Genomic DNA, 56,224 nt, shown 5'->3' on the forward strand with positions numbered 1-56,224 from the left:
GTTACACATAGTAAACACTGGTAATCACTTGTAATATATTTCAACTTTCATATCAAAGAAATAGTTATTTGATCTATGTACATCAAATAAACAATTGATCTTCTGCAGGAATTTGGGAGGCTTTCTTGTATACAGTTTCATGAAGTCATAGGATGGCATAAGATTGCCACCGATCAACAATGTAAGCATGTATAGTACATAACTAAGTTTCATAAACTACATTGAAAAATAATAACTTATTTATTGTTATCTGCCATGCACAGCTACCAACTTCGCTGATGAGGGAATTATTGGCCGATATTTTGACGAGTAATGCAAAAGAATGTAGCGACAACATCCCTGATAATCTGCAATACATGATTAAGGAGTTAGGTAGAATCTAACTTTACAATGTGCACTTATATGAAAAGTGTTCCCAAATTATATATAGACTCAAATACAATTGTTGTGTAATAGTAATATTATGAAGATTAAATTGGTTATAATTATGAGCATCACAAGATTAAAACCGTAGCGTTAGCACGGACATTATACTAGTGCAGTGTAGTTGCGTCCATCCGTACACACTTTAACACTCTGCGGTGCAGGCGCTGATTGGCTGCTGCTCGACGAAAATCAGCCCGCTCGTTTTTGTTAAGAACGATCGTGGATTATTTACCGCTGACTGGTTTAATGCGAGAGAAAAATATTGTTTCAACTTATAATTCACGATCGTATAAGCCCAGCTGAACAGGCTGAATGTTCAGAGATGACGGTGCACCACCTCACCAGCAATCCATCGTGCATCTGCTAATTTTATTTACTCTTATTAAGTGTTTTTTTTAGAAATATTCTTATTAAGTGTTGATTACCTTGTCCATCTCGCTTTTTAAACTGCCTTCCAGTACTGCAGCTGCGAAGCGGTACGCCTACGCTGATTTCGTGGATCTCAGCGAGGAGGCTGTAACTGTAATTGCTACTGATTAGCCGAAGAAATTACTATGTTCGTGTCATCGTGTGGCCTGTAAAAATGATCAAAAGCGAGTAAGTCAATTTGTTTTTTTTATACGAGCATTTTGAAATTATTTTTTAACCAGCAGCCAGTCGGTCAATTACCTGATACTATCTCTCCTCGCGGTAGTTTATTTTGAATAGAGGAATGTTGCATTGCATTATAGTGCACCTAACACGAACCTTTTTCTGGTGACGAGGCGATGCAACTGTGCAGTACACGTGCACTCTCTGTTCCGGCCCACTTGATGAGCTAGCCGATGCCCCAGCGCGCTGTACCTGCCCGGTTGCCCGCCCTCTGAATTTGAACTTGAACTACTGATGATCAAATCCTTTTTGAAAACACCCGCGAAGAAAAGTTAGGCCTTTTTTTTCTCTCCCCCTAAAATTTACTTCATATTACATCGGATGTCTGACACATACATGGACTATTAAATATAGACTAAAAAATAACTAATTGCACAGATTACGATTAATTTGTGACACGAATTTTTAAGCTTAATTAGTCCATGATTCGACAATGTGGTGCTACAGTGAACCTATGCTAATGATGAATTAATTAGCTTAATAGATTCGTCTCGCGGATTACTGACAGATTCTGTAATTTATTTTTTTATTAATATCCAAACACCTCATGCGACGTTCCCACATAACACCCGATATGACATATCTAAACTTTACTCCCTGAATTTAAACACCACCTTAAGCGTCCAAACTACAAACTGGACCGTAGTCAATCATGTTCGTGTTTTCAGAATTCAGACGATGAAGGCGTCAACAGAGCTGGCAGCCACAGCGAAATTCGAAGTCAAATGTGCTTGGAGCCAACAGCAAGGCGAGCACGTCCACCCACTTTTTGGGTTCGGACTTAGCACAGGAACGTCTAATCCGGACGCTGCCCGCACATCGGGCTCGTGAGAGAGTGCACTGGAGTGGGCCCGTGCCATTCCAGACGTCATCCTCCTGTCGGGTGTTTCTCACGCACATCTATCCGATCTACTTTTAAAACATCTAAATATAACAGTTATAACATACAAAAGAAGACATTTAAAATAAGCATCCGAATCACTTGCGAAAATGGCTAAAAAATATTTGAAAACCAATACAAATATATGCAACATCCTTACATCTAGATGAAACACTTGCAAGCATACGTACGAAACACCTGAAAACACTTAAAATATATGCTTGCAACATGCATGTATATGCAACATCCATATCTACTTTAGCAACATCTAGACAAAATACTTGCAACATTCGTCTCGAATAGATAAAACATTTGCAACATACACTTGAAACATTGCACATACCTCGGCAGCGGCAAAGGTAGATGGATAGAGCGCGACTGCGAAGAGAGACGCGAGTCCAGGAGCGAGCTAACGAGCCGTGCGCTCCCTCTAGTCACAGCCAACAGGCCCAACAAAAAACAATCATCGCCACAGAGCTTTCGAGTTTCGCCCACGCCGGGCTCATCTAATCACAGCCGAATCATGACGCCGGTGGCAGCGGTGCTGGAATGGAATCTAGCGGACGCCGCCGCTTTCTGCCCACCGCTACACTACTCATATTTTACTGCCTGCCGCCGCCGCGACCGCGACGGTGTACGTAGCGTACGGGCACATCCACATATCCATGATCCATGTTTGTCGGCGCACCGCGGTGGGGGGCACGGTCGGATGCCCAGATTCTTTCTTCATTCGTCGCCGTCCCGTGGTGAGGCGCTGAGCGGCGGCAGTAAAGCATCGCGCACGCCTGTTTTCCGTGCCTGCCTCTGCCTGCGTGGTTACCGGCTGATCCGCCACCCGCCACGCAATCCGCCGGGGACAGGTCACAAAGAGCCCTCCCTCTTCCTGGCTGGCATCCGTCAACTCACGGGCGCCGACCTGCGGCCGTGTCGTGCCTGAGGTGCGTTACTCCGGTCACGGGAGGAGGCGGCGGCGAACCGGGACGGCCCGGAGGCTCTTGGTAGCGGTAGGAGTACTAGCGAGCGCTGAGCCGGCGAGGGCGAGAGCACATGACAGGAGGACAGCACCGCGGGAGCAAGCGCGCGACAGGATCGTCCCCGGGCGAATAAACAAATGGAGCAACTTGACCTGCCGAGATCAGCACGGCAGCAGATGCGCGCGGTGTGCCTGTGCTCGTGCTGCCACCGCCTGGCCCCGTTTGCGCGAGAAGGTACATCCGGTGAGTTGGACACGGGGGCACCCGGCAACCGGCATCGCCCAGTGGCTCGATTGGGATCTTGCTAGCAATTTTCTCAGGTTTTGTTATGGCGACCGTACGCCCACGGCGATCTCACTCGGATTCCGCCGATACGATACCCACCGGCCACCGGCACAAGAATGATTCCGCCCTCTTCTCTGCCATTCGGGATCCGGCAGTTGGGCCGCCGTGCACGATCGACCCAGGATTTCCGAGGCCAGCCCGGCCTCCGGACAGCGTCACGGACTCACGGTCCATCCCGCCCACCGCACGTCCGCACGGCCCAGCCAGTCGTTGCCTGTCGCCCCGCAGCTCCCGCGAGGGGGTTGGCACCACAAGTCCCGTCCGCGCGGCCAGGCACCAGGCGCCGCCGCAGCGGCAGCGCGCTCGTTCTCGTCACCCCAGGGGTCTCCTGCACGGCGGCCGGCGGCTCGAGGGGCCTCTGGGATTTGGGTGCCCGTTTCGTTTGTTGGATTTATTATGGGCTAGGCCCATTTATATATTTAATAAATTAATAATTCTATGGCTTGTAATTGTGGGTATTATTATTTATATCGGATTGAAAGTTAAAAGGACGTTGACTCAACTTAAATGATTAGAATTAATCCGTTTAATTTGAGAAGTTGAGAAACGGACAAAGGCGTGTCACACGCGCGCGCGCCGCCGACGGCCGGGCCCGGGCCGTGGCAGGCGTGGCGTGTTAACTTTTTAGCACCCACTAACCATGGGAGTTTTCAACTAAAAGCCGGCCTGACTCCTGATCTCCCGGGGTCTCTCTGTCTTCCCTGCGCATGCCTCTCTGTTTTCTCTGCGAGTCTTCCAACTCCAGTTAAAGAGAGAACACACGCATTCTGGAAGATTGATTCAGTTGCTTGATGGCTTGGGATCGACAATTAGGTTTTTGGGGAGCGTCTACGCGACTACCCGAAGAGCCGCCGTCACCATACGTCGTCTTCTTCCCGATCTCTGACGGAGGGAACACCTTCTTCTCCTACGGCATGTCGAGGGAAGTTGCTGGAACTTCGGAATTGCGGATGGGAGGATATGATCGTTTCATCTTCTCTCTATTTTACGTTCTACATGTTTCAGTAGTTCATCAGTTTGTTTCATATGTTCAGTCATGTCAGTTCATAAGATATCTTATGTCTGTTCCTGCTAGATATATGCTCTACGTATGTGTTTCCCGTTTACAGTCCTGTTGTTTCGTATGTAGCTTTATGCTTGTTGCAGATATGAAATATATATCTTTCCATGTGTTTCTCTTTGTTATGTTTCATGATCTTTATATGTTTCACAGGATATATGATCTAGCATGTAGTTTTATCGTGGATATAATCGATATCATGATTTCAATGATTAATAATTCTTTATATGTCATCATCATGCTGTTAATTTATGGAATTAAAATGACATGGAAATTGCCTATTATCCTAACAATCCAACAACCTAATTTTAGGCATTTTTCTGTCAGAGGTTTTGCTGTTGTGTTAAAGCCTGATCCTTTTGATGGTAAAAACTTCTTGATTTGGAGAGCTAAGATGGAATTGTGGCTCACTGCAATGTCATGTTATCATATCTCTAAGGGCAAACCTGCTAACTTGCCTCCTGAGGATGAGGCTAAGTTTAAGGCTGATGACAACCTCTTTCGAGGTTCAGTGATTAGCGCACTTGATCCAAAATTTCAGAAAAGCTATATCATCCTTCCTACAGGGAAAGGCTGTGGGATGCACTTGTGGGAAAGTTTAGAGTTACCGATGCTGGTAGCGAGCTGTACCTCATGGAGCAGCTGTATGACTACAAGATGGTTGAGAACCGATCTGTAGTGGAACAGGCTCATGAGATTCAGGCACTAGCTAAGGAACTTGAGCTCTTTCCATGTGTCTTACCTAACAAGTTTGTGGCTGGCGGTATAATCGCCAAGTTACCACCTTCTTGGAAGAACTTTGCTACCTCACTCAAACATAAGAGACAGGAGTTCAATGTTGAAGAGCTCATTGGTACTCTTGATGTTGAGGAGAGAGCGAGAGCAAAAGACAATAGAAAGAGTGTTGAGATCTCTACTGCTAATGTGGTACAGAAGAGAAACTCTGGATTCCGCAAGTATAAAAAGAAGAAAAACTAGAACAAGTAAGAGAACACAACTAAGCCTGTTCAAACAGCACAGTTTAAAAAGAAGAACAACAACAAGAGAGATGGAGGTTGCTTTATTTGTGGCAGTGAACAGCACTGGGCAAGTGAGTGCCCTGAGCGCAAGTTCAAGCAGGAAAAGAAATCAGCAAATGTTGTCACTACTGATACTGGAGAAGGAGCATCTGGGTATGATAATTCTTTACCATTTGTTCTTTCAGTATGTAATTCACCTGAGTGGTGGATGGATAGTGGTGCAAATATTCATGTGTGTGCTGATGTTTCTTTGTTTTCTTCCTACCAGGTCGAGAGGTCTGGCGCCTTGTTGATGGGAAATGGGTCGCGTGCTCATGTTCTTGGTGTTGGTACGGTCATTCTGAAGTTTAGTTCAGGAAAGACGGTGCCATTGAAGAGCGTGCAGCATGTGCCCTCCATCAAGAAGAATCTTGTTAGTGCGTCTATGCTATGTCGAGATGGCCACAAAATTGTTCTAGAGTCGAATAAATGTGTTGTGTCGAAACATGGTTCTTTTGTTGGTAAAGGATATGATTGCGGAGGCTTGTTCCGCTTATCACTGCATGATGTGTGTAATAAAATGGTAAATTATGTTAACATTTCTGATGAGTCGGATTTATGGCATTCATGTTTCTGTCATGCAAGTTTTGGCTGTCTTATGCGGTTAGCAAATCTAAATTTAATTCCTAAATTCAATTTGTTCAAAAAGTCTAAGTGCCATGTATGTGTTGAATCAAAACAACCCCGCAAGCCTCACAAGGCTGCTGAGGCGAGGAATTTAGCACCTCTAGAACTTGTCCATTCTGATTTGTGCGAAATGAATGGAATTTTGACTAAAGGCAGTAAAAGATACTTCCTCACGTTTATAGATGACTCCACCAGGTTTTGCTATGTGTATCTCTTAAAAACAAAAGATGAAGCGTTTAATTATTTTAAGACCTATAAAGCTGAAGTTGAGAACCAACTTGAGAGAAAAATAAAGCGGTTAAGGTCCGATCGAGGTGGAGAATATTTCTCTAATGTTTTCGATGAGTTCTGTGTGGAACATGATATTGTTCATGAGAGGACACCGCCATTCTCACCACAATCCAATGGGATTGCTGAAAGGAAAAACCGCACTCTAACAGAGTTAGTGAATGCCATGTTGAGTACAGCGGGATTATCCAAGGAATGGTGGGGTGAGGCGATTTTGACAGCATGTCATGTCCTGAACAGAGTTCCAACAAAGAACAAAGAGATCACACCATTTGAGAAATGGGAAAAGAGAAGATTAAATCTCTCATATTTACGCACTTGGGGTTGCTTGGCTAAAGTAAATGTGCCAATCAACAAAAAGCGTAAACTTGAGCCTAAAACTATTAATTGTATTTTCCTTGGCTATGCCTTTCACAGCATTGGGTATAGGTTCTTAATTATAAAATCTGAAGTTCCTGATATGTATGTTGATACAATCATAGAATCTAGAGACGCTACATTCTTTAAGAATGAATTCCCAATAAAGAATACACCTAGTGAAACAAGTCATGAGACTATAATTCCCCATAAACACGAACTGTCTATTCCAATAGATCATGCTGAAAAATCTTATGTACACATCCCTAAGGAGAATGACACTATAGTCACTCGAAAGAGTAAGAGACAGAGGGTTGCAAAATTCTTTGGTGATGACTATTTAGTGTACCTTGGGAAGGACATACCAACCACCATTAGAGAGGCATATTCTTCTCCTGATGCTGACTTGTGGAAGGAAGCAGTAAGGAGTGAGATGGATTCTATTATGTCTAATGGAACTTGGGAGGTCGTTGACCGTCCTTATGGGTGTCAACCTATAGGTTGCAAGTGGATTTTCAAGAAAAAACTTAGGCCTGATGGAACAATTGAGAGGTACAAGGCAAGGCTTGTGGCCAAAGGATATACCCAAAAAGAGGGTGAAGATTTCTTTGACACCTATTCACCAGTTGCTCGATTGACTACAATTCGCACCTTAATTGTCGTGTCTGCCTCTTATGGTCTTATCATTCATTAGATAGATGTTAAGATAGCTTTCCTGAATGGAGAGTTAGAAGAGGAGATCTATATGGATCAGCCAGAAGAGTTCATTACGGATGGTCAAGAGAACAAGGTGTGCAGGTTGTTAAAATCATTATATGGCCTAAAACAAGCACCTAAGCAATGGCATGAAAGGTTTGATAATACTTTAACATCTAATGGTTTCTCTGTGAATGAAGCTGACACGTGTGTGTATTATCGATATGGTGGGGGTGAAGCTGTTATGCTGTGCCTATATGTTGATGACATCCTGATCTTTGGATCAAATCTCAATGTGATTAAGGAAGTAAAGAAACTTCTATCGAGCAATTTTGAAATGAAAGATTTGGGAGAAGCTAATGTTATTTTAAACATCAAGCTTATCAGAGAAGGTGATGGTGGGGTAACTCTGTTACAATCCCACTATGTGGAAAAGGTATTAAGTCGCTTTGGTTTTAGTGACTGTGATCCTGCTCCCACGCCTTATGATCCTAGCGTGCTATTAAGGAAAAATCGAAGAATAGCAAGGGATCAACTGACATACTCCCAGATCATTGGCTCACTCATGTACCTTGCAAGTGCGACAAGGCCTGACATCTCATATGCTGTGAGCAAGCTGAGCCGGTTTGTGTCAAACCCGGGAGATGATCACTGGCGTGCTCTTGAGAGAGTGTTGCATTATCTGAAAGGTACTATGACTTATGGTATTCATTATACTGGACATCTAAAAGTGCTGGAAGGCTATTGTGATGCCAACTGGATTTCTGATGCTGATGAGCTTTATGCCACGAGCGGATATGTGTTTCTGCTTGGAGGTGGAGCTGTTTCCTGGAAGTCTTACAAGCAGACTATCTTAACGAAGTCTACAATGGAAGCAGAACTCGCTGCATTGGACACTGCTGGAGCTGAGGCCGAATGGCTTCGTGATTTCCTGTTGGATTTACCGGTAGTTGAAAAACCGATACCGGCTATTTCAATGAACTGTGACAACCAGACTGTGATCACAAAGGTCAACAGTTTCAGGAATAACATGAAGTCCACAAGGCATGTTAAAAGAAGATTAAAGACTGTCAGAAAGTTGAAAACCTCCGGAGTTATAACGTTGGACTATGTTCACACGTCGAATAATCTGGCAGATCAATTCACTAAGGGACTGTCATGAAATGTGATAGAAAGTGCATCGAGAGAGATGGGTATGAGACCCACGTGAAAGTCTACTGTAGTGGTAACCTGCTCTATGTGATCGGAGATCCCGTGAAGTAGAGTGGTGAAACAAGCTATAAGTAGATTGAGAGGAAAGTTCCCTACGAACCTATCTCTGATGCATATCTTTCTTTCTATAAAACAGGATGGTATTTACCTTAATGTATTTCGAGAGTCTTATAAAGATGAGATGTTGTCCTACAGAACATCTTTTGAGAAGTACACCTATATGAGTCAGACTACTGGTCACAGTCTATGGGACCTGGGTTATCCCTAAACACTCATGAAAGGCATAGAAGTGTGACTTATATGCTTCAAACAGCGGGGGATGCTTGTTGCAACCTAGTACCAGCGAAGGATTTGAGTGAATCTCACCTCACACAAAACTGTCAATTCAAGGCATAGTCCATTGTTCAGTTGTGACTGAGTGAAACTCTTGTTCTAGGTGGATGTTTAACTTAACAGTCTCCATCGAAACACTGGTATATCAAAGAATTATGATTCTGGAATTATACAGTTACAAATCCTAGAGTTTGGTGGGGATTGTTGGATTTATTATGGGCTAGGCCCATTTATATATTTAATAAATCAATAACTCTATGGCTTGTAATTGTGGGTATTATTATTTGTACCGGATTGGAAGTTAAAAGGACGTTGACTCAACTTAAATGATTGGAATTAATCCGTTTAATTTGAGAAGTTGAGAAACGGACAAAAGCGTGCCACACGCGCGCGCGCCGCCGCCGCCGCCGGCCGGGCCGGGCTCGGGCTCGGGGCGGGGCGGGGCGTGGTGAGGCAGGCAGCCCTTGTCGTTCGGGACCTTGCACGGGGGATCGGCAATTAGGTTTTTGGGGAGCGTCTACGCGACTGCCCGAAGAGCCGCCGTCACCAGTCACCATACGTCGTCTTCTTCCCGATCTCTGACGGAGGGAACACCTTCTTCTCCTACGGCATGTCGAGGGAAGTTGCTGGAACTTCGGAATTGCGGATGGGAGGGTACGATCGTTTCATCTTCTCTCTGTTTTACGTTCTACATGTTTCAGTAGTTCATCAGTTTGTTTCATATGTTCAGTCATGTCAGTTCATAAGATATCTTATGTCTGTTTCTGCTAGATATATGCTCTACATATGTATTTCCCGTTTATAGTCATGTTGTTTCGTATGTAGCTTTATGCTTGTTGCAGATATGAAATATATATTTTTCCATGTGTTTCTCTTTGTTATGTTTCATGATCTTCATATGTTTCACAGGATATATGATCTAGCATGTAGTTTTATCATGAATATAATCGATATCATGATTTCAATGATTAATAATTCTTTATATGTCATCATCATACTGTTAATTTATGGAATAAAAATAACATGTAAATTGCCTATTATCCTAACATCGTTTGCATTTACGCCGAGGGCCGAGGCCGAGTATGCCCCGCCGGCTGTCCTTGCCCGATCGAAGCCGCCGGCCGCCGGCGGCTATTGAAGCGGAAGCGTGGCATGCAAGCGAGCGCGGACCAAGGACGCAACGCACGTACGTACAGTATTCCTACGATCGAGCTAATAAAACGAGGCCGTTAAGCTGGGTACGTGCGAGCAAGATACACCTCTGCGTGCCGGCATCGGATCGGGCCGGACGCGCGCGCGGTACGGTAAGGAAGGTATAGCAGGGTTTCTTGCTTCGAAGATGTACCAAACATGTACATCAAGCGGTCCAACAGCTCTTACACCGTGTTTGGACGCGGCTCTCCGGCGCTGAGCAGCGAGCCTACTCCTGTCCACCTTTGCTTGCTGTGTCATCCAACGTTGCTTGTGTTCGGAGAAACGCCAGACTAGAGCCCACAGCCCAGCTCATCAGTCATCACCGTCTGTCCTCGCGCTCCTCTTCTTCACTGCTTGGGAGTTGGGATCCGTTATTCCGTTTCCTCCACGGCGCTCACGCCCAGCAGGCTGCGGGCAACGGAAGGTCCAAAAACTCTTGGCGGGCTCACCTTACTGGGCCTCCAAAAGAAAATGAAAGAAGGTGAAAATTCCTAGGCCTTTTTCTCGGGATGCATTTCACAACTCGTGCTAATTTCTCATTCCCAAAGAAATATCAAAACCCAGCACAGTCCTTCATCGGGGGGAAAAAAAGCTCAGCGCAGTAGAGCGCATAGGTTAAGGGCCTGTTTTTTTTTGACAAGGACACACACAAAAATGTCTCATATCTGATATATATTGAGGAAAACAAAGACTATTACAGAAGAGGGATAATAAGACATAAAACGATCTTTAAAAAATAAGGGTACATAAAAAAAAACAAATCGGTCGTCTTGTTCCTTCAATCATCAACTGTTTGTCGGAGCTTGAAAATCGCATTGAATAGACGGTAAAAAAAGAAACAGCTACAAACATCTTCGTCAAACATGGCTTTGAAGACCACAAGAGTAACTTGCTGCTGACGGGATCTAGTATCCACGGAAAGAATATCGGCGGGAGGAACCCTAAAAAAAAAAAACAAGCTTGCAATTCTTCACCACCGGTCAAGGGCATGTTTGATTCTTGATCACTCGTCGTGTCGGAAGGGCACTGCTCGCTTATCCACCTGTATTTTTTTTTGGTACAAAATGGCTAAATCATCAATCACGTCCACAGTTGGACAGGTACTGTTTCCACTTGCCTGAATGCATGCTTGCGGCGACAGAAACACATGCATGATTATAGACAAGACTTGCCCATAGTACAGAATCTAATGTTCTATTTATATTTTATTTTTCATATTAATTCTAGAGAGTACTTCCTGTATTTTAAATTATAACACATTTTTTCTATATAAGATTTTATATACACCCATTCCATTCCACGGTGTAGGATGCTGCTCATGCGAGCAACCAAACCGACACACTACGATGCCCGCAGAAACGCTGTTCCACCGCATGGGCTCGTACGTGTACGCAGGCCGCCGGGCGCCCAAACGTCCGTGCGTATCGCCCAAACTGGTCCCGCGAGCATCATCCTCGCGCGCCATCGCGATTGGGAACGGAGCATCTCGCCGCGCTGAAAAAGGGCAATCGTCCGAGCACCTGAGAAGAGAACGCGTGATTAGCTTAGAACGACTGAACGAGCAGACAGAACGAACGTTGGCCTGTTGGCGGGTAAGGCATGGCTAAAAGTACTATTGACTGATTTATTATGAGAGAAAAATATTATTCATTGATTGAAAAAATACGGCTTATAAGCCAACCGAACAAGACGTGACAGGCAGGGGCGGATCCAGCAGTGGGTGGGGGGGGGGGCGCTCAAGCCCTCCCTACCCAAACCGAAGCAGTGCAAATTGCTGTAGAGCACCTATAAATTTTTAGGCAAAGTTCTATAATGTAGGGGGCTGAGACTTAAGATCGAGCAGCAGTATTATTCAGTCCCTCCTAAAATATTTTCTGGATCCGCCAGCGGCGACAGGCAACTCAGAGCAAGATAGGCGTCGCGCACGGCTAAGCTTGAGTGCTTGACTAACCCACGACGCCCACAGGCCACAGGCCATCACATCTACACTGTAGTCGGCTGATCTGAAAGGGAACCCGCGCCGGACTGCATGCACTACCGATTGAGTGATTGGCTCGATGGTGCGTATCGGAGCCGCCGCGACGTGACGTGCTGGACTGCTGCTGCTGCGGTAGCGGTACCCGTACCCATATCGTCGATATGGTGCAGCTCTACCTCTTCCTCTACGGGCTCAAGTTCGATCAGATCAGCTCTACCCTGAGATAATAAAATTCAGAGTGCTGTTTGGGTGCTTTCCTGTCAGTCAATGATCGGAATTTTCAGCCACTAATGCACCCCCCCCCCCCCCCCCCGGGAACGTGAGAAGTTTTCTGTTTTCTATGGTTTTCATATGATTTTTTTTACGAATCCTATAAAATTCATGCATTCCAAACGGATCCTAACTATTTTTTAATCATTTCTCAGTCTGACTCCCCCAATTCCACTGAACCACTCTCTCCTCCTTAAATTATTGGCCGTTTATTAGCTTTACTTGGATATATAACATTCTTTTTATGTATGTGTTGACACTCAAAATTGTCCAAGTGTATAATGGACTCCACCATCATGTTTCTATCGTCAAGACGATCAGAAAGAATACTTGGTTCATCGCATTTGGAGCCCCGGACGAAGAAAATGGCTTTCCGTGAGGCTGAACCAGCTAGAGTCGGCTTAGCCGGCTCCCTAGGTCGGTTAAGCCGACTTTCTCATGTTGCTCAAATGTAAGAATGGACTGCACCATTGTGTTCCTCCCGTCGCGCTGATCGAAAAACATATATGGATCGCTTTGTTTAGAGAAATAATTATGAATTACCCGTGCTGGAAACCGACTCGGGTTGTTTCCAAATCGTTTTTTGGTCGTGGGAAACTTGGAGATTGTGATTTGGACTTATTTTCTACTGGGATAAGACCACCTCCTTTAAATATATGAGAGGATCATGGCCAATTGAATTCCCAACTATCCCATCGTCAAAAATCAATCTACAAACATCCTTTTACACTCTTTTGCACCCCTATGTTGTTCATCCCTTAGCTTGATCCGACGATCAAGAATAGCGTCCTAGGCTCGCCGGCCGACCTAGGGCAGCCCGGCGACGTCCTTGCTCCGACATGGTCTCTTCCGGGTGAGATCTTCGATGGTTTCTTTGCTAATTTGCTTGAAAACTAACGTGTTCTTCATCACGCAAGCACGTTGGTTATTCTTTAGTGGTTTGCTTGTAAGCCTCTCTATTCTTCACCGCGAAAGTCTGATATCCTCGCTGCGTCTTCAGTCCGTGGTGGCCCGGACGATCTAGCCCTGGCTAGTGTGTGATCTGGGATCAATCCGACGTCAACAATATGTAGATGTATAGTAACTTGTTACATACTTAGAAAAATCAAAATAATTTATAATTTTGAACATAGGAACTTCTTTTCGAGAGCATTTGATCGGCTCGAGTATATTTGTTGAACGGGACAGGCGCATTCAGGGAAGAAGTGACATGCTCACATGCAGTCTAGAATTGCCTACTACTCCGTATGATTATCAGTTTTGCCGAGGACAGAGGATTGAATTCTAATGTGGACCAACTTTGAACGTGTGGCATCTTCTAATAATGTGAATTTGAGACCACTTAGAGTTAATTTGGAACCTGAACTTGGCTAGTTTAATATAAACTCATCTCGTCGACAGCACGCATGACTGGACTTTCCTAGTGACACCTAGCTTGTCACAATCTGGAATAACCAGTCGTCATCAGCCATCGTTCTACAAGACCCAAACGACACACCGGAGACTTGGACCCGGCGGGCGGCCAGTCGGCAGCATGGATCATTCGCCGACACGACGCATCAAATCATTCACGCATCAACTGGTACCTGAAACGATGCATAGACTAGAAAACAGCGAAGAAATTAGCAAGAAACCTGACGGCACTGGACCATCGTCTGTCAGCTTCTTCTTCCACTTATTCCACAAGCGTTTTGTCATTTATCGATACTTTCTCACGAACAAGAAGTTTTGACTGGTTGACTCGTTCTATTTATTTGAGTAGATTTTCGTCTCTGACGTAAAAGCCTAAAAGGGACGTACAGTGTCTAGAGACTCGAGACATTTTTCAAGTTCCAGTATTCTCAGTGCTCTCGTTGGTCAGGAGAGCTGAAGTGAAGAACAAAAAGATTACTGTATTAGTTAAGCAAAACCAGAAACCCAACACACTTGCCTGGAGTCACGACTCATCACCGTATTTGTGCAGTCCAATAAAGAAAGCCGTGCCCTTCCACTTAATCAACATTTTTCAGTCTATTCACGAAAAAAGAAGGGCGTAATCCTAACACCACACGTCCACACATGATGCACGTTGTGTTGTACCCACACGGCGCTGTTCATTTGTGCACTGTTGCACAGGGACCGACGGCGACGCAACCTTTCGTTTGGTTTGCTTTGCGAGATGTGAAAACCGGGCATGTTCGGCTAATATTAAAGACGATTGATAAATTAATTAAAATTGTTTTGTTATAAAAAAAAATACTATTGATTCTAACCGATAAGTCGGCTAGCATGCCGCGGGGTGAGGGGGGCGTGCGAGAACATTCCATACACGCACGGCCGAAAAGGAGTCGCGCCTTCAGACCCACATGTCAGCGGCACGAAACCATGGTGCAGTTACAGTAGTAAAGCTGGCACAAAGCCCTCGCGTAATCGCGTTCAGGGTCAGAATCCACTCGCGCCGCCACTGCCGCGCGGGGCCCGCCACCCGCGGAAGCGGAAGTGAGCGACGTCTCCACGCATATGCATCCGCCGCTGGCGCTGCGGGGCTTCTCCCCGCCACCCCACACTCCCACTCGTCCCGCACCCGCATTCCCCGTGGTCAACTCGCTGCCTCTCCAGCGACGACCGCGAGGGGGCCGAAATAGGCAGGCAGGCCACCCAAAAAAGCGAGCACCCTGCGCGCACCACCTCGGCTGCCATCGCCATTGCCATGGCCATGGCCACGCCATGACGCCCCGCCCCGCTGCACGCGCTCACACCCCCACCGCTCCACTCCGCTCCGCCTCACCCTCACCCTCACCCGCCACCACCACCCCATGCTTCCTCGCTGCTGCCACCGCCGCCGCTCGGGTGCCTTCTGCCTCGCCGTGCTCCTCCTGCTGCACCTGCACCCGCACCTGCACGCGGGCGCCCAGGCCGCGCTCGCGCTCGCGCGGCAGGACGTCGCGGCGCTCCACGGCCTGCGCGCGTCCCTCGGCGTGCGAGCCAGCGACTGGCCCGACAGGGCCGACCCCTGCGTCTTCTGGTCGGGCGTCGCCTGCCGCGCCGGCCGCGTCACGGAGCTCCACCTCTCCGGGCTCCGCCGCACCCGCGCGGGCTCCCGGCGCGCGGCCTTCGCCGTCGACCAGCTCCGGCGGCTCACCGCGCTCGAGGCGTTCAACGCCTCGGGGTTCCCGCTCCCCGGCCGGATCCCGTCCTGGTTCGGCCGCGGCCTGCCGCCGTCGCTTGCCGTCATTGACCTCCGCTCCGCACGCGTCAATGGCGAGCTCCCGACCGATCTCGGGATGTCTGGGAACCTGACCACCCTTGTTCTCTCCGGTAACAACCTCTCGGGCTCTATCCCGCCGTCGCTCTTCTCAATCCCTGGTCTCCGCGTTCTCGATCTCTCCGCCAACAACCTCACCGGCGCGCTGCCCAACGTGTCCTTCGCTGGCAGTGGTGGAGCTGGAGTTTTGTTCAACGCCTCTGGTAATTCCTTGTACGGCGCTATCGGTGATGCCACTGGGTCCCTCAGGAAGAGGTTCTGGGTTGTTGACGTCTCGGACAATTACTTCGATCAGGTGCTTGGAGCTGGGTTTCAGAATGGGACCGATGGTGTAGCGGATTTCAGAATGAACTGCTTGTCTGGTGCAGCAAGCCAGCGCAGCCGTGGGGATTGTGAGGCGTTCTACACGAGGAACGGGGTGAGGCTAGCGTTGGACCCCATGTCATCATCGCCATTGCCGGAGCCACGGCCACCACAGGTGCGGCCGATGCCGTCAACGAGCAAGAGAGGGGGCAAATGGAAGTTTGTATTGGCCGGGGTCCTTGGAGGTGCTGCGATTGTGGTAATACTTGGCCTTAGTGCGCTGGTGATTTGCTTGTTGAGAAGAAAAGGAAGGAGACCGAGAGGAAGAGGAGTGGAGCAGACTGAGGAGGGCATTCGGTCTGGGCGGAGAAGTAGTAGTGTGAATCCCATCACAATGTCACCCATGGCATCCCCCGGAGCCAGTGGTTCACAAAAGGGCTTTCCTGTTATCATAGATGAATTCACCTATGAGCAGTTGCACCATGCTGCCGGGGGCTTTGGGGATGATAACCTTGTCAAGCGTGGGCATTCCGGTGATATGTACCATGGTGTCCTGGACAGCGGATTTCAAGTTGTCATCAAAAAGATTGATCTGAAGAGCAGTAAGAAGTGTCAGGTCGAGTTGAGCTTCCTTACAAAGCATAGCCATGGGAGAATCGTTCCATTGCTGGGCCATTTGGCTAAGGATGAGGAGGAATTGCTGGTCTACAAGTACATGGCAAAAGGTGACCTCACAACTGCACTGCACAAGAAGTCAGTGGAAGTTGAACAGGGTCTGCGCTCATTGGATTGGATAACGAGGCTAAAGATTGCAATTGGTGTGGCTGAGGCCTTGTGCTTCCTTCATGACGAATGCAGTCCTCCGTTGGTTCACAGGTATGCTAAGCAATCTTCCCTTGTTTAATCATTTGCTAATGTATTCCATGAGCTGTTAGTTGGTGTATGGTAGTTTCGAAAAAATAATTTGTTGCATAAAGTATATGGCTGCTTTCAAAATTAACATGATGGAACAGGTAGTGGAAATTACACGTAGCTAAGGTCAACAGATTCCTGCTATTTATTAAATAATTAAATTCCACAAGAGGTGACAAGTGGGATAGTGGTAGAAGGTACTTGTACATTTAAAATAATTAGTAGTTGCACATTTTGGTGGGGGTCCTCTACATGGTCCCTTGTGGTCCTGCATCAATTGGCACACTATGTATTTCCAAGAACCATAGCTTAAAGGAAAATAGCATGTGCTGGCTTCCATTGAACCTTCATTTACATGTGAGGACATCAAATCTCAAAGTCTAAAATAAACGAACCTTGATACATTTAAAGCTTAAATGCATTGGTTCCATGTCAACAGTAAATCATAACATATTTTGGCAATGAAATAGATTGATTGTTTTGTGAAAGTGTCATGTCCCTGTCATGGTACTGAAGATATTGTTTTTATAACATGTGTATTCATGGTATCCCCAGTCATTCCAAGAAACTCTACATTTGTAATTTTAAGTTTTGGTGTGCTTGATGGCAGTCATTTTTAATTGAAGTTTCCCATTTTGGTTGCCTTATCTTTCTATTTTATATAGTTTTGGTCATGCAATTCTGAATATCTGCAAGTTGTTCAAGTTCTTTTGATATCTTGATATCTTGATAACTGTTAGTGCATGCATTATTATTCCGACTTATGTCTTCATTGTAAATGTAGAGATATCCAAGCTAGCAGTGTGCTTCTTGACGACAATTTTGAAGTGCGCCTTGGGAGTCTGGGTGAAATATGCACTCAACAAAGTGCAGGAAGCCAGAGTTTCTTCTCTCGGATTCTAAGATCATCGAGGTGAGATTTCTAAACCATCCTCTATGCTTTTATTGGCCTCAGATCCGCATGGGTGTTAGGGTGTAGAACCATTCTTGCCCCCAGAACTGATTTAATGAACATGCTCCTTTTAAAAGGAAAAAACTAGTACTGTCTGATCACCTAAATGGTATTAACCTGGCAACTGCATTAGTGTGTTACCACAAAAGGCAGGCTAAGTAATTTTGGGTCAATGCATAAACAGACTACAACTACAAGGCTATAGTGCTATCAGGTGCATGTACTGCATTTTCTAACTAGAATCCAGTGTGGCTACAAAAGTTCCTCCCACCAAGAATGTGTAGCTTAATTCTTATCTAGAGAATCCTCATAATGAGTTTTTTAGTATCACACTTGTAAATTACAATATTATGTCCCTGAACCACATTCACATTGATAAGACATCTGTAAAAATTAAGAGAGTTCATGGTAGGATAATGTACTGATACTTCACCCTGGTTAAACACCTGGCCTTTTGCCTATCTTAACATATATCGGTGTTCCTGTAAGGTAGGTTAACTTCAACCATTTCCCCTAAGAAAATGTACTGCCAAGCAACACACCTACTCTACGAGACTTCTATTTATATGATATATGAGGGTCGTTTGGTGACAGTAGTATTTTTTTCTTTCTGGCAGATCCCTTGACAAGAACATATCAGGTGCGTAAAGCACTCATCAGCTCTCTTTTGTTCAATATTTGCAATTTCTATATATACATTCAGGCAACTAAAAGAGTTTGTGTGCAAAATAAAGTTGTGTTGTAATATTATGATATCTGCTTCTCACTTTACAGGTCCACCAGCTACCTGCTCATACGATGTTTACTGTTTTGGGAAGGTGCTACTAGAGCTAATCACCGGAAACTTTGGTGCGAGTGGCTCAACTGACGCAGACTCAGAAGAGTGGTTAGCAAGAACATTAGGTTACATCAATGCCAATGACAAGGAGGGTGTCTCAGGTATTGTAGATCCTACCCTTGTTGTGGATGACGACCACCTAGAGGAAGTATGGGCAGTGGCCATCGTCGCGAAGACATGCCTGAATCCAAAGCCCTCTAGGCGTCCACTCGCCCGTTACATCTTGAAAGCACTGGAGAACCCACTAAGGGTGGTGCGGGAGCAGGAAGAGCTCCAATCCAACGCATCTCATCTCAGAAGTACCCCATCTCACGGCTCTTGGCGTTTTGCCTTCCATGGAAACAAGTACTACAGCTGGGAGGTCATGCCAACGTCGGGGCAAGCACTTGCTCGGAAAAATACAGCAAAGTCTCAGGGAAGCGAGGCAAGCAACGAGGACGAAGAGAATTCATTCTCATTCAAGAGGGCTTCACGGGAAAAATTCCCGGATCCCATAGAGTTTGAAGAAAGTGTTGTTGTGTAGGAGTACCCGCAGATTAGCGATACTTGGTGTGCATCTCTTTGATGCCTCTAGGTGAAAAGTTGTGTTAGATCTTTCTTTTTTCTTTGTCTTTCCTTCCTTATCTCAGTCATTTGAAATGGAATAAATGGCGCACTGGGTGTGCGATCCTTGAAATGCAAGCCAGTAAAATTCTTAGATAGAGCCATTTGCCATTCAAAACTCTTCTGAAATTTTTGTGGTTGATCCTGCTGTGGACTTTCAGGTTAGGGTTCAAAACTCTTCTAAAGGTGGTCATGGTCATTGGATTGAATGAGATCATACTTTTGCAGCTGAAAACTTTTGAGCATAGCCACCGGTGCGTATTGAGTGTGATGGAGCATTCTGCAGTTTCATCTGGTGAGCTTGAACACCGAAGGCGAAATGGATGGTACCTCCATGGTCTGTTGTAGCTTCTGGTGAGTTTGAAAACTGAAAAAACAAGCAATCTGAACTTTATGGAGATCGGCGACAACAGAGAGGAGTTCCTGGCAGCCAGCACTACCCGCGAGACGGCCTATCACTTGCTTTTATTCAAATTCCAAGCAGATCTGGTGCTGTATTCACAGTTTGGGTGTAGGGCCTCTTTGGGTTGAGAAAAATAAACGCTCCAATACATACGTGTTGAGACTTGAGAGGGACTGGGCCCTTGTTAAGTTCCACCAATTTTGCACAGTGCAAGATTCTTCGTCACATCACATCCCATCAAATCTTTAAACACATGTATGGAGTATTAAATTTAGGTAAAAAAAACTAATTACACAGTTTGGTTGTACTTCGGGAAGACGAACGTTTTGATCCTAATTAGTCAACGGTTAGACAATTATTACCAAATACAAATGAAATACTACAGTACCACTACAGTGCTGCATGCTTTTTTGATGTCCAAAGCTTGGGCAACTAAACACGGAGAGAAAAGACAGCTTGTTCCCACTCAAATCCATATGGACAGTAGCTTTAAAAAAAATCCATATGCACAAGTGGGAGTCGAAGCCTAAGCGTGGAAACTTGGCGAACCCAGCTGCCCTCTGTTTTCGTTTTATAAGAACTGTTTTATATTAGTGGATGAGAACTGCCAAAAAACGATCTAGAGAATAAAATAGCGGATGAGACCGAGATTTGAACTCGGGGTACTGGATTCGGAGTCCAATGTCCTAAGCACTTTTGAGGCCAGGTTCACAAAACAATTCAATTTATAAAAGACTAGTTTGATTGTAATTCCTTACATCTAAGGCTGATTTCACTTCGACCAAGCTGTTGGGCCTAACAAAATTTCATCTTGATTTGGCTGGGGTGCGCCAGGCTCGGGCAGTAGTGCAACGCCCGAGCGACACGCGAGGGTTCCGGTGGCAAGCCACTGTGGTGAACCCTCCCCCACAAAAAATTAATTTAATATCGAAGTGGACACATGGCCCACGTATCAGATATTAAACTGATAAGAACAGATACTACACTTGATCTTAGCCAAAAGGCCGAGAAAGGTATGAGTTGCTACCGTCCCCTGCGTCTGCTTTTATAAGCTTCCTCCGCTCCCGCCCGCTCAAGGCGGCCGAGGTGGGACTAAACTGAAGCACCGCACGGCACAGGCAAGTCAAGCACAGCGCAGCGCAGCGCCTGCGCCTCTGTTTGGTTATTACCTGGGCCTTTCGGGCTAGCAATTGGCATCTCGCACCTCGATGCTGGCCCGGACAGCCCGGTCCGCAGAGCCTCTCTAACTCCATGTTCCCGAGCCCGTGTCTACCGCAGCGGCGCCAGAAGCCCAGAACGGCCGCGCTGTATTGTACGTTTGTACCACGGCGTCTCGTAGTCCGCTTTGTTTTTGTTTCCCAGAGGTGCAGGTCGAGGGTGCGTCCGCCTCAGACTCCATGTGTGCATGTTATTTGTCCTCGCTCATATTTGAAACAAAATCTTTCTTTAGTATCTGATGACACTTGTGATCTACTTCCTAGATTTATTACAGATTGTGCATGAATGAAACCGCTCCGGGCGCGGCGCGGCACGGAATCTGATCTCGCGACGCCAGGCCAGCCATCGTTCGATATGTACACCTCGCATAGGCTCCAGATAGTACAGTACGTGGTGACGGTGCAACCAAACGTACGTGAGTCCAAGCAAACCGCCGACGCGACGCGAAGATCAAATCCGCGTTCCCGGCCAGCTTCGCCTTCGGCTAGTACAATAATCCCCGGCGGCCATATGCATCACCATGACTGCCCCTGTCCGCCGGCGCGCCACTGCCACACCGACGACGTCTCGCCGCACAACTCCCACACCGACGATATCGCGCCGCCAATGTTCTTCGGCCCCACGACGATGTTCTCTTGGCCGACTGCCGCCAGCAGCAGCAGCCGCAGGTCCTACAGTGACAACGCCAGTCGACGTGCCGCCGCCCTCGACGACGGACGACCCGTCCTGCGAGGACACCCCGTGCGCCAAGTGCGCGGTATGTGGTACTAGCTCCATCGATCGATCGATCCGTCCATGCATTTGATACATCGATCCGTCTCAGCTGACACCACGCTTTTACTTTTCGTGTGCAGTTGGGCTGGCTCTTCTGGGGCATCATCATCGCGTTGATCATCTACGCCGTCAAAAAATAAGGACATGTTTGGAGTGGACTACCCTAGTTGTCCAACTAAAATTTAGAGAAAAAATAGTTCTTTGAAGAAAAAAGAAATTTATTTAGTCTTTCTACAAGTTTTTTTTAGATGCAGATGGTCACAACACACAACTTCAACTACAACACCGTAGACGCTGTACATGCACAGGAATGAGCCGTATACCACGTGATTTTTATTTAGGGCACGTGCGCCATTTAGATTTCAATTGATGGTTTTTAATTTAACTCTTTCAACCTACTACTTTCATTGCATAGTCGATTAAAATTTTATTTTCTCTCGTAAATATCTTCGGTTCTTTGCATGGCGACATTTTCTTAATCTCTTTTCTTTCTTGCATCAACGGCAATAAATATCTATGATTACTTTATTCTCTTGATTAGTTTTCTGGTATGACTAATAAATTTCATTTGTTGCTAGTCTTTAGCAACGAGTGAGCGCGCACAATAAGAGACTCACATCCATCATCGCATCGCATGCACGCGAGCATGGTGTCCAATTCGAGACCATGAGTGCGGTGATGATGTCACCACATCAGAGTCGCTCATGTTTCACTTCAAACCCTAATTCCCAAGCTCCTGTCCCCTGACTCAACACCCAACAACCTGTCATCACCATGTTTGCCACATAAGCTCCCCCTCCTCGCCCCCTGAAAACCCAAATCTCTAATAGCTGTCGAAGATGAGGGAGACGAAACGCGCAAGTACAAAGGGAAGGCAGAGGAGGGAGACAAGGTGTGCCCACCGTGCGAAGTTTGTCCAATCTCGTGTTGACGCGCACATGAGGGTTGCTTCAGCAGCGAACACGAGCGTGGCAAATAAAGATTATGGGCCCGCGACCGTTAGTACAGTTTTTGTTGAATGAATAGGCTTAAATCATGTTTTATCGTATGTCCACCTAGAAAGCATGTTCTCGTTTGTGGTTTGAGGAACCGTATTTGCAACAAGTTAGATTTTTATGAGAGTTTCACGGACATTAAATAAGCTGATATGATATAGTATAAATGATGAGAAAACGATGAAAAAATCATAAAATAAAGTGAGTTTTATGAGAACGGGGCTTGTCTATACCATTTTCAACATATGCGAGTCATGAAAACTGAGACATGATTACATGAAACTCCAAAGTGGCTAAACATCACTCTTGAAAGCCTCGTGTTTCATAAAGGTTATGCACGTCACCTCGTTGGTAGCGGTGGCGGGCGGTGACTGGTGTGGGCTACACATGCAACGAAATATAAATGAAACAAGGTAGCGAAATATACCAATGAAACAATACACCTATTTCAAAGAAAAAAAACTAAACCACATCCTCAGCCAGTTCGTTTGTTGGTTTCAGCCAGGGCTTATCAACCATGGTATAGTATTTTTCTCTCATAACAAACCAGCATCAGTCGGGCTTATCAGCCCAGAAACCAACAAGCGAACAAGCTGCCTATATACGGAGTAATTAAATGAAAGGAGAAGGATGAGGTAGACGCCTCTTTTTTTTTAAAAAAGGTAAGCCACATTTTGTACTGAATGATTAAGGGAAAGGAGAAGGACGAGGTGGTAGTTACGCGACAGTTTTGTTGTAATCTAAATCGCTTGAACTCCTATCTATTCTATATATCGCAAACGTGAACTAACTATAACAAATAAGAGCATCCTTACTACTCCCTCCATTCTAAATTATAATTCGTTTGACTTTTTTTTTACCCAAGTTTGACCGTTCGTTTTTTTTTTCAAAAAAACTTGTGCAAATATAGTCAAATTTAAGTCATTCTTGAAGAACTTTTGTTAATAAAACAAACCACAACAAAAAAGTGATATTTAGCACAAAATTTTGAATAAGACGAGTGGTCAAACTTGGGGTAAAAAAAGTCAAACGAACTATAATTTGGAACGGATTTAGTAATAAATAAACATTGAAATGAGACCATATAAAATTTAAATAATTCCAAACTAGATACCATAGGATAGAACACTGTTTTATAAAAAATCAAAACCGATTTCATATTTTTAGTTAGGTTAAAAATAGCCTAATATATTAAATCATATTTGAGATGTACGGTATAACCTTTATGAGGAAAAGACATTTCAATAGTTTCAAAATTTTACCTCCTATAAACAGTTAGCTCGGTTTGATTTAGCTCCATCGCATGACATGGCGCTATGTAAGCGGAACCGATATGACACTATTAGTCAAAATGATGTCGAGACCGTCCCGTGGATCGAGTTTTTTTAGAGAGCAAAATCGAATGAGTTTTGATTGGACAAATGGATTTTCTTTTTTCTGGAAGAATAAAAAAATATGACAGACCGGGCCAAGTTTTGGTCCAATATAAACACCAAGATGGATCAGTCCACCTTGTCATCTTTGTTGGGTTGGTCCAATGAAAAGCCCAGTGAAGCGATGCCATCCGTCTTCCTATAGAAGAAGCCGAACGTTCTCGCCACCGCTCAGAATCACAAACCAAGTCAGACAAGGTTAGGGTTTACTCGCGAGGCCTCCTCCTCCCCTGCCGCCGCCGCCGCCATGGGACACTCCAACGTGTGGAACTCGCACCCCAAGAACTACGGCCCTGGATCCAGGGTTTGGTAATCCTCTAGTTCCTTCGCCCCACCTAATCGCCGATGTCATTTGTGCTATATATATGTCTTCTGTTTAATCCTCCAGATTTGTGGCATGAGCTTGGAGTTAGATTTTGGTGCTTCCGGCCCAAGCAGATTTGCTTGCCCTTATGCTTGTTCTTATTATATACACTTCGTACTTGGTGATGGTGATTGCTAATGGATGCCGCGGTGTGTGATTGCAGCCGTGTGTGCGCCAACCCCCACGGCCTCATCCGGAAGTACGGGCTCATGTGCTGCAGGCAGTGCTTCCGCAGCAACGCCAAGGACATCGGCTTCATCAAGGTACGCGCCAAAATCTTCCGGCCTCTGCTCGCTTCCCTGGCCTGCGTTAGTAGTGGTTACCGGTTTGCCTGATTGGGTAATCCTTAAGCGTACGATTTATTCTGCCATACCATGCCATAGCCCAGAGTATGCCTCGCCATGATGTATCTGTGTTGGTCCAACTGGGGCGAGTTTAAGTAGTCCGTTTCGTGGTTTCTTAGAAGTGGAAGCAATGCCCATGATGCCCATATTACTGTGTTTATATGGCCGCTGTCAATACTTGCTTGGATTTTCATAATTTCTTATCCTGTTCGGTAGTATAGGTCTTAGTCTAGCTGTGTAGTTGTTTGCATTCGAATTAGTGTCTTGCTGGATTACAGAGTGTCATCTCTAGTCGAATTTGTAAATTGTTGTGATTGGCCCAATTTTTTAATTAGCAATATGAAGATACTAGCAAGACTATGGTAGTGCTGTACAGCTTAATTCTTCATTTGCAATATGAAGATACTAGCAAGACTATGGTTATCAGATTCTTGGTATTAGCAATAATGGAACCTGTGAAGTTTCTTATTGTAAGAGTTGGTCTATAATTGACAACTTGGGTATAAGCTCTGAAGCATGGTTGTTTCCATATCCAGCCAGTGTTTCTTATGATCTAGAGCTTCCGAATGCCTCTTTTATGACGAAAATGTTAGTTGTAGGTAAACAGTTGTGCTGTGGCTTCTGATGCTGAAAAGTTGGATCAGCAATTTGGAATGTAAAGTCTTCTGTTATAAAATTAAGGCCGTAATTCTCATATTTGTGCTTTGTACACTGGCACAAGCTTTGAGACATGTCTTGTAAAAAGTGAGTTGGTGTTTCTAGTTCTTGTATGTATATATTTAAGCGATGTAAAGCAATTATAGTTAAGGCATACAGTTGTTTTGATTTTGAGGCTCACAATGTGCATTCTTATTATGCAGTACCGCTGAAACTTGAGGAGCTCCAAAGCATGAGAAGAATGGAGGCATGGATGGGAACCTGAAAGACAGATTGTACTCTTATTATAATACCATGTAATGAATTATTTAGCTTTGAGTGGACGAAGTTGGTGTATCCTGGATGGTACTCTTGAAGCTTCCTGCTAGTTGAGCATGTCGAACCACTATGATCAGACAATACGGTATCATTGTTATAACTCGTCTTGTTGATATCGTTCTGTTCATGCTGTTTTATTTGCTGCTGCATATGGAGTGATGGAGTCCCAAGTCTTTTGTGCTGTGCTTTGATTATCTTTTTGTAGAGGTTCGAGTGGATTTGCATAATCCTAAATCCAATTGGATCCGTCCGATTCCAATTGTAGGTTTGTGAGCCATGATCCCTATCAGATGGTTGTAAGCGATAAAGGACAGAAAAACCTTAGCGTTGTGTTAATATTAGGATAGATTGGACCATGCTGGATGGATTTGGATTTGGATATTAGTCATTTTTGTTTTGGGGCAGGATTGGAATCGGATTTTTATCCCTTGGACTGGATTTCATTGAATTTGTCCACATGGAGTAGATCAACAAGGTCTAGGTGTGGGCCTGTGCGTCACAACAGAATAATGACGTTGTATTCAAACCTTTTCGTGTGAGCAAGGCTTAAAAACACCGCAATTCATGCATCGATCGCGCACAACTTTTTTCCCATAGACTTTTTATCATAACATCACATAGAACATAGTGGTGGGTTGAGGGTCTAGGCTGGGCTGGGCTGGATTGGTGTGGGCTGTTCTCCGGCCTGAAGGATTTCAAATCAAAAGTTTTACATATGCCAAGTGTGACGAGTTGCATTGCTTGAGATAAAAACTGTACACTAACCGTGTGCATCGTCAATTGATAAACTGCAACGGAACTGCAACACCATACCCAGCATTCTTCTTCGCACAACAGCAGCACCTGGCGAGTCCTCGTCACGTGTTCTAAATTAACTGGTTGCTTTAGGATTGGAGCTTATTTTAGAAAAGTGAGCAGCGGAGCATTTCCGCTCTTTTTATACTTCTGTTTAATTCGAGTCCCTTCAATAGGAAACTGATGCGGATTCGTTTTCACTGTCAGGGGCTCAGGGCCCAGAAGCAGCAGATTAGGGTGTGTATCAATGTATCATTGGTTGCTTGGTCCAAACCCAGCTTGGGCGTGGGCCTAAGCCTAGCCGGTCCAACCGTCCAAGTCCAACCATTGGCTCCATCAATATTTTTTGGTGTGCCTTCACAGCCCAAGTTGCATTGTGACAAAACTGACAATTGCGTCTGGTAGACTTTAGTGAAAGCCTGGAGATATATTGGGATTTGGAATTGGAATACTTTCTCCGTTAAAATCAATTGTTATATTTTGTCTTAAATCATTTATCTTTCTGTTTGATCGAATTTAGAGAAAAAACAAATATTTATCACACCAAATGAGTTTATTATGATTTTTTATGATACATCTACTGACACTAATTTGGTGTCCTATGTCTTCGCGCTTTTTTAATAATAAATTCGGTTAAATTTAAAAATGTCTATTTAAGACGTCTCTAGAAATTAATTTATTCAGAGAGCCACTGACATATTTTTTCAGGCCCCGCACAGAGCGGGAGCTCTCTGCACTGGTTACGTCCTATAAAAAGTGGTGTTTGGTTGCCTTTCTTCAACTGCGCTGGCCGGGTTAGTTTGAATGTTCTCATCCGGTGGTCTGGTAGTAACACGCCGCGCGGATCGGAGTGCTGGGCACAAGAATCGCGGTGGAGCCGGTCAGTGTGAGCCCCCGCGTAGAGTTCTCTAGGTGCCCTAAAATTTTGTAAAATTTTTTAAAATTCCTCGTCACATCGAATCTTTGGATGCACGCATGAAGCATTAAATATAAATAAAAAATAAAACTAATTACACAGTTTAGACGAAATTCACGAGACGAATCTTTTAAGCCTAATTAGACTATGATGGGGACACTAATTACTAAATAACAACGAATGTGCTACAGTACAATTTTCTAAAAAAATTCGCCAACTAAATAAGGCCTAAGCATAGGGTTCTCTAAGCCTCTCTACAAATTGATAAGTACGAAAGCTCGAAAGAAGATGCTAGTTGTGGACGATAATAGAAAAAAAAAACTTCTAGCTTCTGGCACCGTTTCAAACTTGCTTCGCCAATCTCCAAAGGTGTGGGCCGTGTGGAGGACCATTCTATTGCATTCCAATCGCTAGACATTCGTGCCATGCGCTGGCAAGCCGCGCTCCACCAATTTCAAAAATTGCCGGATTTCGCTGCCATGGACAATGAAAATGGCTGGCCCAGCGGCCTTCCCTCATCCGATCAGGCGATCACCCACCTCAACAAAAAGAGCACCCCCGACCCGATCTCCATCCATGGCCATGGGCCATGTCCATGCAATGCAGGTCGTCGCAACACAGCACAGGTGTCTTCTCCGCTCGCAGCGACCCGCAGATGCGGCCGGGACAGCTGGAGCGGCCCTTGCGCTTTGCTGCGCCTGCACGGCTCATCTCATCTGGCCTGGCACACACCACACCACACCACTGCCGCTCGCGGCTCGCTTGCTCCAGCGCACGCGCGCCAGCCAGCCCGACGCGATCCGTCCAGTCGCCGCGCTGATGGACGATGGTGGTGTTTAGGTCTCCAAAAGTGCACTACGCAAAAAAAAAAATTCCCGTCACATCAAACTTACGGTATATGCATGAAGTACTAAATGTAGACGAAATCAAAAACTAATTGCACAGTTTGCTTTAATTTTGCGAGACGAATCTTTTAAGCCTAATTAGTCAATGTTTGGACAATAATTCATAAATACAAACGAAATACTATAATAAAGAATCGTGCACTACGTAAAGTTTGCAGGTATAAACTTTGCCGAACTAAACGCGCCCTAGTACGAGCCACAGCCAGCCACGTGGGCCCCGGCCCATAGCTGTGCCCAGGCTGGACGGACGGACGGATGGACATGAACTCCGGCGTAAAAGCATAACAGCGCACGCCTCTTATCCTGCGCACAGACCGTCTCGCTGCCTCGTGGGGTCACAGTCTCAGCCGGGGCCCACGGGCCAAGTTGCGCCTTGCGCGGGGTCTCGTTCTGTGGGCGAGCTGGCTGATCGGCGACCGGATTAGTTAATGGCAACTGGGGAATGGAATAATGAGGGCGTTTATAATTGAGATTGAGATGGATGGATACGTGTAGGCCCTAAGCCGTGCAGCTGCGGCGACGGCTGGACAGCACAGCATCAGCCTTAACCTCTTCCGCCCTTTCTTTTCTCTTATACTCAATTTAGCTCACATTTAGTTTGGTGGACTAAAAAAGACTAAAAATATCCCTTTTAGTCAGGGTTTTTATCCAAAGTAACTAAAAGGGAAGCAGCCTAGGTTTTAGTTCAATTTAGCAACTCTTGGTGACTAATTAGCTGAATGGCTATTTAGTCCCATTTAATCATAATGTTTAGATAAAAAGTGACTAGATAGGACTAAAATTAGTCAACTAAACTTTAGCAGCCCAAACATTAAAAAAAAGTACATTTTTTTTCCGATCAGCGATGAGTCATCGCCATGCTGTGCGCACTGTTCACTGTTCGTCCAGCAGTGACCCGGTGTTATTCCACCAGCCGAACGCCATGAACTGTTCCCGCTGATTCAGCCGAGCCCTCGGCCACCCGTGCGTTTCTTTTTAAAGAAATCCTTGGCCGCAGCGGCTGTCACATGACGGATACGGCGGTCCGTCCGGGCCTCGGCCACCCTGGATTACCTCGGGTATTAAAAAATGGATTAGTGGATGAGGGCACCAGCTGAGACTGAGCCTGACCTGACCTGCCACGCTAGCGCATTGGATTCTTCAAAACATTCCGGGCGGCCTCCGCTCGGGCACCTGACCGTGGGGCGCTGGCTGTCCTGCACATGACAGCTCCGGCGGGCTCGCTGCTGCTCGTCTGAAACGACAATCCACGGCACCTGAGACACCAACGTGCGGCGCCTGCACTGCAAACAAAGGTGCTCCTAGTACGCAGGGATGCCTACAAATTACCGGTCTTACTACTGCAGTTGTTGCATGCGCGTTTACAGTGGTGCTGCCAAAAACAAGTTTGTTTACGACGATACACTCTACTACTGCTGATCGCTAATCTTGTGATCCGTGAAAAATATCGTAATCTTGTGAAGCGTTTCGTTTCCGGGTCCTGTCAGGAACGAGATAGATTTGGTGTTTGCAGAATTACAGTGGTGTCAGCAAACATTTACAAAATTTCCGCATAAATATCCCTGATGGTTAATCATGAGTTTTTTAAGTAACAGTTGTTAATCTCAGGAGTCAGGACCACCAAACACACAACCGGTAAAAAAATCCCGTTATTCGCCATCAGGTGAAAGTGAAAAGTGAAAAAATTCAGCATAGGGCCTTGTTTAATTGGCGAATTTTATCGGAAAATGGTACTGTAGCACTTTCGTTGTTATTTGGTAATTAGTGTCCAATCATAGTCTAATTAGGCTTAAAAGATTCGTCTCGTGAATTTCGTCTAAACTGTGTAATTAGTTTTATTTTTTATTTATATTTAATGCTTCATGCATGCGTCCAAAAATTCGATGTGACGGAAAATCTTAAAAATTTTTACAAAATTTTATGAACTAAAACCGGCACTAACATTACTCGCGGCCTCAGGTGCCAAGTGCCAACTATGGCAAAAGTGCCGCCCGATTATTCGCCATGCAGGTGAAACCTGGAGTATGGACCGTTACAAAACGGAAAAACTACAGCAAAACTACGTAGTAGGCCCACGCACTCAGAGAGTCAGAAGTCCAATCTAATTCCCGACAGCTACAACAGCCTCCGACTGACATAAGGGTCCAGTAACACAGTTCCAGTGGGCCCAACTTCTCATTGGTCTTGGTCGTGCCGTACTTCGAGTAGCAGCAGCCAGCAGGTAGCTAGCTCCAACCAAAAAGGAAGCCGCAACCAACTGACCCCGACGCCACGCAGGCCCCCGCCTGGACCTGGCCACAGAGCAGCGCGCCCGCCCCCGCCGCTGCCCGTTCGGATCCGTCTCGGCTCCAGCTCGCCTCCCCACGCACGCGTCCCCACGGCGCCTACCACGCCTAACCTGAAACCCACGCGCCATCACTGACACCCGGGGCCTCGGCAGCCGGGCCCGCGCGCGAGTGACGGGATCCCGAGCTGAGGCGCAAGTGGGGCGTGTGCGGACTGGTGTCTCACAGCCACGGCACACCAGGATCCAGCCTGGCTCCTCCCACTCCACGGCTCCGCCGTTCCTCACCCGATTCTTATACCAACTCGTCCCCTCCCTTATCTCCCTCACCACGCATCGCCCTCGCCCTCGTTCCGCATTGCCCCCGTCGCCGCCAAATCTCAGCGGAATTTTGCGCGGATTTTAGGGGTGGGAGGGAGTGGAGGTGTGACCGGAGGAGCAGCAAGCGCGCCATGGACCCGTGCCCGTTCGTGCGGGTGCTGGTCGGCAACCTCGCGCTCAGAATGCCGGTGGCGCCGCCGGCCGCCGGCGCCGGGGCCGGCGTCCACCCGTCCACGTCGCCGTGCTACTGCAAGATCCGGCTCGGGAAGATGCCGGTGCAGAGCGTCCCGGCGCCGCTCGTGGTCTCCGACGGCGGCGAGCAGACGCCGGCGTCCGGGGCACTCGCCGCCGCGTTCCACCTGTCCAAGGCTGACCTGGCGTGGTTCAACGGGAAGCCGTCGCTCTTCTCGTCGCGCGGGGAGGCCAGCCTCAAGGTGTCGGTCTACGCCGGCCGGAAGGGGAGTACCTGCGGCGTCAGCTCCGGGCGGCTGCTTGGGAAGGCTACGATCCCGCTCGACCTCAAGGGCGCCGAGGCCAAGCCCGCCGTGCTGCACAGCGGCTGGATCTCCATCGGGAAGCGAGCCGGGAAGGTCTGTCCCGCTGCGGCGACGGAGCTCAGCCTCACCGTCCGCGCGGAGCCGGACCCGAGATTTGTCTTCGAGTTCGACGGCGAGCCGGAGTGCAGCCCACAGGTGCTGCAGGTGGGCAGCAGCATGAAGCAGCCCATGTTCACCTGCAAGTTCGGATGCCGCAGCAACAGCGACCTGCGCAGGCCCGGGATGCAGCCGGAGCGCGACGCCGCGTCGTCGGCCAAGGAGCGCAAGGGGTGGTCGGTGACTGTGCACGACCTGAAGGGCTCCCCCGTGGCGATGGCGTCCATGGTCACGCCTTTCGTGCCGTCGCCGGGCACGGACCGCGTGAGCCGCTCCAACCCGGGCGCGTGGCTCATCCTCCGCCCCGCGGGCGACGGCGCCTGGGAGCCCTGGGCGCGCCTCGAGTGCTGGCGCGAGCGCGGCGGCGCCGGCGCGTCCGACAGCCTGGGCTACCGCTTCGACCTCCTGGTCCCCGGCGCGGACCACGCCGTCGCACTCGCCGACTCCTCCATCCCCTCGTCCAAGGGCGGCAAGTTCGCCATCGACCTGACCGCCGCGCAGCCGCTCAGCCGGGGGGGCACGCCCGGGTGCAGCCCGAGAGGCAGCGGCGACCTGAGCAACTGGCCCCTGGGCAACTACCGCGGCTTCGTCATGTCCGCCGCGGTCCAGGGCGAGGGCCGGTGCAGCAAGCCGACGGTCGAGGTCGGGGTGGCGCACGTCGGGTGCGCCGAGGACGCGGCTGCGTTCGTGGCCCTCGCGGCGGCCGTGGACCTGAGCATGGACGCGTGCAGGCTCTTCTCCCACCGACTGAGGAAGGAGCTCTCGCACCTGCGGGCCGACCTACTCCGGTGACCCACTGGTGACCGGACCGGCGGCAACCACGAATCACGAGCAAATTGTACAGAAAGTAGTTGAGGCAGATGTGTGCTTTAGCGTGCGCTAGTTTGTTGGAGTAGTTCGATTCCGGTGATCGACTAGTTGATCGTGGTCACCTACCTTTTTTCGTGAGCGCTGAGTGTGGTGTGGTGTGATATGTTGGTTGGTTGCTTCGCTTTTGCTATGTAGGGTGTCCTCTTTTTTGGATCGCTCCATAATTTAGAGCAATTTGTGATCATGAACTCTCTCTGCTTCCAGTTCTTTCAATCCGAATTGAATGAACAACGATTACAAAGGCAGAACGGCTGGTGCTCGCGGTGATCCGCATCACTGCTTCTGTACTATAGTACGTATATACCCCATGGCAAAGCATGGATGAAACCAACAAGTTCATGTTTTGTTTTGCCCGGGAAATCAAGGCTTGTTGGGGTGCGCATTCGATTGGACCGACGGTGCCTTTGCAAACAGGTTAAGTAGTAGATCGAACTGTGTGGATCAACTCAAAAAAATTCAATCAAAAGAGAAATAAAGGAGCGTGAAAGGCAGGGCAAAGGACAGTAGGAGCTGTGCGGAGGCATGGGCGGAGGCAGGCGGGCAGAGAGAGGGAGGTTGGGGGGGGGGGGGGGGGGGGGGGGGGGGGGGGGGCGCACAGCGGGTCGGCTTGCCCCCAGCCTGTTGGTTTGGTGTGAGAGAGCGGCCAGGGGCAGCAGTGGGCGCGCCCCGGCGCCCACCACTCGCCGTTGGCTGGCCGTGGGGGCCGCGCGAGGCCGAGGCGGGAGTGGAGTGCGGGCAGCGGCAGGCGCCAGTAGTGATGACTAGTCCAGTCCTAGTGCTGGGATCTCGGAGTTTGTTGGGATTGGCGCCCAGCCATGCATGCTCGCTTCGCTCCGGTTCGTTTGGCTGGCTGCCCGCTTGCAGCTGCGGCGCTGGCGCTGGGTCCGCCCGCTCCGGGCGAAACCAAAAGGAATCCAACGCAGAGTACTACTCCTACAGTGGAACGAAGAGGGAAGTGACTGCGTTGAGATTTGTTTCATGCTCGTTTCCTCTACAATACATCACGTGAGGACTCTACGATGTTGCTAAGCAAAAAAACCAAGGCGGAAGGTGTACAACCAATGACGGAGCCAGGATTTATAGTCATGGGGGCCGACCGTCAGGAATTATACTTAGGGGGGCCGGCTCGGTCTTTTTCATTACGATAATTTTATTATCTAGTTGTGTTTTGTATGATTATATTATCTAGAAGATATTAATAGGTATATATAACAAGAATTTTATATAATCTTCCTCTTAATATAAATAAAAAATATTAAATTATACTACTAATTTTTTTTTGTCAAACATTGGGAGGGGGGGGGCCATGGCCCCTGCCAGCCCCCCTGGCTCCGCCAGTGTGTACAACACTCAACTGGGGATACCACCTACAAAACTATTCAAGGTATTACAGCCAACATCCCGACATAAGAGGTTTAACCCTACGCGAGAGCTAAGAGCTTATGTCAGTCTCAATGGGAGTTGATATTAGAAACAACGTTATAAAATTTCTTGATGACACTGGCCTTATAAGCCCAACTTAACACTAGCTTGGGAACCTCTAAGCCCAACTCCCTGAGATCAAGCCATCTGCGTGACCCAACCGATTCCTCCCAGAGGATCTCGGAACTCAGCAGATCCTCCACCGACTTGAGCCCTAGGCCAGCTTCCACACACTTGCTTTCAAAGGATCTTTCACTTCTAAAACAAGTAACTTGAGAGCATGCCGTTAGTTTGATCTCCAACGATTGGCCCAACGGCCAATCAGACCCTCTTGACCGCGTTCTGATCGGGGACGCTTAACCGACCACTAGTTGGTGGGCCCCTGTCATATAGCGCTATAAGAAAAGAGAAAGGTGGGGGCCAAGGCACGTGAAACGAGGTTCGACGCCACCACTGACCCACCGAAGTAACCCTAAAAGGCCCCTCCGATCATGGGCAGCGCTGCAAGTGACGGGAAGCCCCACCGACACCGCCCCGTCCTCTTGACTCCACCGCGCCTACACTACTACGACACCGGTGGTCAAGTCACTACGGCACCATGGCCGCAACTGCCCTAGGCCGAGGTACATGACCAAGTTTCCCCATCTAAGTCAAGTTTATCCCCTGATCTACGATTTTAGAGGTACTATGATTCGACAATGGCACCAGAGCCAGGTTCTCTAATGTGTAGATCTAGATAGGGAAAGTAGCAATTTAGAAGGAGATGAGAAAGATCCAATTCGGATTGAAGCAGAGGGTTCGATCCGGTTTGGATTGAAACTCTGACCCAAATCGGGGAAGAAACAGAGATGCAAGAGGGATCGAACCCGAACCCTAACCCTAGCAGCAAGGACAGAAGGGAGAGTGAAAGGTCCTTGTTTGGTTTTGATAATTGAGTGACAACTTAGGTGGACTAATTGTGTTTATGTGAGATACACAGGTGATTAGTCCACAGGTACATGTGTGTGAGCAACATATGCCATGAAGGTGAAAATGGCTTGGAGATGTTGCAAAGCTCACACATGTGATGATGAAGGAGCTCATTGCACATGAGACATGACATTGAGTCATGTGATCAAAGGTAGAGAAGATTAAGACAAAGACTTGGCTTGATGGACCGGTTGCAAGCGTGAAGGGCAAGTCAGAGGCTTTGGAGTGATGGACCGCGTGGCGATGAAGCTTGAGCAAGACTTGGCGCCAATGGATGAAGGCAACCGTGAAAAGCAAGTGAAGTCAAGATCGATGAACCAATATGATCACGTGATGATATGAAGTGGATCATATCATTGTTGATCGTGTTGGTGCATGTGTTGCATCGACATTGGAGGAGATGGAATGGAATGCGCAAGGCAAAGGTATAACCTAGGGCATTTCATTTCACCGGTCATAGGTGTGTAGAGAAGTTTATGACCGGGTTTAGGATAGATGGTCGTACTATCAAGAGGAGCAAACTTGTTTGTATATCGGTCATCTAGTGCCACTCGAGTGGTCTAACTTTGCATCGTCACTAGGATCGAGTGGCGTGGCAAGTTGAGTGGCTAACACCCTTGAAAATGTTTGTGAAAATATGCTAACACATGTGCACATGGTGATACACTTGGTGGTTGGCACATTTGAGCAAGGGTGAAGAAGTTAGAGTTGAAAAGGAGTTAGTCGCACTGGTCACAGTGTGACCGGACACGTCCGGTATGGAGATCGGACACGTCCGGTATGTGGCTCAGGACTGAACTGCATGGTGCGACCGGACACGTTCGGTCGCCACACCGGACGCGTCCGGTGTGAATCAGAAAACGCGGTGTTCGGCAGTACAGTCGATCGGATGCTGGCATCGTTCGGTCCGGTGTGACCGGACGTGTCCGGTCGTCAGAGGATGCTTACTGTACTCGACCGGACGCTGAGGCTCAGCGTCCGATTGGTTTCTAACTGTCGCGTCCGGTCGGCCCTGGAGGCTTACTGGACTCGACCGGACACAGCGGGTGAGCGTCCGGTCGTCGTGTCAGAGAGCCGTTGGAGGCAATGGTCGGACATGTGGCGGTCAGGCAGCTACCAGACGCGTCCGGTATGGCAACCAGACACGTCCGGTATGCACGGTCGGTGCGTCCGGTGTAGCGTCCGGTCGGCCCGAAAAACGCCTAGTGAAGGGGTAACGGCTAGTTTAGCCCTTAGGGCTATAAATAGAAGTGGCCTTCGGCCATGGCTATGGTTGAGCAGAGCTAAGCACCTTGGGGACTTTGTGTCCATGCTTGAGAGTGCTTAGGAGTCCTCCATCTCACACATACTTGATAGTGATCATCCGATTGTGTGAGTGAGCGATTCTAGTGCGATTGCATCGTGAGGTTGCATCGAGTGGCACTAGGTGATCGAGTTGCAAGCCGGTGGTGCTTGTTACTCTTGGAGGTTGCCACCTCCTAGATGGCTTGGTGGTGGTCTCCGTCGAAGCCCGCAAGAAGCTTGTGCGGCGCTCCGGAGAAGAGCTTGTGAAGGGCATTGTGCTCGCCCCACGGGAGCCGCGAAGAGCAACTTTAGTAAAGCATGTGAAAGCTCTTGTTTAGTTTTGGTTAATTGATGAAATCCTAAGTGCTAACCTAGTTTATCAAGATGATTATGAGATTGGTAGCACTACTCCAAGTGATGAAGCAATGGCGAAGATCATGACAATGGTGATGGCATGATGATGATCAAATGCTCAAACTTGGAAAAGAAGAAAGAGAAAAACAAAAGGCTCAAGGCAAAGGTATAAAATGTAGGAGCCATTTTGTTTTAGTGATCAAGACACTTAGTGAGTGTGATTATATTTAAGATAGATAGCCGTACTATTAAGAGGAGTGAAACTTGTATCGAAATGCGGTTATCAAAGTGCCACTAGATGCTCTAATTCATTGCATATGCATTTAGGATCTAGTGGAGTGCTAACACCCTTGAAAACATTTGTGAAAATATGCTAACACATGTGCACAAGGTGATACACTTGGTGGTTGGCACATTTGAGCAAGGGTAAAGAAGTTAGAATTAAAATGGAGTTGGTCGAAGTGATGCTGGCGGCGGTCTACTGACCGGACGCTGGATCACTCTTCGACCGGACACTGATTGGCTGCGTCCGGTCAAAGTGACAGGTCTGCACAGTACCTAGGATTTTGCACCGGACGCTGGTCTGTGTCCGGTCAAGGTGGACCGGACGCGTCCGATCAAAGAAATACGCCTTGGGGAGCTTACTAGAAACGACCGGACGCTGAGGCTCCAGCGTCCGGTCAGTTTTGCCAGAGCGTCCGGTCAGCTTCGTAGCCATTGAAATCTAACGAACAGCATTTGAAGCTAGTGACATGTGGCATAAATCAGTGGATCGAACGCTGTGTCCAGGGTCCGGTCAATATGACCGGAGCGTTCGGTCAGAGCGCGTTTTGCCCAGTGAAGGGGCATAACGGCTCTATTTGATGGGGGCTCTATTTATAGCCCCATGGCTGACTGAAGCTCGATATCTTGCACATTTTCATTGACATAGCAACCTTGTGAGCTTAGCCAAAGCCCTCCCACTCATCTCCATCATTGATCCATCATCATTGTGAGATTGGGAGAGAATCCAAGTGTATTGCTTGAGTGATTGCATCTAGAGGCACTTGGTATTCATGTTGCGCTGCAGATTTTGCTTGTTACTCTTGGTGGTTGCCACCACCTAGACGGCTCGGTACAGCGGTGGAGGATCAACATGAGTTGGTGATTGTTTGTGGCCGCCTTCGGTGATTGTGAGGGGAGTTGTACCTTCCCCGGCGGAGAGCCGAAAGGTAACTCTAGTAAATTACTCATGTCATTGAGTTACCTCACTTGTGGGTCGGTTCTTGCGGTGTCCAATCGTGTGGATGAGGTTTGTGAAACACCTCTTAGCCGCCGAACCACCAAGTGTTGGTCGACACAACGGGAATGTAGCGTGTTGGTAAGCACGTGAACCTCGGGAGAAAATCGATTGTCTCTTGTCTTTGGCATTCTCCGGTGATTGGCTATATATTCATCTTGTGATTGGTTCATCCCCTACACGTCGGTATAATCACCCTACTCACTTATTTATATTCTTGTAAACTAGTTGATACAAGCTCTTTAGTGTAATTAGAATTGAGAGCTTGCTTTATTATTTACATTCATCTAGTTGAGCTCTTTAGAGTAGCAAGATTGAGAGCACTTAGTGAGTAATTACATAGCAAGTTTGTGTGCCTAAGTAATCATTGCAACTAGAATTGTTAGATAGGTGGCTTGCAACCCTTGTAGAGGTAGATCAAGTTTGCATTACACTATTTGTCATACTAATCAAATTGCTCTAGTTGATTTGTAGAATTTTAAATAGGCTATTCACCCCCCTCTAGCCATATTAGGACCTTTCAAGTGGTATCGGAGCCGTGGTCACCGTTTGATTGAAGGCTTAACAACCTCGGTGTCAAATTATGGCTCAAGTTGTGTTCAACCATGTGGGGGGCAAACCACCGTTCTTTGATGGCACATGCTATGATTATTAGAAGAGAAAGATGAGGATGTATCTTGGTTCAATCAATGATCAAGTATGGGAAGTGACCGAGAATGACTATTCTATCATTGATCCCGATGATCCAACCAACCAAGATAAGATCAACAAGCAATGCAACACAATGGCTCTCAACACCATATACAATGCCATTGATTCCAAGGTGTTTGAGCAAATCAAGGTGTCGGTGTTTCGTACAAGCACCGGCAAGTAAATTTATAGTAATGCGCGTTAGGCTCGGATGGTGCGCTAAAGGACACAAGATTTATACTGGTTCGGGCGGAACGTCCCTACGTCCAGTTTGCTGCTGCTTGTGTTATTAACACCGTGAACGGTCTGTAGTAAGGGGTACAAACGATTGAGAGAGGGACTGGTCCCAAGTCTCTGATGGAAGGGTTAAAAGGTGGTCAAGAGCTTCGTAGCCGCTTGACTGTGTGTATGAGTGCGTTCTCTTGTTCGGTCCTATTTTTCGGTCCCTCTCTGATGGAGGAAGCGCATCCCCTTTTATAGATGAAGGGGCTGGCTTTACAAGGGTGAGGGCTCTAGGACGCGTACTCTACTTAGTCTTGTGGCTCATGTCTACCCGGTCAGGTCCTTCATTCTGATGAGTGCGAAGGAAGATAAGTGTTTACAATGTTGTCGATGTCTCTATAGGATGTCAGGTTAGTTACAGAATGCTACCCTACGCAGGATATGGGCTGTAGTACAGTGGTTTTGACTTATGAGCCTACCCTAGCCTTGCTTCGCACGCCTTCTGGTTCCCATGAGTCCTCGTTGGAGGAACGCGGGGTTGGGGTCCGGTGTAGCGCCGTGGCTAAGGCCTTCTGACTGGGTGGACCTGAGGGGTCGGGAAGCAGGCGCCGCTCCCTTGGGTCCACAGCATGGTGACGGAATATCCGTCGTTCGTGGAGATAGCAAATCCCTTCCTGGAGCGTAGTGGTTGTCGTATATCTTCGTCGGGTTCCGTGTCCCAGAGCTAAAGGCGGCGCCTACAACTCTACAGGGCGAGGTGCACGCACCTGTAATGCCTTTTGGGCTCTGTGGTGCCCGGAAGGGTCTAAAGCATCAGTCCTGTCGTTCCCTGGCAGTACTTTTCCTGCCAGGGCGCAGGGTATGGTCCTTGGAGCCATGGTTGACCCGAACGTCTTGTCTCGTCCTATACCCATCATTATGAGGGATAGATATCGATCAGGGCGAGGCTCGTTCTTGGCCATCGGGTGAGACGGAGACCAATCCCTATCTCTTGGGCGAGACTAACCCCGCTCCTCCGGGATCAGGCGAGGTGGAATCTATCCCTCAGCCCTCGGGCGAGACTGAGCCCGCCCTAAAGGCGTCGGGCGAGACGGAGATTAACCTTGAGCCTTTGGGCGAGGCAGGGTTATCCCACAAAGGCGTCGGGTGAGGCTGACCCCGCCCCTCCGGGATTGGGCGAGGCAGAATCCATCCCTCAGCCCTCGGGCGAGACCGAGCCCGCCCTAAAGGCATCGGGCGAGACGGAGTTTATCCCTCGGCCCTCGGGCGAGACCGAACCCGTCCCAAAGGTGTCGGGCAAGGCGGAACCGAACTCCTATCACTCGAACAAGGGATGACACAGCGCCCTTATGCGTCCAGAAGTTTTTCACGTTCGGTGGTTATTGGTTCCACCTTCTGGGGTACCCTGGTATTAGGTCCCCGACAGTAGCCCCCGAGCCTCTAGGTGATTTGAGTAGAACTGCCTGGAGGGTGTTTTTGACTTCGTCGAAGTTACTTTGCCGGAGGGTGCGCGCGAGCGCACTCGATGGGTGTAGCCCCCGAGCCCCCGGGTGACTCGAGTAGAGTCGCCCGGGGGGTTGTATCGGCCCCTTCGCGGGTAAGGCTGAAGGACTTAGTTTTTTATCAACTGGATGTTTTTCCGAGTGGGTCGTGGCGTCCCGTTCGCTGGGAACTGATTCGGGGCTGACCTAACTGGTGCTTCTACCCTTGATTTCGGATCGTTCGTGGATCCTTTCTTAGTTGGGCCGGCCGGTGAGCTTCTGGGCCCTAGGTGGGCCAAAGAGAAAAGAACAGGCCTTTGTGGCTTGTGTTTCCCCGGTGGGTAGAGAGTCCGGATTTGCTTGGGGAAGGCGAACCGTCCGCCGAGATTTTTGGGGTGAGAGGATAGGGACTGCGGGCACGTGTCCCACGACGTGACGCGGTGGCGCGCGTGGCAGGCCCGGAGATCGAGGCGGACGGTTGCCCTTCTTGCGTCCGTCGCCCCCTATAAAACCACAGGGTTCGCCCCTGAGGTTCCGTATTTCGCTCCCCTGCCTTTGTGTTCTGAAACATCCGCCGCCAATCGTCCCAGCCTCTCGCGCCCGCATCGCCACCGTCGACCGGCCTGCGTTCGTGTTCTAGCCGCCATCAAGCTTGCGCCTACCCTTCCCCCCTACTGCTTTAATGGAGTTGTGGGGCAGATCAAGCATCACCTCCCGGTGTCTGGAGGGCCTTGTCCGCCGTGGCCTTCTCCACCCACTATCTGTCGTCCAGGAGTGGTTGCTTCCTGGCGACGAGGGTGAGCCGGTGCCGTCTGAAGGGTATGTCGTCTCTTTTGCCATCTTCCTAGCGACGAGGGTGAGCCGGGCCCTGTGCGTATAGGCAGCCTCTTTCTCTAGCTTGATGGAGACGTTCTCAGCACTCAACCTTCCTTTCACCGTGTCACCAAGCTCCACCCGGAGAGAGCGGACCACCTCGATGTCCTCGTCCACCTTCTGCTGGAGGGCCGTGGCCCTACTCTCGGCCTTCCGCCGGAGGTCCCGCTCCATCTCTAGCTCCTTCAGGACTTCGCTGGCCTTCTCATTGGCTGCGGCATTCCTCTGCAGCAGCTCGTCTTACTCCTTTTGGAGCCTGACAATCTCCTCCCCGTCCAGCTTGGACCTCGCCGACAAATCCTTGAACATCCCGTGGGCCTCCTCCGCGTCCTGACGCGCCTGGGCCTCCCGCTCCTAGGCGGTAGCAAGCTAGGCGACCATGTCTGCTCGCAGCCGGGCCTCCTCAGAGAGGCGATCCCACTCCGCCTTCTGCTCGCGGAGGAATTGGGACTTATTCTGGCTACGAGCAACAAGAACCTGAAGAGGAAGAAGACTGGTATCAGAAATGGAGAAGATGGTTGCTCCCCTTGCGAAGAACCTGGCAGACAATCTGAAAGAGATGGTTCGCCCTCCGCGGGAGTAATTAGTCGAATGATTTTGAGAACAACTTATATGTAATATGTGGACAAGTGTCAGTATTTTTCGAGTCTGGACGCTTTTCGTGATTTTGCGTCGTAATTTCGTTTTGTTTGAATTTTTTACGATCTTACCAATCTGTTCCCCTGAATTATACCGCTGGTTATAATGCGAGGAGACTGTTCCGAAAGAATAGAAAGGAGGTAGCCGTACCTTAACCAGCCCCCGAGTAAGGTCCGACCCCCTGCATTTGCTGGGGTCGGGGGTTACTGGAGATCGGAACTGTGGTTTTGGTGACAGGGTTGTCAAAGTCCATGGATGTCATCGCAATATTCCCCGCCCTGTCTTCCAACAGAAATCCCCAACTGGGGACTCTATGGGCTCGGCAAGGTGGGGCCTTCGAACCTGTGTCCCTGTATTGTTCGGCTCAAGCCCCTGAGCCTTGTTAGGGTCTAATAGGGGTCGGCCGTTGTTTGCGTGTTACCCCATCCTCGGTTTTTGCAATCGGAGGGGCTGAGTGAACGACACTTGCCTCGACGGCTCGAGTGTCGCGCTCAACGAGCTCACTAACGGGTACGTTTGTGTGGAATCTGGGTCCATCATTTGCTGATGGGGTCGGCAGAGCCCTCTGGTGGCACTCCATAACTTCTTAACCCGCCTCCCGACAGATGCCTGAGTCGTTCGATAAGCTCAGGGGGCCCGATGGCCTCTCCTCGATGGAGATTCTGTGGGTTTGGCTCAGGGTTAGAATCGAACGAGAGAAGGTCGAGACGTCCCTGTTCGCTTTTGAGCGGGGTCAGGCAGGGCCGCTGGGGCTTGTCTCGGTTATCTCTCCCTGGCTCTATTCGGCGTGAGGCGGCCTCGAGCCCTTCGCAGGCCGACCTTCGAACCTCGGCCTATGGTCGCCTATATCGAATGAGGCGACAGCCGTTTTGTGGTGCGACACGAATCGTTGGGATGCAATGTTTTGCATATGTAATGTTTTGAATGCAAAATTTAATCGAAATAAAGGCGGGGTCGGTAACGTTACCTTGGTGGTATGAGTGGCGGAAAAGCTCCTACCAAATGGGTTCGGGCCCTGACGTTTGTGATGAGGTTGGAATAACCTGCATAAGAATTGCTATTCTTTGTTTTCGTGTCTCGGTGACGATCCGAGCCGTTCGATTAACTTGGGCAACCTGACAGCTTCTCCTTTGGGGGAGATTCTATAGGCGGACCCCTCCGATCCCTTCTTTGAGAAGGCAGACGTCGAAACTAGAGACGCGGGGGGCGTTGAGTATGATTTTTCTGGTGAACAGAAACACCATAGTACATTATCCAGTACTCTTGATCGACGGCTGCTGGTGGCATCTGGACCTCGGTCCACTCCGCGATGAAGTCAGCTAGTGCCTGAGATTTGATCGCCGTTCGGGGGACATAAGAAATGCCCTGATCCATCAGTTTGAGTGCCCACTTTGCGGTTCTTCCCATAGCGTCATGGCTACGAACGACCTCGCCGAGGGGGAACGACGTCACCACTATCACGGGGTGTGACTCGAAGTAGTGACGTAGCTTTTTTTTGGTGATGAGGACGGTGTAGAGGAGTTTCTGGATCTGGGAGTAGCGGGTTTTGGAGTCGGATAACACCTCGCTGATGAAATATACAGGGCGCTGCACCTTGAAGGCGTGCCCCTCTTCCTCTCGCTCTACTATTAAGGCGGAGCTAACCACTTGGGTGGTGGCCGATATATATAGTAGGAGAGATTCTCCATCGCATGGAGGAACTAGGACCGGCGGCTTAGTTAAAAATCGTTTAACCATGTCAAGCGCCTCTTGAGCCTCGGCTGTCCACTCGAAGCGGTCAGTTTTCTTCAAAAGTCGATAAAGGGGGAGTCCTCGTTCGCCGAGGCGTGAAATGAATCGGCTGAGGGCGGCAAGGCACCCTGTGATCCGCTGAACCCCCTTTATGTTTTGGATTGGGCCCATCCTTGTGATGGCTGATATTTTCTCCGGGTTGGCTTCGATGCCACGCTCGGATACGATGAAGCCAAGCAGCATGCCCCTCAGGACCCCGAAAACACATTTTTCGGGATTGAGTTTGATGTCGTTTGCCCGAAGTTTCGCAAAGGTTCGTTCAAGGTCGGCGACAAGGTGGTCAACTCGCTTGGATTTGACTACGATGTCGTCGACATAGGCCTCAACGGTTCGCCCGATGAGGTCTCCGAAGCAATTAAGCATACAGCGCTGGTACGTTGCCCCTGCATTCTTCAGACCGAATGGCATTGAAATGTAGCAAAACGATCCGAAGGGCGTGATAAAAGATGTCGCGAGCTGGTCGGATTCTTTCATCGCGATTTGATGGTAGCCGAAGTATGCGTCAAGGAAGCAGAGGGTTTCGCACCCCAAGGTGGAATCGACTATTTGGTCTATTCGTGGCAAAGGAAACGGATCCTTTGGACACGCTTTGTTGAGGCCAGTATAATCGACACACATTCTCCATTTCCCGCTCTTTTTTCGGACAAGAACAGGATTTGCTAACCACTCTGGGTGGTATACTTCCTTAATGAATCCCGCGGCCAGTAGTTTGGCTATCTCTTCGCCGATGGCCCTGCGTTTCTCCTCGTCGAAGTGGCGCAGGCGTTATTTCACTAGTTTGGAGCCCGGGAGGATTTGGAGAGTATGCTCGGCGACCTCCCTCAGGATGCCCGGCATATCCGAGGGTTTCCACGCAAAGATATCCTTGTTGGCGTGGAGGAAGTCGACGAGCGCGCTTTCCTATTCGGAGGAGAGCGCGGTCCCGATTCGGACTTTTTTGCCCTCAGAGCTACTGGGATCCAAGAGGACGTCCCTGGAGCCTTCTACCGATTCGAACGATCCGGACGACTTCTTTGCGTTGGGTGTCCCTTCAATGACCTCCTCCCTGAGGGTGGCGAGCTCTTCGGATGCAATGACTGTAGATGCGTGTCCGCAGCATTCGACCTCGCACTCGTAAGCGCGCTGGAAGGAGGTGCCGATGGTGATGACCCCACGGGGACCCGGCATCTTCAGCTTTAGGTACGTGTAATTGGGTACGGCCATGAACTTCACGTAGCATGGTCGCCCCAGGATGGCGTGGAAAGTCCCTGGGAACCCCACTACATCGAAGGTGAGGGTCTCAGTCCGGTAATTGGACCGATCCCCAAAAGTGACGGGCAGGTCGATCTGCCCTAGTGGCACGGCTTGCCTTCCCGGCACAACGCCATGAAAAGGTGCTCGGACGGGACGGAGGTGCGTTCGTTCGACACCCATCTCGTCGAGCGTCTTGGCATACATGATGTTGAGGCCGCTGCCCCCATCCATCAGTACCTTGGTGAGCCGCTTTGGACCGACGATCGGGTCGACGACAAGCGGATACCTTCCCGGGTGTGGGATGGCATCTGGATGGTCGGTCCGGTCGAAGGTTATGGCGGATTCCGACCACCGGAGAAAGGCTGGCGTGGCCGGTCCAGCGGTATAGACCTCACGACGTGCGACCTTCTGGCGGCGCCTGGAGTCGTAGGCCGTTGATCCTCCGAAGATCATGAGGGCACCGGTCGGCGTTGGGAAGGTGTCGTCCTTCTCCTCCGTGTCGTCAGTGGTGGGAACAGGCTCCTTCCCCTGCTCCTCCTTATTAAGGCCCCCAGCCAAGTATTTGCGCATAAGGCCGCATTCCTTGTATAGGTGCTTGGCCGGGAAGGCGTGGTTTGGGCATGGCCCCTCGAGCATTTTCTCGAAGTGGTTCGGAGTGCCTTCCGTAGGCTTCCAGCCACCTTTGCGGTCGGCGGCGGACACGAGCGGGTTGTCGCGCCATTGCTTCTTATTTTTCTTTTTGGCGGGATGGTTAGAGGCGCCTTCGCCGGCGTCCTCGTCCTGCCTCATCTTTCCGTCGGAGCGATCAAATATGGCTCCGATCGCCTCCTCTCCAGAGGCGTGACTGGTGGCGATGTCCAGGAGTTCCTTGGTAGTTTGCGGGCCCCTGCGTCCTAACTTGTGGACCAGGGATTCGCAGGTTGTTCCGGACAGAAAGGCTCCTATCACGTCGGCATTGGCGACGTTAGGGAGCTCGTTGCACTGTCGAGAGAAGCGCTGAATGTACCTGCGAAGGGTTTCATCGGCCTTCTGGCGGCAGTTTTTGAGGTCCCACGGGTTTCCAGGGCGTTTGTACGTGCCCTGGAAGTTACCCACGAAGATCTCCGTCAGATCCGCCCAACTCTGAATAGCATTGGATGGTAGGTGCTCCAGCCATGCTCGCGCCGAGTCGGCCAAGAACAGCGGGAGATTGCGAATAATGAAGTTGTCATCACTCGCACCACCGGCCTGACATGCAAGCCGATAGTCTTCGAGCCAAAGCCCGGGATTTGTTTCGCCAGAATATTTAGGGATGTTGGTAGGCGGTCGATACCTTAGGGGGAACGCAGCGTTGAGGATGTGTCGGGCGAAGGCCTGAGGGCCTGGCAAGTCGGGGCTCGGGCTTCGGTCCTCATTGCTGTCGTAGCGCCCACCACGTCGGGGATGATAGCCACGGCGTGCTGCTTCTCCATCGTCGCCATGGGCACGTCTCCGAGCATCGATGATGCTGCGTACGTCGCGGCCATGGCCGAGGCGTTGATGTACTGGGACGATGGAGGGCTGCCCGCTGGCTGGCGGTGTTTGGTGTACGGATGCGTCCTTGGTGGGACGTACTGAGGGCGCGCGTTGGCTGGTGTCAGGTTCGCGTCATCGAGACAACGAACTTTCCGCCTGCTGCGCCGCTGCACGCTCAAGCAACGTGCGAATCTCTCGGCGAGCGCGGTGATCCTTGGACGTCGCGGCCTCTGGAAGGCCATGCAGCAAGGCGGTTGCTGCGGCGATGTTCTGGCTGGCTCGGGCAAAGTGAGGAAAGGCCCCATCATCGGTGAGGATCCTTTGATGTACGGTGCGGGCCGTGACGTGCGCCCCCCCCCCCCCCCCCCGTCTTTGCGGCGTTCAATCTCGCGATTGATGTCCGCGTATTCCCAGGTGAGCCCTTACCTAGCCTCATCGATCTCTTGCTGACGAGCCCTTAGCTGCTCCATCCTTAGGTGAGATGGGGCTATCGTCTCTTCCCCGGATCTGCTGTCAGGATTGTTTGTTGGGGTGGCCTCTTCCCTGGAGGCGCTTCCGACGTGACCCTCGGGGGTCTGCGTCATGAAGCATTCTCGGGAAGGGTGGTGGCTCCCTCTACTGGAATCCGAGCTGGAGAGCAATACTGGCTCCTCGTTGAGGAGCTCGTAGAGGGTCTCCATATCCCGCTCAATCGCCCCCACGAACTCGATGTCCGTGGGTGATTGAACCACACGTAGCGCCAGAAGGCGGCCAGCGATCGCCGCAGCGTTGCGGAGATCGAACGGAAACGCTATCGGGGTGCTTTGTACGAACCCTTCTGGACACAGGGTGGCATTGTGAGAGGCCTCCTTGGGTGATGGGACTCCCCGGGAGTTGCCCGGCGGGCCCTCAAGCCTGAGACGGCTGAGGTTGATGGAAGGGGGAGATGGGGCGGCTGAGTGAGTCAGCACCAGCTCCCCTCCTAGTGTGATGATGAAATCTAGGTCGCCGAAACACACGTGTGCACCCAGGGCCCAGGTGATTGCGTGGGTGGCCATCCGATGCCTGATTTGGAACACGCAAGCCCCTACCTGGCGCGCCAACTGTCGATGTTTCGTACAAGCACCGGCAAGTAAATTTATAGTAATGCGCGTTAGGCTCGGATGGTGCGCTAAAGGACACAAGATTTATACTGGTTCGGGCGGAACGTCCCTACGTCCAGTTTGCTGCTGCTTGTGTTATTAACACCGTGAACGGTCTGTAGTAAGGGGTACAAACGATCGAGAGAGGGACTGGTCCCAAGTCTCTGATGGAAGGGTTGAAAGGTGGCCAAGAGCTTCGTAGCTGCTTGACTATGTGTATGAGTGCGTTCTCTTGTTCGGTCCTATTTTTCGGTCCCTCTCTGATGGAGGAAGCGCATCCCCTTTTATAGATGAAGGGGCTGACTTTACAAGGGTGAGGGCTCTAGGACGCATACTCTACTTAGTCTTGTGGCTCACGTCTACCCGGTCAGGTCCTTCATTCTGATGAGTGCGAAGGAAGATAAGTGTTTACAATGTTGTCGATGTCTCTGTAGGATGTCAGGTTAGTTACAGAATGCTGCCCTACGCAGGATATGGGCTGTAGTACAGTGGTTTTGACTTATGAGCCTCCCCCAGCCTTGCTCCGCATGCCTTCTGGTTCCCATGAGTCCTCGTTGGAGGAACGCGGGGTTGGGGTCCGGTGTAGCGCCGTGGCTAAGGCCTTCTGACTGGGTGGACCTGAGGGGTCGGGAAGCGGGCGCCGCTCCCTCGGGTCCACAGCGTGGTGACGGAATATCCGTCGTTCGTGGAGATAGCAAATCCCTTCCTAGAGCATAGCGGTTGTCGTATATCTTCGTCGGGTTCCGTGTCCCAGAGCTAAAGGCGGCGCCTACAACTCTATAGGGCGAGGTGCACGCACCTGTAATGCCTTTTGGGCTCTGCGGCACCCAGAAGGGTCTAAAGCATCAGTCCTGTCGTTCCCTAGCAGTACTTTTCCTACCAGGGCGCAGGATATGGTCCTTGGAGCCATGGTTGCCCGAACATCTTGTCTCGTCCTGTACCCATCATTATGAGGGATAGATATCGATCAGGGCGAGGCTCGTTCTTGGCCGTCGGGTGAGATGGAGACCAATCCCTATCTCTTGGGCGAGACTAACCCCGCCCCTCTAGGATCGGGTGAGGCGGAATCCATCCCTCAGCCCTCGGGCGAGACCGAGCCTGCCCTAAAGGCGTCGGGCGAGATGGAGATTAACCTTGAGCCTTTGGGCGAGGCAGGGTTATCCCACAAAGGCGTCGGGTGAGGCTGACCCCGCCCCTCCGGGATCGGGCGAGGCAGAATCCATCCCTCAGCCCTCGGGTGAGACCGAGCCCGCCCTAAAGGCATCGGGCGAGACGGAGTTTATCCCTCGGCCCTCGGGCGAGACCGAGCCCATCCCAAAGGTGTCAGGCGAGGCGGAACCGAACTCCTGTCACTCGAACAAGGGATGGCACGGCACCCTTATGCGTCCAGAAGTTTTTTACGTTCGGTGGTTATTGGTTCCACCTTCTGGGGTACCCTGGTATTAGGTCCCCGACACAAGGATTGTGAAAGAGCAAATGAGGTGTGGAAGAGATTGGAGGAAACATATGAGGGCACACCGGCGGTAAAGAGTGCCAAGTTGTACATCCTCAAGGACAAGTTGACAAGTTTCAAGATGAAGGATGATGAGAGTATTCCAGAGATGTTCCGTCGGCTACAAGTAATTGTCAATGACTTGAAGGCTTTGGGAGAGAAGATCAAGGATGATGATGTGTCCCATCGATTCTTGATGTGCTTACCTCCAAGGTTTGAGATGTTGAGATTGCTCATCATAAGAGGAGGATTGAAGGATATTACCCCTAATCAAGTACTAGGTGATGTCATGACACAAGAGACATGCCATGTGGAAAGGGGAGGATGACAAGGATGACAAGAAGGAAGAAGAAGACAAGAAGAAGAAAAGCATAGCATTCAAGGCTAGCTCATCATCATCAAAGAACAAGGGCAAGTCTAAAAAAGAATCAAGTGATGATGATGATCTTAGTGATATTGATGATGAAGCTATGGCTCTCTTTATGCGCAAGATGGGAAAATTCATGAAGAAGAAGGGCTATGGTGCAAGAAAGAGAAGAGATCACACCAAGAAGAAAGAGTATATAAGAAGATGCTACAATTGCAAAAGCCCCGATCATGTAGTAGCAAATTGTCGATACAAGAGTGACAATGATGAGGATGAGAAGAAGAAGCACAAGGAGGATAAGAAAGAAAAGGAGAAGAAGGAGAAGAGAATAACCTTCCAAAAGAAGAAGAAGGGTGGAGGCTATGTGGTCACATGGGATAGTGATGGCTCTTCGGATAGTGATAGCTCTAGTGATGATGACGAGAAATCTATCAAGAGAGCACTAGCAAGCATTGCCATCAACAACAAGCCCTCCATCTTCGACACTCTATCGACGTGCCTCATGGCAAAACCTACCAAGGTAAAATATGATGTGAGTGATGATGATGAATGCGAAAGTGATGCTTGTAGGAGTGATAATGATGATGATGAGGAGTACTCCAAGGAGGAGGTCATGGACATGTGTGAGCAAGTGCATACTTGCTTTGAGATGAAGAGAAATGAGTGCAAGGAATTGAACAAGAAAGTCAAATTTCTTGAGCAATCCCTTGATGAGCTCAATGCAACTCATGAGAGGCTAATGAAAGCCCATGAGAAGCTTGGCAAAACTCACTCTAAGCTTGAAAAAGCTCACTCCTCTCTCATGGAGCAAGTCAAGAAGGAGGAGGCCAAGAAGGAGCAAGTAATAGTAACATATGATGTGGTACTAACATGTGATATTATTGATGATTCTTTTATGCCCATCATAGTTGCTCCCACTAACACTTCTTGTAGCACTACTACTTCTACTTTATCCTTGAGTGATGGTCTCACTTGTGATGTCTCACTTATAGTGGAAAATAAAACCCTCAAGAAGGAGGTGAATGAGCTCACTCGTGCCTTAGGCAATGCCTATGGTGGAGAAGCCCACTTGCTAAAGTCCTTGGGTAGCCAAAGATTTTTTCTCAACAAAGAGAGATTAGGCTATACCCCCAAGAAGGGCAAGGCGGCCTTTGTCACTCCTAAAGCTAGCTTTGTGAAGGGCAATGGTCGGTTTTGCAATAGATGCAAGCAAGTTGGACATATAGAGCAAAATTGCAAGACTAACAAGAACAAGCTACCTAATGTATCCTCAATCAAATTTGATTCTTGTTACATGCTTTATAAGGGTACCAATGGTGTGAAGGCTAAGTTCATTGGTACACCAATTGTGGGCCCAAAGAAGAAGGCCATTTGGGTACCAAAGTCCTTGGTGACTAACCTACAAGGACACAAGCAAGTTTGGGTACCTAAAAGAAATTGATCTTCTCTTGTAGGTCAATTATAAAGCTGGAGGAAGGCATTGTGTGCTTGATAGTGGGTGCACACAACAATGATCGGTGATTCAAGAATGTTCAATTCAATTAATGAAAGCAAGAGCAATATGATTGATAGTATCACATTTGGTGATAATGGCAAAGGTAAGGTCAAAGGGCTTGATAAGATTGCAATATCCAATGACTTGAGCATTTCCAATGTGCTACTAGTAGAGAGCTTGAACTTCAACTTATTGTCGGTAGCTCAATTGTGTGATCTTGGTTTCAAGTGCATATTTGGTGTGGATGATGTAGAGATCATAAGTGTAGATGGCTCTAACTTGATATTCAAAGGATTTAGATATGAGAATCTATACTTAGTTGATTTCAATGCTAGAGAAGCTCAATTGTCAACATATTTGATCACTAAGTCTAGCATGGGTTGGTTGTGGCATAGAAGGCTTGGTCATGTTGGAATGAAACAACTGAACAAATTGATTAAGCATGACTTAGTTAGAGGCTTGAAAGATGTCACATTTGAGAAGAATAAGCTATGTAGTGCATGTCAAGCCGGAAAGCAAGTTGGTAATACACATCCTAAGAAGAGCATAATGAGCACATCTAAGGCATTTGAGTTGATACACATGGACTTGTTTGGACCAACCACATACACTAGCATTGGTGGAAACAAATATGGATTTGTGATTGTGGATGATTTCACTAGATACACATGGGTATTCTTTCTTGGTGACAAGAGTGATGTGTTTGCAACATTCAAATCATTTGTCAAAGGCATTCACAATGAGTTTGAAACAACAATCAAGAAAGTTAGAAGTGACAATGGTAGTGAATTCAAGAACACTAGAGTTGATGAATTATGTGATGAATTTAGAATTAGACATCAATTCTCGGCCAAGTATACTCCTCAATCAAATGGGCTAGTTGAAAGAAAGAATAGAACCTTGATTGATATGGCAAGATCAATGTTGAGTGAGTACAATGTGAGTCATTCATTTTGGGCCGAAGCAATCAACATGGCTTGCTATTATAGCAACCGACTCTATTGTTATCCCATGATAGAAAGGACACCTTATGAGCTATTAAATGGAAGAAAGCCCAACATAGCATACTTTTGGGTCTTTGGTTGTAAATGCTATATATTGAAGAAAGGCACTAGATTGAGCAAGTTTGAAAAGAAATGTGATGAAGGTTTCATGCTTGGTTACTCCACTACTAGCAAGGCTTATAGAGTTTGGAATTTGGCTAGTGGTACTCTTGAGGAGGTTCATGATGTGGAGTTTGATGAAACGAATGGTTCCCAAGAGGAAGATGAGAATCTAGATGATATAAGAGGCACTCAATTGGTCAATGCAATGAAAAACATGGACATTGGTGAGTTAAGGCCTAGAGAGGTGATTGATATTAAAGATGGCAAGAATCAAGTGCTCTCTAACTCAAATGTGCAAGCTAGTGGTTCTCATGATCAAATCCAAGCAAGCACTAGTGATGGCAATATGCAAGATCAACAAATGGCTAGTTCATCATCTCAACCAAGTGATCAATCAAATGCTAGCAATCAAGTGCAAGTGCTTCAACCAACCAATGTTGCAAGAGATCATCCATTGGACACTATCATTGGTGATATTTCAAGAGGTGTGCAAACAAGATCAAGATTGGCCTCATTTTGTGAGCATTTCTCATTTGTGTCATCTATTGAACCTAAGAAGATAGATGAAGCTTTGAGGGATGTTGATTGGATAAATGCTATGCATAAAGAGCTAAACAACTTCACAAGAAACCAAGTATGGGATTTAGTTGAGAGGCCTAAGGATCATAATATGATTGGAACTAAGTGGGTCTTTCGGAACAAGCAAGATCAAGATGGGATAGTAATAAGGAATAAAGCAAGATTAGTGGCTCAAGGTTACACTCAAGTTGAAGGTCTTGACTTTGGAGAAACATATGACCTGGTTGCAAGATTGGAAGCAATTAGGATCTTGCTAGCTTATGCTTGTGCCCACAACATCAAGAGTTACCAAATGGATGTAAAAAGTGCATTTCTCAATGGGTACATCAATGAGCTTGTGTATGTTGAGCAACCTCCCGGTTTTGAAGATGAGAAGAAACCCAACCATGTCTATAAATTGAGAAAGGCTTTGTATGGATTGAAACAAGCATGTAGAGCATGGTATGAGAGATTGAGGGATTTCCTACTCTCTAAGGGATTCAAGATAGGAAAGGTTGACACCACTCTCTTCACCAAGAAGCTTAGAAATGACTTGTTTGTAATGCAAATCTATGTTGATGATATTATCTTTGGATCAACAAATCAAGAATTTTGTAAGGAGTTTGGCAAGATGATGGCAAGTGAGTTTGAAATGTCTATGATTGGAGAGCTTAGTTACTTCCTTGGTCTTCAAATTAAGCAAATGAAGAATGGCACATTTGTGAGTCAAGGCAAGTATATCAAGGACATGCTCAAGAAGTTTGAAATGGATGAGAGTAAAGCTATTAGTACACCAATGGGGACAAGTGGAAGCTTAGATAGTGATGCTAGTGGCAACATGGTGGACCAAAAGATGTATCGGTCTATGATTGGAAGTCTACTCTATGTGATCGCATCAATGCCAGATGTGATGTTTAGTGTATGCATGTGTGCTAGATTTCAAGCCTCACCAAGAGAAAGTCATTTGAAGGCAACTAAGAGAATATTGAAGTACTTGAAGCATACACAACATGTTGGATTATGGTATCCCAAAGGAGCAAGATTTGAGTTAATTGGATATTCGAACTCCGATTATGTGGGATGCAAAGTTGAGAGAAAGAGCACATCAGGCACATGTCAACTATTGAGAAGATCACTTGTATCTTGGTCATCAAAGAAGCAAAATAGTGTAGCACTTTCAACCGCCGAAGCGGAATACATTTCGGCCGGTAGTTGTTGTGCTCAATTACTTTGAATGAAGGCTACCTTGAATGACTTTAGAATCAAGTTCAAGCAAGTGCCATTGCTATGTGACAATGAAAGTGCCGTAAAGCTCACCAATAACCCGGTTCAACACTCAAGAACAAAGCACATAGATGTCCGTCATCATTTCATAAGAGATCACCAACAAAAAGGGGACATTTGTATAGAGAGTGGGCACCGAAGATCAACTTGCCGACATATTCACCAAGCCACTTGATGAAAAGAGGTTTTGCAAGCTAAGGAATGAATTGAACATACTTGACTTCTCCAATATGTGTTGATGCACCCCCACTATATGACACACCTCTCCTTCGAGTAAAGCAAGATAAAGTTGATTGACATGTCATCCATCCATTGCTAAGGACTTGTTTAGTGCATCTAGTCATTCTATCATGTTCTAGGCTCATTCATGAAAATCATATGAATTTGATGCTTATATGGTACCACTATTGCTTGTATGTTTGAAATGATCTAGTGGTAGCATATGACATGTTTGTAGGCTTGTAAACCTAGTGTTTGATTTAGAAAATGAGCTATAAGTGTTTAACTTAATATGGTACAAGATAACCCTTATTTGGAGGTGTGAAGAAGCTTGTCCTTGGATCAAACCGAGTTAAATATCTTTTGCAAGTAATCTAGATTGAACCAAATTGGGAAAATGATCCTCATTTCACATGTTTTCACCCCAACATATCCATAATTTGAGGCCACCTTTTGGGCAAATTGTTGACATTAATAATCCTACCCTATCTATACTATAAGCCTTTGTGGTCATTAATGATAAAGGGGGAGAAATAGTGTACAAAGATAGTGAAACAAAGGGAAAGAGATAAAAATATAACAAAGAATGGGGATCAATTAAAATTTTGAGCATACAAATAGGGGAAGCAAGCTCATAAACTTGTATGGTAAATTTGAATGTGCATTACATATGTTTGCTTGCATGCCATAAATATTTAATATCCATGCTTGTGTGGTGTATGCTAGTTGTAGGTTTGAATGTTGAAATGAAAAACTAGCATGCATAGGCTAAAGTAACTAGACCTATGTTCTTTCTATGGAAACTAGATCCTTATTTGTAATATTGATCTCATGGGTATTCTAGTTTTCGTGTATGTCTAGTTACTAATGATGCTAAGGATGGTATAATGGTGCACTCCGATTGGTATCACGCTTCAAAGGTCCATCTCTTATACCTTAGCATCATTTGGTAGAAATTAACTCCTATATTTCCTATCTAAGCATATGTGCAAACTACAATCCAAACTCTTAGCACATATGTAGGGGGAGCAATTACTACCATTTGGAGTTCATGAAACTTGTCCATATCCTTTACATAGGGTAAATATGCTTGGGCAAGCAGCATGGATTCAAATGTACTTTAATTCATATCTTTGTATAAGGGTTGTCATCAATTACCAAAAAGGGGGAGATTGAAAGCTCTAGTTTGGTTTTGGTTAATTGATGAAACCCTAAGTGCTAACCTAGTTTATCAAGATGATTATGAGATAGGTAGCACTACTCCAAGTGATGAAGCAATGGCGAAGATCATGACAATGGTGATGGCAAGATGATGATCAAATGCTCAAACTTGAAAAAGAAGAAAGAGAAAAACAAAAGGCTCAAGGCAAAGGTATAAAATATAGGAGCCATTTTGTTTTAGTGATCAAGACACTTAGTGAGTGTGATCATATTTAAGATAGATAGCCGTACTATTAAGAGGAGTGAAACTCGTATCGAAATGCGGTTATCAAAGTGCCACTAGATACTCTAATTCATTGCATATGCATTTAGGATCTAGTGGAGTGCTAACACCCTTGAAAACATTTGTGAAAATATGCTAACACATGTGCACAAGGTGATACACTTGGTGGTTGGCACATTTGAGCAAGGGTAAAGAAGTTAGAATTAAAATGGAGTTGGTCGAAGTGATGCTGGCGACGGTCTACTGACCGGTCGCTGGATCACTCTTCAACCGGACGCTGATTGGCTGCATCCGGTCAAAGTGACGGGTCTACACAGTACCTAGGGTTTTGCACCGGACACTGGTCTGTGTCCGGTCAAGGTGGATCGGACGTGTCCGGTCGAAGAAATACGCCTTGGGGAGCTTACTGGAAACGACCGGACGCTGAGGCTCTAGCATCCGGTCAGTTTTGCCAGAGCGTCCGGTCAGCTTCGTAGCCGTTGAAATCTGACGAACAGCATTTGAAGCTAGTGACACATAACATAAATCAGTGGACCGGACGCTGTGTCCAGGGTCCGGTCAATATGACCGGAGCGTCCGGTCAGAGCGCGTTTTGCCCAGTGAAGGGGTATAACGACTCTATTTGATGGGGGCTCTATTTATAGCCCCATGGCTAGCTGAAGCTCGATATCTTGCATATTTTCATTGACATAGCAACCTTGTGAGCTTAGCCAAAGCCCTCCCACTCATCTCCATCATTGATCCATCATCATTGTGAGATTGGGAGAGAATCCAAGTGCATTGCTTGAGTGATTGCATCTAGAGGCACTTAGTATTCGTGTTGCGCTATGGATTTCGCTTGTTACTCTTGGTGGTTGCCACCACCTAGATGGCTCGGTGCAGTGGTGGAGGATCGGCACGAGTTGGTGATTGTTCGTGGCCGCCTTCGGTGATTGTGAGGGGAGTTGTACCTTCCC

The 56,224-nt window shown here is 48.0% G+C and overlaps 2 protein-coding genes and 1 non-coding gene across 3 annotated transcripts; 2 read left to right on the forward strand and 1 right to left on the reverse strand.

The window, feature by feature from the left end:
* Positions 1-14,629: 14,629 nt before the first annotated feature.
* LOC136477202 (probable LRR receptor-like serine/threonine-protein kinase At2g16250) lies at positions 14,630-19,773 on the forward strand. The gene is made up of 4 exons (XM_066475290.1): positions 14,630-16,772; positions 17,593-17,721; positions 18,378-18,400; positions 18,535-19,773. Exons 1-4 carry the CDS (start codon positions 15,145-15,147, stop codon positions 19,119-19,121), a joined length of 2,367 nt encoding a protein of 788 aa, XP_066331387.1. The 5' UTR covers positions 14,630-15,144; the 3' UTR covers positions 19,122-19,773.
* A 651-nt stretch (positions 19,774-20,424) lies between these two features.
* On the reverse strand, positions 20,425-20,621 carry LOC136511340 (U2 spliceosomal RNA). The gene has a single exon (XR_010772683.1). It is a non-coding gene; the product is annotated as a U2 spliceosomal RNA (small nuclear RNA).
* Positions 20,622-30,619: 9,998 nt separating this feature from the next.
* Positions 30,620-32,681, forward strand: LOC136477214 (uncharacterized). Its single transcript, XM_066475296.1, has one exon. The coding sequence runs from the start codon at positions 31,060-31,062 to the stop codon at positions 32,371-32,373; it is 1,314 nt and encodes a 437-aa protein (XP_066331393.1). The 5' UTR covers positions 30,620-31,059; the 3' UTR covers positions 32,374-32,681.
* The last annotated feature ends 23,543 nt before the right edge of the window (positions 32,682-56,224 follow it).

Source organism: Miscanthus floridulus, chromosome 1, assembly GCF_019320115.1.
Source record: "Miscanthus floridulus cultivar M001 chromosome 1, ASM1932011v1, whole genome shotgun sequence".
NCBI lineage: Eukaryota > Viridiplantae > Streptophyta > Magnoliopsida > Poales > Poaceae > Miscanthus > Miscanthus floridulus.

Bases quoted from the DNA above. Each gene is read 5' to 3' on its own strand.
- LOC136477202 (XM_066475290.1), top strand. From the start codon at position 15,145: ATGCTTCCTCGCTGCTGCCACCGCCGCCGCTCGGGTGCCTTCTGCCTC. The intron at 17,722-18,377 runs GTGAGATTTCTA...TCTTTCTGGCAG, and splicing joins CGGATTCTAAGATCATCGAG to ATCCCTTGACAAGAACATAT. The intron at 18,401-18,534 runs GTGCGTAAAGCA...CTCACTTTACAG, and splicing joins CCTTGACAAGAACATATCAG to GTCCACCAGCTACCTGCTCA.
- LOC136477214 (XM_066475296.1), top strand. From the start codon at position 31,060: ATGGACCCGTGCCCGTTCGTGCGGGTGCTGGTCGGCAACCTCGCGCTC.